Source organism: Taudactylus pleione, unplaced genomic scaffold, assembly GCF_031769625.1.
Source record: "Taudactylus pleione unplaced genomic scaffold, aTauple2 ptg000518l, whole genome shotgun sequence".
NCBI classification, from domain to species: Eukaryota; Metazoa; Chordata; class Amphibia; order Anura; family Myobatrachidae; genus Taudactylus; species Taudactylus pleione.
In genome coordinates this window covers 6095308-6167396 of record NW_028284920.1, presented here as the reverse complement: position 1 = coordinate 6167396, position 72089 = coordinate 6095308, and the positions used below count along the sequence as shown (strand labels likewise).

Below are 72089 nucleotides of genomic sequence, written 5' to 3'. Positions count from 1 at the left end.
ACATAGACAAATGAGCGAACAAGAAAACAGCGACTTACTCTACAAAACTATAGAGGACAAGGACATGGTTTATAGACATAGCTGCATTAGCGATTATAACACTCAAATAAGCAGCCAAGTGTTTTGTGCCCTTGTGGGGAGTTAGTAGATGAAAGTATAAGTAAGGGAAGGCAAAGCACATGAGGTAAGAGGGCCCTGCTCGTTTACATTCTAAAAGGGAGGGGGCAGTCAGACAGGGGTGACACAGATGGGGTAGACAGTGAGGAAGGACCATGTTAGCAGCGGGTTAGGATGAGAGAGAGCTGAAAGGTTTTGATGAAGTAGTGGGTCTTGAGAGCCTGTTTGAAGATTTGTAGAGAGGTGGAGAGTCTTATGTGGAGAGAGCTATGAAATGAATGTATAAGATACATTTACAAGATGTTACAGCCATATTGTAAGTTTTGTGTTGTCTGTTCAGATATTGTTTAGCTGACGGAGGCCCTGATTCAGAGCCGGACGCTCTGACAGAGCGCTCGCTCTGAATCCGGGCCGTCCTCATCTTTTTTAAGAGCGGCCAAAATGATGGTCGCGGTGGTCAAGACCATCACGACCATCGGGCTTGCGACGAGACCCTTGTGGTAGGGTCTCGTTGCCGCAAGCCCTGGAGTGCTTTTGGCTGTATCAGAGAAAAAAGCACTCCCACTGACATCACTAGTGATGTCAGTGGGGCTGGCCCCGCTTTTTATCTGTTGTCCCAATATGTCCCGTATGTTAGATTAAACGACAACATCTCAAAATAAATGTTGAAATTTGAAGTGTTCCTGTACTGGAGAAATGGGTACAACATCAATCACCGTGCTGATGTATTGAGTTACTATGAATGACCTAATGCTGTCCATAATGCTTGCAATCTAGTACCATAGTTCAGAAATACCACTTACCATCTGTCTATTATTATACACAACTTGGGGAAGACAAGGCCACTTTAGAGCCTATATATGGTAGAGCGGGTGCTTAATGTGGACTCTGTCATATATTATATCCAAGGTACACTAGAAGGAGTGCTAAACATTACCTGCTCTATTGATGATCACACTAGTAATACTGTATCTCCTATACTTAACAAAAAAAAAAATCAATTCAAAATGCCAATCTTTAAACACTAATGTAAGACGATCTAGTACTTTCATTGTTTTAAGTTTTAAATACTTTAAATCTTTTTTTTTTTTTGTGTTGTAACAGGTTAAAAACATCTTGTACCATTCAGTGAAAGAAATGGTAAGATCATTGAAACTTTACGAAGAAGAACTAAAAGACATGGAGGAATCCTAAGTACTTTCAAAATGGATTTGAAAAGATTCCTATAATGGGAGAAACTAAACCGATAAAATGCAAAAAAAAAAAAAAGAGAAAAAGAAAAGAAAAAAAAGACACTGAGCAACCGATTGCTAGGACATCAGTGCCAATAAACGTGCTTCAAGTATTTACTTGTTACTGACACCATACCAGTATAACATTATCATAGCTCACGTGATCCGAAACGGCCACCCAACTCCTGAAGTGCATTACAGGCCCAGCCAGCTCTGCAGGAGGAGGCGTCATAGTGTGCTACACTGTATCATAGTGTATATTTAAAAGTTTGTGAAAAAAAAAAAAAAAAAAAAATTGTCAAAAGATTTAAATGTATTTATTTTTTTGGAAAAAAAAAAAAGAAAAGAAAACAAAAAGTTCTATGCTTATATTGTTGATCAAATGTAAATGTGACTTGTATAGTTTGCTAAAATAATTTGGATATTTTTCACTACATTGAGACAGTAACTGTGAGGGTAAAACACAAATCACCAGCTATTGCCTGCATTTGGAAGCATTCATAACATAATCTGAAAGATTACTGCCAAATAACTGTAAACTTTGTATAATATTATAAAATATAATACGGTATTAAAAAAAATAAAAAAGACAGTTCAATGTTTTATTGAAGCCTACTCAATGTATAATTAGACATTTAAAAAAAGATGTAATTTATTTGAAACAAGTTGTCTCATTTTAGTAAAAATTTGTGACATTTTGAAGCTAAATATTAAAAACTTAATATGCTATGTAAATATATACATATATACATTCAATGATGTATTTTTTTAAAAAAACATTTGCTTGCTTTAATTTGTTAAAAGTGCAAGTGTTCCACATGCTTTGTACATTGAAGTTGAAAGAAGTTTTACATTTTCCATTAAAAAGACTTTCTCAAATGCTGAGTGGCTGCAGGTGTGTGTCTTAGGCCCTGTACATCTCCATGGGTGGTCTTGTCTAAACCGTAGCTGCAGATCAGCAGCTTACTGGAGGGTCTGGAGCCTATTTAACGGATCTTATGTTGCTCTCCTTAGAGTTAAAGAGCCCTGTTCATACAAGTAAAAAAATACCTTAGTTAATAAAAACATCTATGTATTGTCTTCATATTAAAGATCTAAGTGCAGATATGTTACATTACACACTAAACAGTGTTTCTTTGCTTCGTCTGTGGACTCAAGTCACAAAATGTCATTCTTATTGGATTTTTTAGCTTTTCTTTCCAGCTGCAATTTTCCTTTGATCAGGCTCTAAAACAGAAGCGCTCTATGCCATCTGCAGTGAATACTATGAAATCTAGGGCACAAGTAATCGTTTCGTGTTTTTGTTCTGTAAGTGAAAGCAAGTAGCAACTAATTAGTTTATAAGTCTCCACAAAATTCTGCAGTGTGCAGATGTATCGCGCACACCTATACTTTTTGCGCCGTATAGCACGGACTTAGATGATACACCAAAGCTAGCGATTTCCAGACTTTTGTGCTTTTTCCTGATTTTAGCTTCTTATTCGTATTATACCCACATACAAAGCCATTTATTGTGACCTAGGCATTAGGATTAATATTTTTGTCACAAAGGAATTTGCAGATTAAGCGTAAGGGTTCTTGGCGTAAAGGTATGGCACTGCTCACTCATATCTGTCCTCCATTTTTTAACTAGGTTAGCGTCTGAGTTGCACACAGCAGCTGCATGCAATGCCAATGTTATTAGATGCAAACTTTGTGAAAAAGTGTGTGACAGCCCCGTTTGGCACCATTTGAGGGCAGGTGTATGTGGACACATATGTAGTACAAGTAAAGAAGTGCAAATGTAACTTATTACATAAAGCAGAACAGAAAAGCAAAAAGCAGACATACAATGGCATAAAACATTCCAACAGAATGAACATATTTTGTAGGATGTAGTAGTAGGGGGAGAAAAGAGACCATGTTGCTGGAGATGAGGGAGAAGGATACATGGGAGGATAAAAGGAAGAGAAGATGCTAAATGGGAAGGGGTAAGATTGTATGGTAATATGGATGTAGGGAGGATGGGCCTTTGGGGCAGGACTTGGGTGGTGGACTGGTAGACTTTATGATTAATTTAGTTTTTAGGGAATATATGAACCAGTGTAGAATGAATAGTCTTAATGGAAGTGAGAGTGAGTTCCAGAAATCTACAGGGGAGTTCCATTTGAGAAAGTACTGGTAATATCCAGGAAAAGATGGCAGAGAGATGGGTGATTACGCAAGATGCAAAGAGGCTAGTTTGGTTTCCTGAAAGTAGAAATGTACGAGAGGCCAAAGGAATTAGTTTGTACACATCCTGGAGAACTATTTGGAGAGGGATTAGGACCAATTGGGTAGATGGTTGTAGGCAGGGCCGTAACTAGGGTAGTGCGACCAGTGCCAGGGCAGGGGGCACTGTTCAGGCCTGTCAATTTTCCTGTTTATTATCATTCTCACTTGTAGCTTCCTCTTCTTTTATCCCCAGCATCTCCTGGCCTCCATTATCTCTTCCCTAGCCCTTCCCCATGAAGCCATGGCCATTTTTCAGGTGCTCTATCTTATGTCCCTGTTTAAAAAATGGGGGGGGGTGCCAATGCTCTCAGGGCACCAAAAAGTCTGGTTACGGCTCTGATTGTAGGATCCAGTGATAGAGATGACGGGTGAAAAGGCAAGAGATTAACCAGGAGTGGACGATGTCATGGAGGCAAATGAAATGGGGGTTGTGCAGGAGGTCAGGGTGGTCCAGTATGCAAGTCTGCAGAGAGATCCAGACGGATGAGCAAGAAGAAGTGTCTGTGGAGTGGATGGAAGCCAGATTGGAGTGGGTTGCGGAGAGGAAGTTAGTGAGGTGATTGTAGACGAGGTGAAAGCGAGAAGAGAGATTGGCCAGTAGTTAGAGTGGCAGGTTTAAGAGAAGTGTTTTTGAGTAACGTGTGAGACAAATGTAACAGCCAGAGAGATGTGGGCAGTGTCGATATTTCTGCAAAGTAGCCTCTAGATTTAAAGCATCAATTTTCAGGTTGTTTTGCCTTTAAAACAAATTTGTTGCCTCAAATCTAGCGGTCACAAAAGCAGAATGTTGCCGCTGCTCGCACTACATTTAGGCTTTCAAGTATGATTATTTAAAGAGAGAAGGAAGAGCTGCAGGATGAAATGTTTCATTCAGCAGTACAAGAGTATGTCAGGCGATAACGGGTCTGTTTGAAATGACTCAGTGTAGAGGCCACTGGCTATAGTGAGTCTGCAGTTTTAACGGGAGACAAACTGATTGCGTCAGGACAGGGTGGTAATTTGAGAGCACAGTGTATGAAATGAGAAAAATAGGATCAGGGATGTCAAGCTTTACAGTAGGTGAGAGTGGATTTAGTGCAGATGGTGGGGTGAAGCTAAAGAGAGGACATTGGTGGCCAGAGAGCAGAAAGGGTGGGTTGGAGAAGTCTAGTGGTGGTGGGGGGAGTGGCCATTAGACTGAGGGAGTGGAAGTCCACTGAGAGAAACTAAATGAAAAGATGGAGAGACGTTTTGTGGCAGCAGCATGTATGGGTTACGAACTGTTTGTTCAGTAATGTATTTGGGGAAAAGAGAACCAATTTATACATTTTTATAAAGTTTGACTAAGTCCATGTTTTGACTATCGGCAGACAGAAATTTGATGAGGGAAATTATCAAAGAATTATCCCTAGAACCCAGCTTTATTTTAAATCTATCAGGACTCCTTCGGTCAGAGCAGCGACAGAGTGAGAGTGAGAGCAGCGATGAAAGGTTTGCAGGCAGGTAGGCCCAGGACGGAGGTGCTGACCTTAGTTGAGCCATGATGTTTCCAGGGACATTGGTGTTGCGCTTTGGTTCTGGTTTGAACTCTGCCTTGTGTTCTGGTTTTGGGCCTGGAAGGTGGCCAGTGTTGATTACTTTTTTTTTTGTTGGGGGATTATTGTCTTAGGGGGGAAATACCCATCTAGGCTTCCATACCTAAAGGCCATGCATTTCCCCTCTTTTTGTTCATAGCTTGGTGAGTGTCATAGGACAGGTGTCTCTCCTCATTGTGATGTATGGTAGCAGGCTTGAGCAGTTATCATCCAGCTCCCAAGCTTTAAGTTTAAGTTGTCAGCTTTACGGGAAGACTGCCCAGCAGGATCTCCCATGGAGAGAGCATGTCTTCTAAATCTGGTGACTTCTTCCCACCAAGGACACCTTGTTGGGAGGAATTGTAAGTAAGAGATTGTTCATAGGTCTCCAGCCCACACCATGATATCAATGGGTTCATGGAAACTCTAAATTGCATTTTAGCTGTAAGAAAAACCATTCAATGAGATAGATATTCCAGTTGCGGATGTATATAAGAGAATTGACCTGGGATTCCCTATGATCGCAAGTTGATAGGTTTCTGATGTAGTTTTCTAAATCGGTCATCTACAGCATCAATCAGGAGGAGTTCATGCTTCTTAAGGAAGCACAATTGCCTGTTCAAAAGTGGGAAAGTGAGCATAGAGCCAAGATTTACCATTCAGTTTCAGGCGCTGCCTCTTGGCCAGGCTACAGCACCAATTCACAAACTTTAGGGCTTTGCTGGATGCTCTTCTTAGATGACTATAATCCACTATCTAGATCAGGCCTGGCCAACCTTTGGCTCCCCAGCTGTTGTGAAACTACAAGTCCCAGCATGCCCTGCTACAGTTTTGCTTTCAGGGGATGCTAAAACTGTTGAGAGCCACAGGTTGGCCAGGCCTGATCTAGATCTTTGATTCTGCAGTAATGCTGGTAATCTCATTTTAATCAGCCACTCTTCCCAGTTATAACCCCCTTTTCCCTAGACCAGGCATATGCAACATGCAGCCCTACAGCTACTGTGGAACTACACATTCCAGCATGCCCTGCCACTGTTTTAGCATGCTATCATAGTAAAACTGTGGCAGGGCATGCTGGGATGTGTAGTTCCATAGCAGCTGGGGGGGGGGGGGGGCAGGCACATGTTGCATACCCCTGCCCTAGATTGTAAGATCACATGGGCTGGTCTATACACCCTCTAATTCTCACCTTGCACTGTCCTGGTCTCCAATACACTCACACTTGCAGTCAGCGACTCTGAACCCTTTTGACACCTGCTCGCCCCATATAAAGAAAAGATGATGATAAAATACCCCAGGATTAGCTCATCGAAGAACTCCAACCTGACACTTGTTCTGCACTTGTTTGTATGTATTCAGCAGAGTTTTAACTCTTTTTAGAGACTTGTGCCCCCAGCTTTATGAAGGCCACCTACAGTTGTGCTAGAAATCAGACTTCAGGGCATCTTGTCAAATTTGTTGCGAGATATGGGGGGGGGGGGGCATTAGGTTCATGTCAGAAAATGACTGTATTCAGTTGCTGCCAGCTTAGTCCTTGGCTCTTCCGTCAGATCTACTGGTTAAATGGGTTAAGTCAGATGGCCTGATTCAGAGCCGGACGCTCTGACCAGAGCGCTCGCTCTGAATCAGGGCCCTCCTACCTCAACTTGGAGCGGCCTCTTGGATGCACGCATAGCTGTGGGTTACCACCCACAGCTTATGCGAGCGTCCATGATGGTCAAGACCATCGCGACCATCGGGCTTGCGACAAGACCCTGCGGTAGGGTCTCGCTGCCGCAAGCCCTGGAGTAATTTTGGCTCTATCAGAGCCAAAATCACTCCCACTCCCACTGACATCACTACTGATGTCAGTGGGGCCGGACCCAGACGGTAGGCGTTCCCATGGGAACGCCTCCGTCTGGAAGCCACGCCCACCAAAGGGGGCGTGCTGTCAGTCACCATCGATGAGTGACTCGCCGGGTCTCGCGCATGTGCACGACTGAGCTCCCTCCGTCATGCGCATTAGGGCACCATCGACCCGCTTGCGAGCGGGTCTGAATTAGGCCCAGAGTCTCTTCTTGGGGAGGGTATACAGGTACGACGCTCCAACCAAAGTACTCACTGAATGTTCTTTCTCTCTCCTCAGTAGGACTTACTCCAATCTCAGAGTGTGTAGAAAAAGAGAATAGACAACAAGCTGACCATAGTGCGGATCAAGATTTAAATAAAAAACACCCAGTGTTCTCAGGATGAATGGTATTACACTTGTGACTTCTCCCTTAATATAGAAGTCCTCACACAGTCAGTGCCAAGAGCATAGAAGTAATAGGTGCCACTCCATCGCCCTTCTAGATTCAATGCTTATTTCACATATTCTTGAGCATAAATAGATGGTCTCAGTACGTCCTGAAGTTGATCATATCTTCAACCATATAACATGTAAATGAAACATAAAACAGTGCAATAATGATATATAAAATTAATAGACCGAATAGGTCAAGCATATAGTTAATCCACAAGTAGTAAAAGTGTCAGCCTACCGGACATCAGATGTTAACATGCTTATCATATCCAGTACACAGATGCTACCCTTGGTCTGGTATCACCTGGAAAAGTGATGATCATGTGGTAAGGTATCGCCTTCACAACCCTTTGTCACCAATGCGTTTTGACATATTGGGGCATATCACGCGGCTAATTATCGCGCAGGTCAGGATTCAATTAGCGGGGACTCCACACACGAGTCCCCGCTGTCAGGCTTTACCTCGCACCTCATGTAGGTGCAAGGTAAAAATCTGTGTGAGGCCACCATATTCGGCCTCGCACGAGCGTGAATAACACACTGATTCCGCAGTTCTCGCGGAATCCGTGTGTCTTCACATGGAAGTCCTGTTTTTTTGACGCGGGGAAAACGCTATTTTATTGAATAGCTAATCCCCACGTCGTGGGACTTTAGCCCGAAAATTAGCCGCGGGTGAAACCCTGAGGCTAATTGGATATGCCCCATAGAATGTATTTGTCAAGGCTGAGAAGTAAAATCCTTGATATTCAGAGGATATACCCAGTCAGGGCTCACAGACCCTCTTTTTATACAATTCTAACACAATACTCTAGGGGGTAAGCCCGCCCTGGGACCCTTAACCAATGCATACACACATTTAACATTGTGCCTTTACAGCAATATATATTTTAATACATTTAATTTAAACAAATGCAGTTATTTTTCCCCCAATGTCTATAACACAAGCCCCAGCACCTAGCGCTGGTGCTTAACTCTGTCAGTGCTGGTGTCATGCTCTGGTTAAGATGATTCTCCGCCATGAGATTAGAAGACGTGGACCCAGGTTGAAGAGGCCACAGGAGGTGAGGGGCCTGGATTAGTGTCTTCCTCATCCACCAGTACCGGATGTTGGCGAGACCTGACCAAAGGCGCGGAGTCTAACCTACTGGGAGATGTTCACCAGTGACCCCTCCAAGCGGGATTTGGGCTTAAGCTGCACCCAGTAGGCAGGTCGCGACCCTTTGGTCAGGTATCCGGCACAAGTGGGAAAAAATGGAAGAACACTACCACAGGGCAAGCACAGGAGAAAGATACTGGAGGATTGTACTGAAGTGATGCACAGAGAACACACTTAGTGGTTTCAGTCGCAATGCTGGCACAGGAGATGGTATAATGAGCCGGTACTTACATGATGTACTAAGTACACACACTGTGGTCTCAGACGCAGCACAGGAGAATGGTATCACGAGATGGTACTTGAATGGTGAACTCCGTACACAAGCTGAGGATTCAGCCGCTGAGCTAGCACAGAAGATGACTCTTAATGGATTGCACTCAGAAGATGTTCACACACCATTTAAAACGCTAGGAACAAGTCACTAGAAGCAACGAAGCTTGGAACCTGGAACGCTGCAACAGCAAGTTAACACTGGAAGTAATGACATTGTACAGGCAACTTCCTGTTGTCCAGAGCCCGGTTATATACCCTAAGGTAGCAGTCCATTGGGTAAAGGGTTCGTCCATGATGGTAACCGTAGAAACCACATCACGGAGCGAGCACATGGATGTCCTAGCAGCCCCCAGCGCTGCTACTCATTTGAAACTGGTAGGTAACGCCAATAGGTCCGTTTAAAAATATTGCCGCAGCCGCCATCTTAAAAGTGTTGGCTTTTGGACGTAGAGTGTGGCAGTATGCTACATCTGAGCGTACCCTCCATTAGGGACAGCTTTGGGATGTCTCCCACATATTCCAGTGTTTTTCCAGTAGGGACCCTAAACAGCCTTCTTTTACCTGTCCATGTGACCCTCATGTTCAAGTTAAAAATATCAGATTTGTGTCTCTGCAATGGACACTCGCCTCTGTAAACGGGCAACCTAGCATGGCTGAGCTCTGCGGTGCAATGGACACTCGCCTCTGTAAACGGGCGACCTAGCATGGCTGAGCTCTGCGGTGCAATGGACACTCGCCTCTGTAAATGGGCGACCTAGCATGGCTGAGCTCTGCGGTGCAATGGGCACTCGTCTCTGTAAACGGGCGGCCTAGCATGGCTGAGCACAGTGGTGCAATGGGCACTCGTCTCTGTAAATGGGTGGCCTAGCATGGCTGAGCTCTGCGGTGCAATGGGCACTCGTCTCTGTAAAGGGGCGTCCTAGCATGGCTGAGCTCTGTGGTGCAATGGACACGCCTCTGTAAACGTGGCGGCCTAGCATGGCTGAGCTCTGCGGTGCAATGGGCACTCGCCTCTGTAAACGCGCGGCCTAGCATGGCCGTGCTCTGCGGTGCAATGGGCACTCGTCTCTGTAAAGGGGCGTCCTAGCATGGCTGAGCACAGTGGTGCAATGGGCACTCGTCTCTGTAAACGGGCAGCCTAGCATGGCCGAGCTCTGTGGTGCAATGGGCACTCGTCTCTGTAAACGGGCAGCCTAGCATGGCCGAGCTCTGTGGTGCAATGGGCACTCGTCTCTGTAAACGGGCGGCCTAGCATGGCCAAGTTTTGTGGTGCAATGGACACTCGCCTCTGTAAACGGGCAACCTAGCATGGCTGAGCTCTGCGGTGCAATGGACACTCGCCTCTGTAAACGGGCGACCTAGCATGGATGAGCTCTGCGGTGCAATGGACACTCGTCTCTGTAAACGGGCGGCCTAGCATGGCTGAGCACAGTGGTGCAATGGGCACTCGTCTCTGTAAATGGGTGGCCTAGCATGGCTGAGCTCTGCGGTGCAATGGGCACTCGTCTCTGTAAAGGGGCGTCCTAGCATGGCTGAGCTCTGTGGTGCAGTGGACATGCCTCTGTAAACGTGGCGGCCTAGCATGGCTGAGCTCTGCGGTGCAATGGGCACTCGTCTCTGTAAACGGGCAGCCTAGCATGGCCGAGCTCTGTGGTGCAATGGGCACTCGTCTCTGTAAACGGGCGGCCTAGCATGGCCAAGTTTTGTGGTGCAATGGACACTTGCCTCTGTAAACGGGCAACCTAGCATGGCTGAGCTCTGCGGTGCAATGGACACTCGCCTCTGTAAACGGGCGACCTAGCATGTCTGAGCTCTGCGGTGCAATGGACACTCGCCTCTGTAAACGGGCGACCTAGCATGGCTGAGCTCTGCGGTGCAATGGGCACTCGTCTCTGTAAACGGGCGGCCTAGCATGGCTGAGCACAGTGGTGCAATGGGCACTCGTCTCTGTAAATGGGTGGCCTAGCATGGCTGAGCTCTGCGGTGCAATGGGCACTCGTCTCTGTAAAGGGGCGTCCTAGCATGGCTGAGCTCTGTGGTGCAATGGACACGCCTCTGTAAACGTGGCGGCCTAGCATGGCTGAGCTCTGCGGTGCAATGGGCACTCGCCTCTGTAAACGCGCGGCCTAGCATGGCCGTGCTCTGCGGTGCAATGGGCACTCGTCTCTGTAAAGGGGCGTCCTAGCATGGCTGAGCACAGTGGTGCAATGGGCACTCGTCTCTGTAAACGGGCAGCCTAGCATGGCCGAGCTCTGTGGTGCAATGGGCACTCGTCTCTGTAAACGGGCAGCCTAGCATGGCCGAGCTCTGTGGTGCAATGGGCACTCGTCTCTGTAAACGGGCGGCCTAGCATGGCCAAGTTTTGTGGTGCAATGGGCACTCGTCTCTGTAAATGTGGCGGCCTAGCATGGCTGAGCTCTGCGGTGCAATGGGCACTCGTCTCTGTAAACGTGGCGGCCTAGCATGGCTGAGCTCTGCGGTGCAATGGGCACTCGTCTCTGTAAACGTGGCGGCCTAGCATGCCGAGTTCTGTGGTGCAATGGGCACTCGTCTCTGTAAACGGGCTGCCTAGCATGGCCGAGCTCTGTGGTGCAATGGGCACTCGTCTCTGTAAACAGGCGGCCTAGCATGGCTGAGCCCCGTGTGCTCTACCCCTTAAGAGGACATATAAATATCACTGCATTCCTGACTTGCAGCATCAGTAAATGAGCTGAACATGGAGAGCCAATTGTGGGGGCTGCATCCGCTTTTCTGTGACTTCGATCCAGTCTGGCTCACACTGCTGCTTTCATCCCACTTCAAAGTCTTACATTGCCAATGACCTTTCAAGACTGTTTCAAGGAGACTTTTTTTCAGCACTGCAGTACTTCCATTTTTCAACCAGCTCTATAATCATCTTTCCTATGCACTGTGACACGTCCCAGAGTAAAGGGTTCTAACCTGCACAAATACTGGCGTACATATTCTACCACTATACACTTGAGATAAGATCAAACTTTCAGTTATCAGGCCCACAAGCCTTCCCCTCCCTGAGTAATGTAATTAATGTCTAATAGAAGTCATCTGCCTTGTTCTGACACAATTTATAAGCCTGATGTATGAGAATACTGAGTGACTGACTAAATTAGCACTGAAAGATATTATGACTGAAAATAGTTTGAGAACTTCAGTTTCTTTTGTGCTAGATAATTGCACACATATTTTTCACAGATAAAAGTTTATTGTCATAGGGTGAATCAGCCACTATATTAACATTTTCAGGATTAATGCTGTAAACTTCTCAGCCAATCATAACAAGTAGCTCATTTTGCTTTACAGATGTGTCCTTATAGACTGTGGCTTCAAGCGCGCAAGATCCCGGGCAACTTTTGTATGTATGTTTGTTGGGTTTTTTTTTTTTACTCCATTGACCCGATAAAGATGAAATGTATAGTACAGAGGTTCCCAAACAGTTCAGGTTTTAGACATATCCATGGTTAAGCAAAGTTGGTTAAATCAAATTGACTGAGGTACTAATTAAGTCAAATGTGGTCAAGCATGGATATCCTTAAAACCTGGACTGTTAGCGTGCCTTGAGGACAGAGTTTGTGAACCTCTGGTATAGTAAACAGTTGTAACTGCCGTCGTTGTATATTATATAATAGCTTTAAAATTTCTTATACCCCTTTTACACCGACCTAAAAGTCCCAGGTTGATGTGCATCAACCCGGGGATCCAACTCAGGTTTCAGTTGTATCAAATGATTACAAAATAGGTGTATTTTGTATTTCTATAGCTGCACACACAACGATTTTGTTATCAACAATTTTTATGAACAATTATCTGTCAGATTTTTTAAAGTGTAATGAATGATTTTTATGAACTACAAACGATTTTTGCATATTCCCATAATGAAAATCGTTCAGTTGACAAGTCTGACTGAACTACAAACTACAATCGTGAACGCGCATGAACGATAATCGTTCATCATTTGACTCAGAAAGTGAACGCTATTGTTTAACGATTATCGGTCAAAAAATCGTTGTGTGTGTATGCAGCTCAAGTAATAAGTTACAATGATTGGGGACTATGATACAGCAAGATGACTGCCCGATACACACACGTCAAGCCCACTCCCCCATGTTATACTGGTGTTGTTACTAATGTTTTAACGTTAAGAAATGCAGACCCGGGCAGCGTGGCCTGGCAGCCAGTAGGGGAAGACGCACATAACCAGGGCTCCCGGCTGGGACTAAAAGTTTACCCCCTCCTGACCGTCTGGGCAGTTACCCGGGACCTCCTGTGACCCTTACCCGCTTGCTGTTACTGAGGGGTAGGATCAGCGGACCCGGAGACCGTTTCCTTTGGGCTAGTGTGTTGTGGCCAATCCACGCCATGGAGACCTCCAGTGTCCCCAGCTTTGTGTAGGGCGCGATCCGGCGGAAGCTACCGGAAGTGCCGAGTACGCTGGTGTTGGACTGTGACCCCTCGTGCCTCTCCTCCACAAAGCCTGCTGTGTGCTGTGACGCTCCAGAGACACCACAAATACAGTGGACCCCAGGATCATTGTGGTAGCTGAGGTGGGTGGCGCCATTATCCAGAGCCCTGCATCAGCCTTCACTATAAGAAGTGGCCGGGTGCTCTGTTTGCCTGTCCTATACACCGGTCTCCCTGATTGCTACACTCCTTGAGTGGGAGACAGAATCAATAGTAGTGGGAGTGAGTGGCTCCCTATGGCCTTGTATTACTGACTCCTACTACAGCTTTAACCCCGTTATCTGCCTATACAGCTTGGCTCTATGTGTTCACCCTGTGGATATATCTGTGTCTGACGCCCTCTTGTGGCCACTAATAGTAATTACACACCTTTTGGCTTTACTTTGCGATGTGAATACTCAATTGGTGCGTCTTACCTTCTGATGGCCAGCTAAGGCCACTGCGGGGATGGGCAGCTGAAAGCAACCGATGCAGCTAACAACTTATGTGAAAGATCCTTTTTTTTATTATGAATCCTATTGAAGACACCGTCTGATGTGGAAACTGCGAGTCACCATTACCTTTTATGTGGTCTGTCTTGGCCGTTGTTAGTTTTGTGTGTACTCTCATCTTCTCTCTCGCTTCTTTTCATGAGTTGATGGATGCAACAAGGAACACCAAGCATCCCCTGTCCATCTGAGGGCTCGGCCTGTACTGATCTCCGACGCTTTCTTCATCCGCACAAAGATCCTGCCATGAGTGCCTCTCCAGGTCCAGCTTCCCCTGCTCAATCCACCTTCCCAAGATTCCTGCTGAATTGGAGGATGCCCCAGTGACCTCTGCCCAAGACGAGTGGCAGAATATGCAGAATTTGCTTCAACTTATTAAATCCCTATCTACTAAGGCAGATATTCCCACCAAAGTGGATTTTTGCATCCTTGGAGGGTAGGCTCAGAGAAGCAATACACTCAGAGGACACAACGCTTACAACAGAGCTGGCAAGCTTGGGAACTCGCATTACACTGCTGGAAGAATGCAGAGAAGATGTGGATGAGTTCCAGCACACCTTAGATGACACTGTGAAGTCACAAGCTGCAGAAATTCAAACCCTGAGAGATCGTACGGACGACCTAGACAACAGAGGGTGCTGGAACAACCTAAGGGTTTGAGGTATTCCTCAAGATATCCCACACCAAGGTCTTCAGGATGTCCTCACTAAATTATTTAATGAGATACTTGGCCTAAATCCTAATGAATCCATTGCTTTCGACAAAGCACTCTGCCCCAGGGGTATTCAATCTGAACGTCCCAGAGATTTGATTTGTCGTTTACATTACTTTACACAAAAAGACGAGATTCTTTGTAAGCTTCGACGCACTGGGGGATTGGAGTTCGATGGCCAACCTGTCCAGGTGCTCCAGGATCTGTCTTGGCATACTCTCCAGACACGGAGTCATTTGAAGCCCCTGACTGATGGTTTAAGACCCACTACATTAAATATAGATGGGGTTATCCATTCAGTCTCACAACAACCCATGGAGGGAAGACGTTCAACCTCCGTGTTCCCGAGGATCTCAACCCTTTTTTTTGTACAGCGTTGGATAATGCCCAGGTTTGCATCCTGGAATGGCAATCTCTTCACACATGTCTTCTACCACCACAGGCCCCCCCCCTGCATTAGCTCCTTTCCAAACTGTTGGGACCTCAGCTAGTACCAGGAGGTGACACCATCCTTTGTCTCCTCCCTCTGCAATGCCTTGGGTGGACGGAGCATGACTTTGGGACTCTGACTCTTGTGTTCTCTATGGAAGTGAAGTTGAACTCTAGGACTTTCCTACATGGGTTCTATGTTCCCCTTCACGGTTTGGAACGGGAGATGACACTTAAAATTCTGTTTACAAGTTTGCAAGCGTTTTTACATCTCCCAACCACCTCGTATCCAGTTTCGTGAGTATGATGTTTTTGAGGGACACTCTTCGGATGTTACCCATTTGAACCTATCTTTTAGATCTCCCTAAGCGGGGATCATTTAATCTCATTAATATGAGGACTCTTAGTGGGTGATTTGGACTTCCTATTTCGGTCACTTCCCTTATAGTTATAGTGATAGTCTTATGATACCGAAACGGCGCCTTACCCTTTATTACTAGATGTGTCCTAAGTCTGCTCTTTTTGTGCTCACGTTGTTTCTGCTGAAGTAGGCTATTTGATAGTTTTGATGCCATTTTCTCTTCAATAAGCTGTTCAGAAAGTTCATTTGTCTATAGGTTCAAGCTACAATACTGTTTTTTATACTGTTCTAAATTGCTGTATCGGTTGTTATGCCTATCTATTCCCTGTTGCCCCCTTTACACCGCGAGTTCTGGTCCTGGGCCTAGTGATGAAAACCTTTTTATTTTGCTGCTCTGTTGCCCGGGATCAGAGTAATCTCTTTTCCTTTTTTTTTTCCCCCCCCCCAAAATGTGTAGTGTATCTTTTTTCTGTCTCTTATGGTTCCTTTTCTTTTTTCTTTTCTTTCTTTCTTTCTTTCTCTTTTTCGCTTTCTCTTTCTATGCCCCTGTACCAGGGATTTGTGGTTGGGTGGAGTCGTACCTGTCTCGCTGGCATTTCGTTGTTACTACCACCTCACCATGCCAGGTTCACAGCATGTATTGAATTTATCTGATGTCTAGCCTTAATATTGTTTCCGTTAATGCGAAGGGGCTCAATATCCCTGAGAGGCAGTCGCGTGTTCTACGGGAGCTGAAGGCAGAAAAGTCAGATATTGCCTTTTTGCAAGAAACGCACTTCAAAGAAGATACTGCTCCATCTCTCAGGAATAGAAATTAACCCTGCGGATATTTTTCTAATAACCCTGAAAGTAAAACATTAGGTGTTGCAATTCTTTTTGCCCGTCATATCCCTGTTACTGAAGTTACTTGTCACCGCTTGGTTGCTGGACGAGTTCTGCTGATAAACTGTAGTCTTTAGCCAAGCTTTTACTCTTGTGAATGTTTACGCACTAATTTAGGTGAAACCAACCTTTCTTGAAAAGGCATTTAATCAAGTTCAGACATATGCTGATAGTGTTTTAATACTAGTAAGTGACTTCAATTGGCCTTTGGAACCTTATTTTGATTCCTCTAATCCAGCACCAAGATTTTCAGACAAACGTCACCGCAAAGTTAAAAAACTCATGCACGAGCATCAGCTAGTAGTTTTATGGCGTATTCAGCACCCGTTCACCAGAGATTTTTCTTTTTACTCCCATCCCCACAAATCTTATACCAGGCTAGACTTTTTTGATCTTCCATAGGTTTCTACAGTTGGCATTAAACACGACGATAGGACATATTTCTTGGACAGGCCATGCTCCTATCTCCCAGCCCCACTTCATATACTTGACGCTTAAATGAGCTCCTGCTTCAAGACTCATATTGTCAGCAACAGGTTAGAGAGACTTTGAAGGAATACATAACACTAAATGACTTACCAAACACATCTAGTTACAATCTGGGAAGCACACAAATGCGTGATACGGGGGAAGCTTATACAACTAGGGGCGTACTTCAAGAAACAGCGCTTAGCCTCAAGAGAGGCCCTGCTGCGGAAGATAGGGGCCCTAGAACTCTTACATAAGTCCTCCATTTCAGCAGGGTCTCTCCAATCCCTCACAGATGCGCACATGGCACTTAATAGGCTTATATGTCAGACAAAATTAATTGGATGCCTGTAAATGTCGTAGCCTCTACTTCCTTTGGAGAAACAAACCGGGCAGGATGCTGACCAAGGCACTACGTGCCCAGCGTGCAAGTACATTCATTGCCTGAAGAAGATCCCAGTGTGGGCCTGTTTGTAATTCCACAAAGAAAATAGCCATTACTCCCAATTATATAATTTAAAAGACTCAAACACGGGACTGGATATTCTATATCAGAGGGCTTCTGTTAAGGACTATCTGGTGGAGGTGGGATTCCCCACCCTTTCAGAAGCAGAGATGGGGGCACTTGAGGAACCATTTACCCTATCTGAGTTGGAGGCGGCCATTAAATCCACCCCGAATGGGAAGAGCCCGGGCCCAGATGTGTTCTCTATTGCCTATTATAAATTGTTTGGAGAGGTTTTATCTCCCCTGATGTTCCGGGCTTTTACTAGCACTTTTTGCGGACGATCTCCTGGCTATAGTCACCAACCCATTGATGTCTACCCCTAAACTTCTTAAAGAGTTCCAGCTTTTTTGTGCCCTGTCCAATTTTAAGGTAAATTTGTCAAAATCGGTGGCTCTGAACCTTACGGCGGATGAGACAACTATACAGGGTTTACAAGCGTTCTCACAATTTGCGTGGCATCCAACACAGATTAAATACCTTGGTGTTTTGTTACATAGAGAGAGTTCCCAGATTTTCTCTTACAATTTAATTCCCTTCTTGCCTGGCTCTCTGTGAGGTTCTCGTGGACAGGAAGGATTGGTATCATTAAACGAATGTTCTCCCTAGAGTACTTTATCTTCTCCAGACGCTCCCTATTGAGATCCCGAGTTCATGGTTTACTGCACGTCATAGCTTGGTGAGGGACTTTGTATGGGAGGGCCGTAGGCCCTGTTTTAAGCATGAGATATTGTATAGAAAAAAACATCAAGGTGGTCTAAAACTACCTAATTTCCTTTCATATCAACATGCAGTGTTCCTTAGGAGGGTAGTGGAGTGGAGTCGACTGTCCGATAGGAAATAATGGGTGGATATTGAAGCAGCCTCTCTTCCTCTGCTTACTCCTGAGCTACCTTGGCTCTCGGTCATTCCTTCAGTCTCCCATCCTCTATTGGGACCTACTATTTCTTGTTGGCGGCATGTGCATACCCACCTGCTATTATCACCATCTCCATCCCTGCTGACTCCTCTATTTGGGAACCCAGCTTTCCCCCGGGAGTTCCACCCACCTCGTTTCAATTGTGGCTTTTACGGGGATTACAAAGATAGGCCAATTGCTGGATATATCTGGCTTTTTGAGTTTTCCCTCTATTCAAGCCAATTGGAGATATGTAGATATCTTCAGATGAAACATTTCCTTATGGGTTTAGGCAATACTGCAGCTTATAATCGGGGTACCACTCCATTCGAAAATATATGTATATCTCCATTGCATCCATCACACCCTTTGTCTGCTATCTATAAAACTCTTATTGATCATCTCTCCTCTACTATTACTAAATTTATGTGCGCCTAGGAGGCCGATTTACAGGGCTTAGTGGGAGAGGACGATTGGCTGTAATTTTCAGGAATACTTTTTCTAGTTCTCCAAAAATGTTGGTCATGGAAACACACTACAAAGTACTTTCCCGCTGGTATCGTTGTCCTAGTGTATTGGATAAAATGTGTCTGGGAGTCCCGAACACTTGCTGGAGGTGTCAGGCAGCAGTGGGTACTCCTTTACACATAAGGTGGGAATGCTCTCTCCTCCGGCCTTTCTGGAACAAGGTCATCCTCCAGGAGGATTTTCCCTCTTGTCCTAGTTTCTGGCTGTTAAATCTTTTATGGAGACCCCAGGCGCAATATAAAAAGACATTACTACAACACATACCTAGTGCCTCTAAGAAAGTCATTCCAGTCCTCTGCTTTACCTACTCCTTTGACTATGCAATCTCCCCCCCCCCCACCCCAACATCTGCCATCAGCTCTCCCAACTTTTCTCCCTGCACTCTGTGTACCCCATTCTCAAATAACACTCTCTGTCAAACTACCGTCCAATTTCACACATTGATCTTTGGAATGTTAATAATGGCTTAGTAAAGATAATGGGGGTGCAAATAAAGATATCATACATATACTTTGAGCTTTGTGGTTGTGATGTGAATATGGCTTAATAATGTGGTCTGCATAGAAACATCTCTTTGGATTTAGGCATAGACCATCTCTGATGCATAAGGAGCACCTAATACCACATGTTCTAATGCACAATTATTAACCATAAAATGTTCCGTTTCCCTGATACAAGATTATGTAGTCATCATAAAGACAGACAAAAAAATAATTTATGCTTTGCCATAATACTTGTGTACATGCTTTAGTCTTCCCTATACGTATGTGACAAAAGAAGTAATTTAGTTAAAAAGGTAGTAATCTACAATACCACCACTAGATGGCAGAAGGAAATTAAGACATTTAATATACACACAACAATATACGGTATATTATAAATGTTGATGTCTCACAGGGTTATAGTAGGACTCTGGAAAAGTAATTAATTCAATGCATACTGTGCAGTTTTCCCTAAGGACAGAACTAAGTTTTAAAGTGTTTCATTGCAATTTTTTTTAGCACAGACAAAGGGGGAATGTAATAGATACCTTCTAATCCCTTTGCTGCTGAGGATTTTCTCACTCTTGTGATGAGGTCATTTTTTCACATTTGCGCTCGTCACATTCCAACATCAATATCAATGATTTTTACCTAAACAAATTATACTTTTTTTTTTTTTTCCCCCCTTCAGAAGACTTTGTATTTTCAGAAAGATACAATTAGTCTTTTTACACATTTTACTACGTCAAAGCATTGTCCAACAGCTTGAGATCGCCATATACAGAGTAGTGGAAACAGCAACAACTGCAGGCTACAAAGTAAATTATATATTTTTTCCACACATTTTTATTTTAATTTCCTTCACAAAACCAGGATCTGACCTGAAATGCAGAGGTTCCCAAACTGGGTGCCTGGGGCACTTGCAGTGGTGCCATGGGTTGGTGGTCCAGGACTAAATCATATTATTTATGGCCAATGTGATAAATCAGTGCTGGTCTCTGCCAATCATTACATATGTGAACAAACAGAAGAGTAACCCTGTCTCCCACCACATAACTGACCCCAAGGATGACAGATCAGCACAATTCACTTAATTTAATACGTGTTGCAGAATTTCTCAATAAGAAACTTTTGGCCTAGAGGTGTAGTGAGAAAAATGCTGATACTCTAGTGCACAGGTTCTCAAACTCAGGACTCCAAATGGTGCATGTTTTCCAGGTCCCCTCACTTAATGACAAGGGAAAATAATAAGCTCCACCTGTGGCTCTTTTGAAATGTGTCAGTAAGTAATGAATACACCTGTGCGCCTGCTGGTGACCTGGAAACGTGACCTGTGTGGGGCACTGAGGACCGAATTTGAGAACCACTGCTCTAGGGTACTGTGGTTCAAAAAAAAGTTTGCAAATGTAATGTAGACATAATAGCTATAATAGGTAAAACTAGTTTGTAGAACTGTTGGAAATGTGTACTCTTAACAGGTACATTATGCTATTTGGTCATATCAAAAGTGCTCTACAAATACCAAGTTACTTTGTTTGATATCTGAACTTACTCTAATGCAGTGGTAGAACTGCACATCCCAGCATGCCCTGCCACAATTTTGATGTTAGGGCATGCTAAACTGTAGGATGTAATGTATAGTTCCACAGCAGCTGGAGTGCCGAACATTGTTACGATAGTCATTCTATGGCTCTTTAGTGGTTAGTGGTTCCGGTGGAGCATGAGCTCCGTGCACCAAAATGCGCAGAGGGCACCATCCAGGGTTCCAGAATTCATGGGGCGCTGCACAGTATTTTGGCCACCTGTTAGTTTTATCTCGGTTTGTTTGCTGCTCTATATCCTAAATAAGTTACGGATCTGAGATCAGTTTCTACATTTCATGCTCCCTCAAGCTGCCCAGATTGCCTTCCCTCCTCTGTGATCATTTTCTGTCAACCCAACTTTTCTGTCAGATTGATTACATTCACTTCTCACCTTTCAGTTCCTCCCCTCTATACCCTGTGATTGGTTCTTTGCCCGTCCATTCCTTTCTTATTGGCTTTTGTCACCACCCCTCTCTGATTGACTCTTTGCCACTCCCCTCTCTTATTGGCTTCTGCCACTACCTCTCTCCTCTCCTTTTCTTATTGGCTTGTCATCACCCCTCTCTGATCGGCTCTTTGCCCCTCCCCTCTCCTTGCTTATTGGCTTCTGTGACTGCCCCTCTCGGATTGGCATTGTCCCTCCCCTCTCCTTTCTTGTTGGTTTCTGTCATTACCCCTCTACTCTTCTTTACTTATTGGCTTCTGTCACTGCCCCACTCTGATTGGCATTGCCTCTCCCCTCTCCTTTCTTATTGGCTTCTGTAACCTTTCCCACTCTGATCGGCACTTTCCTCTCCCCTGCCCTCTGATCCCCTCCTTCTCTCCTCATTCATTTATTGTGCTTCAATGGACTTAACAGTGACACATCTGAGGTAAAGTCCTAAACTTCAATTATAAGGTATGAGATTAAATAAAGTAACTGCTTTACTATGAGGTGTTCCCAGGTATGACCACAAAGTGTTATTTGAAAGATCTTTTAATAAATACACTGCACAACAATGAAAATGTTTCCAATTTGAAAATAGTTACTTCTAATTGATGTCAGCATGCAAAGAATGAATATGACATTTAAAACTCTCAGTTAGCTCTGAGTTTCGAGATATAGCCCATTTATGACGATGTAGGGGTATTCCTAGTGAAGTGGGCAGAATGGAGAATCTTACCAGCAATCTGTGTTCCACGCAGGGGGAAGCTGGGCCTAGTGACCCAATTAAATGAATCAGTTATTTGTCCCTTCCCCTATTCAAATAGATGCGATTCACGGGATTACCCACACAAGATAACTGTGAAGCATAGTGAGCGATTCCACCAAGACATTTCAGCAATGGAACAAAGATATCAGGGCAGGTGATCACTACTGTTGGACAGTGACAAGAGATGCCCCAGAAGAGGAGTACAAGTGACAAGCAAAGAGATAGCACCTCCATGAATAGGCCACTATATTAATATCAGATTATTTAAAAATAGCTTTTCACTATGACCAGTGCTCGAAGTGGGAATTTTGAAGTGGGGGTATGGAAATTTTAATTGAACCCCCCCCTCCACAAGGTTTGGGGATTTTGATAATAAGATTCAGCCTCTGCTTCTGTCTCAAACCCTGCACCTCTCACTGTGTACTACCCTCTCGCACCCCCTGCATCTCACACTGCCTACTTCCTGCTCCCACACTATCTACTCCCTACTCCTACATCCTGCACCCCACACTATCTACTCCTTACTCCTACATCCTGCACCCCACACTACCTACTCCCTACTTCTACATCCTGCACCCGACACTACCAACTCCCACATCCTGCACCCCACACAGCCTACTCCCACATCCTGCACCCCACAGCCTACTCCCCACTCCCACATCCTGCACCCCACACTATCTACTCCCTACTCCCCACTCCTACATCCTGCACCCCACACTCCCTACTCCTACATCCCACACTACCTACTCCTACATCCTGCACCCCACACTATCTACTCCCTACTCCTACATCCTGCACCCCACACTATCTACTCCTTACTCCTACATCCTGCACCCCACACTACCTACTCCCTACTTCTACATCCTGCACCCGACACTACCAACTCCCACATCCTGCACCCCACACAGCCTACTCCCACATCCTGCACCCCACAGCCTACTCCCCACTCCCACATCCTGCACCCCACACTATCTACTCCCTACTCCCCACTCCTACATCCTGCACCCCACACTCCCTACTCCTACATCCCACACTACCTACTCCTACATCCTGCACCCCACACTATCTACTCCCTACTCCTACATCCTGCACCCCACACTATCTACTCCCTACTCCTACATCCTGCACCCCACACTATCTACTCCCTACTCCTACATCCTGCACCCCACACTACCTAGCCGAGGGAGCTGTAATATAGAACCATGTCAAAGTGTAGGAGGGACTTGTTAAACCATCACACAACACTTCTGTGATCCACTTACACAGAGATAGGACAGTGACATTCATAGTACAAAGAGGGGGGGGGGGGAATCTGTACTGTGCTGGGCCGAAGAGCTTACAGTCTGTTACTCAGTGACTTGCTGAGACATGTACACACATATACTGTATAAATCTGAATATCGCCACAGCTGCTATTCTTCTACTGCAGCAAGAGATCATGATAAACAAAGATGAATTGTTCTGCATAGGTGTAACAGGAGAAAGTAGTTTGTACTCATGAAGCCTCTGATCACTGCAGTTCTCCTCCCCCCATGAGGAGCCAGGCACGGGTGACCTCAGGCTGCTCTGGTAGTAGAATATTAACAGTATGAAGGAGCCCAGACATGTGGGCAGGTCCTGTTCCATCACCCTGCATAGAGAGTCAGCCCTGGCTGAGTGTGGGCAGAGCACATGGCTACTGAGTCACTGCGTTTAGCCTGCACTCTGCTTTCATGGCCAGGGAGGAGCCTGCACAGGAGTGTTCCATACAGCCATGGAACACTCCAAACAGCCATGAATACAGCCCCCACCCCTTGCATATCACACTAAATACTCCTCTCTCTGACCCCCTGTACCTGTCCAAGTCCAGAGTCAGCGCTGACAGAGTCTAGTACAGCTTCTCCTCCCCTTCCCCAGCAGGTGGTGGAGCTCCGCTGGCAGATCTGCATCCTCCTTCCGGGCTATAGACTTGGTGCCGGCTTTGAACCAATCACGACACGGAACAGCAGCCAATCAGATGCAGCCGCGTAGCTGCTTCTGATTGGATGCCGGTCCGCAAGCCATGATTGGCCAGTGGTCGGCACCAAATTAAAATGACCACAGCAGATAATTCTTGATTCGGGCGCCGGGTTTGTAATACTGTGGCCGCATCTGTCATGGTGCCAGGACCCTCACCTCCATGCTAGGTCAGGCCAGCGCTGCTTGAATTCCCCCAAATGTGATGTGTGACACCAGACTTTCAGTCACATCTCCTTGTAACCGTTTTCTTCTTCATGATGTTACTGTGCATAAAGAGAAAAGTATGAGCTTAACCTACAAAAACAAAACAAAAAAAAATAGTCTCCTGTGTATTTGCTGTTCCCCATATCTGCAGTGGTTATTATGCTGAAGTAAAAGCATCTGCACAAATGTATAGACCGGAATGGGATGCTAAAATGTTTCACAGATGGAGAACATATTCACAATTTACGTATTAGGGACAAGTCTGGAGGCACTGCATAAGGGCAAAGCAAAACTACAGGGGGCACTGTATAAAGGGCACATTTGACTGAGCACGAGTGGGGGAGCAGCCTGAGACCTGTCGGGCTAGAATGGTAAGGTAGATACCCCTTTTCCCGGCGCGCGCATAATTGCGAAGGCCCCCACTCGGCTACTTCTTGATGCCAACAGGCTGGAAAAAATGTCTGGGGAGAACACTGTCCATGTACTGTATTTTGTATGGTAAAGTCAAATTATTTTGTTAATAGCACTGTCCAGGTACAGTGGACAGTGGGGCTGATTCTCAATTGTAAGCAAAGCAGAAAAAAAAAATAAAAGTAAATGGCAAATGTTTTGTGTTCTGTTAAATTCAAGCAGATGGTTTAAAAATACTGGTGTGTGTTCATTTGAAGTGGCAGATCTTTATTGCTAATGTTCATCGTTGCTGATTCTGGAGTTAGGGGAAAAAGCATAAAGAGCAAGTAACTTTGCACCTGTTACACTGCAGGTGGGGCAAATGTAAAATGTGAGACTTGGGAGTTGCGTTTCCTAGCAGAAATCTAAATTGCAGTGTAAAAATAAAGCTGTCCAGCAGTTGTGGGCTGCATGCAAAAGCAGCCAATATTTACCCTGCACGCAAAATGCTGTAATACATGTAATTGCACCCCGTGCAGCATGGTCTGCCCAGGTACAAAGTTACTAGCTTTGTTTGCTGTGCTCCCATCTCAGAATCTTACTGACTGCCATGTTTTCTCCATACCCAACGTGTAACGCTTCCTGTAATATCTCGCCTCGCAGTTACACAGAATTTCCAGGCATTCCAGGTATAAACACACTTTATTATAGTCAATCAAATACCGTCATTCAGCATTTCTTGCACTCATGCACCGTTATAATGAGATACTGATCTTTGCAGTAAGTATTTTTAAACAATGCATAACACATATTTTAATATTATACAGCAACGTTAATTACGTCGCACCCTGTTTTTTTTTTTTTCCATTTTATTTTGTAAACTGATTATTTAGAAAGAACATTTAATTTGGTACCAGAACATAATGAGAAGAAAAACAAAACAAAAACTGAAGCATTCTCTGTTGGTTTGAGGTTAAGATCTAGGAGTGCAATGTGGCACAAGTAGATTCATGAGCCTTGTTGTGTATGTTGCACGCACACTATTTTCTGAGTTAAAGTTTGTGCATATTAAAATGCATACATTCTGAATGCATGACAGAAAGCATAGGTTTAAAATACAGAGGTTCTGCCATCTTGTATGATAGAGATTCTGCATAATTAATGTTATGGAACTATATATACCATATCTAAACCGTAGGCAATTTGCTTTTTTTTTTTTTTTTTTTTTTAAAGTTACTCCAGGCAGTCATTTGGTTTGAAATAAAAACAAAAAGCAGAATTGTCCCAAGAGATCATTTGTCACCCTCTGTTGTAGTAATTTGTTTTTAAAAGATCTATTCAACATAACAACTTGATTGAATATTTCACAGTGACGTGTCTACCAACGTACTGCAGTTCTCGACCTCCTACAGTAAACTCTGGCAAAGGCGCCAATGGCCCTTCCAATATTGCTGCCATGATGGTCATCCCTTTACTGGTGATTGTCCTCGAAAATCAGTCATGTCCTTCTTCTAGCTGTCCATAAGTCCTTTAAGTCCAGTAATTTGCGATTGTATATCTTCTGGGAGCTCAAGGGGAGGAAGTTCTGGTAAGGGAATGTCTAAAGGAAGAAGATTGGATATAGGAATGTCTGTACCCTTCCCGGTATTTGCTACAAACTTCTGCCATGTAGACACGGGGCTTGGGGAGCTTGGCGTAGGCTGCTGCAGGCTCCACAGCTCTGACTTCTCCACGAAATCGGTGTCTGTGTCTAGCTCTTTCTCCGGGTTCCTCTGCAGTCTCGCCACCTCTGCCCGCAGTTTCCGGTTCTCCTTTTTTAATTTCTCGTTTTCGGCCAGAAGGGTGTCCACCAGCAGGTTCAGGTCTTTTATCTTGGTTGCTTGTTCCTCCAGTTTTGTTTTGTCATCTTTTGGAGCTCTATTCGCCTTGTAGGGCTCCAGTGGTTCCTTTCTCTTCTGTAGCAAATACAGCAAAGAGTCTGGTTCTCGGTCAAAGACACTGTGGATTTCCTGCAAACACTTCCCTGGGTTGTTGGATTTCTGCCCGGCAGAAACAAGTGCATTTTGGCTGTCACGGTCATCAGTAGACAGTTTGTACGATGTCTGGAGATGCGCAGAGAACTCCTTTTCCGCAGCTATTGCTTTTTGTTGAGTTCGGAGCTTCTCTTCTCTTTTGGCTCTTTTCAATCGTTCCTGTATTAAGAGCTGCTGTTTTATGTGACTATCCCGCTGCAGCTCCAACGACAGCTGAGCCTGGACAGCGGAAAGAGAGACAGACATGTCAGATAAATATATTTGACCTATTGGGTAGTATTACAATGCACCACAGCACTTTTCACAATGAGACAAAGGCAAACTAGACAATTATCAGGTGGTAGTATTGTAATAAGTATGGGCTTTGCAAAACGTAGTGATCTGACATGCAATATTTCTGCACCATTACAAGAGATTCCTCACATTACTACTGTGCTGTTGGAGGACCCTGCTCCTTCTACTATATAATTCTCAATTGGGTGCTTGACTCAGTTTCACTTCTCACATAACAATGCTACCCCCTGGGAGATGCAGCTCTGCACCCATTAATAGTGTTAGCGGCTTGAAATAGCCTTATAATGAAACAAGGTCTCCTATACAGTTATGATTTGAAGAAGAGCAAGAAAGGTTTGTGAATTGATATTTAATTAACAGCTGATATACCATAATAACTAAATATGTCATAGAATATAATAATTTACCTGCTCAGACTGTGTCAGCCTCTTGGCCTCGGAGAGATAAGCTGCAATACAGAAAAACAAAATGTATGAACACGTATCACGCCATGTGCCTTGCTGAGCACGCCACGGAATGCCAGGCCCTGGCAGCATTCGTACAATGCAATCCTATGGATTGTGGGTGCGAACGCAACACCCATACACGGTTGCGCGGCTCGCGGCATGTATACAGGAGGAAACATATGTATTCAATTCAGCGCACTGTTAACGCAGACTAAAGCCACTTAAGTTACAGAATGCTGGTTAGCACGACTAAAGCTGGGTATTTAGTTGCGCTAACCGGCATTCTGCAACTAAAGTGCCGGTCGGTAGACTGTTAGTGCCACGCTGAGCCGGAAAACAGCCTTGTGGCCGGCACTTTATTCAGATTTCTGCTCGCACCCTCTAGTCAGGCTAACAGCACGGTCAATTGAATAGCTCTGGGAACTCCTTCCTGGTGGTATTCACATTACGCTGAATTAAATCACCCCCTAGTGGGCGTTAGACAATACCAGAAGACAAAAATAAAGACTTTTTCCCAGCTGACAATTCCCCAGACATCACAAACACGGCAGTGTTATTCAGAGTATCTGACCGCACAGTCCTGCACAATGCTATACTGTGTCCTGTTGCGTTCTGCGTAGTAGACGTAGGGTGACTACAGATTTGCAAAACAAATACCTGAAAACAGCAATAGTGCTTGCGCTCACTCGCATCCAATTACTTGTGAACAAAGGTTTCAGGATCCAAAATACTATTTCATATTACCAAAGAGAACACTAACTTCCCACCAGGTGGAGGGAGTATAGAGCAAGATAGCAATGGAAAAAAAACCACATTGATTTCCATACAGTATGTCTCTAAGGGAACTTCACACACAAAGTATTTCTAAGCTAATACTATTTCATACAGGAGCATTTGTGTTTTGTGACACCACCCACCACCACCAGAACACTACTTACATCATATCCCAGTGTCCCCATAGTACAGCTCTCCTGACAGAATTCATTGATCAGCAATGTGACTATTTAGTCCCCAGTCTTGGCTGCAGCATTACAAGAAGTTGAGTGTACAAAGTATAGTGTGTGACTCAGTAATTTAGTGTTGGGAGAATGTAGATCTAGTGCAAATTATACAGTACACTAATTACCATATTCACAAATAACACTGCACTCTTCTGCTACACACTGTGCTCCGAGCACAGCAAAACAAGTGTTATAAAGTGGCTCCCCACAAACGCTCTATTGTGCCTAAACACCCCTACTAGAAACCGTTCCCACTGCCAATACTGCCGTGTAACAAGGACGCTGTCCATTCTACGCCTGATTCAGTCTGAGAAGAAACACAAAATGACGGGTGTTTACCTGGTGTCTTGGTTTGGCAAAATGCCTGGAAGCAAAGATTTTAGCCAAATAATTATGTGCAGAAACAGCAAGTTCCTTTCCAACAGATAAAGGTGATGAATATGATCCAGTGTTATTTAGACTAGTAGTAAACACGCTGGACGTGCACATTTAGGGTTCATTAATGAGATGCGTTTCGTGCAATATTGTTTTATAAGGAGGTTAAGTCCGGTGAAGGCGTTCATGCTCACATTCAGTGTCTGATCCATAATAACCATGTTCTAATAGAGTGAGGGCCATAGCAAAAGTTTAATCTGCTTATTACATAATGAATAAAATCTGCTGCTCTGCAATGCTACATATTATTTATTAGAGATGAGCAGGTTCGGATCTCAGAGAGCCGAACCCACCCGAATTTGGGGGATCCGGGGCGATCCAAGTGCAGCTCAGATTTCCCTGCCTGCCCGGATCCCTGACCCGAGGCAAAAACTCGCGACCCCTCTGTCAAGTCGCGAGGTTTTGTTTTCAGCGGGCTTAACGCTGATTGACCGAGAGAGCCATCTGTCATGGCTCTCGGCCAATGAACGTTAAGCCCATTGAAAAGAGCACGAAAAGAGAAAAAGATGATGGCGCCCGCCATCCCCTGCCGCCTGACACCGTCGGAACCCCCAATGGCAGCATCTCCCGCTGCCGACACCACCGCTGCCGACACTCCTGCATTGCTGCCCAACGTACTGAGGACACAGTCAGCGACCCCCACACTGCCGACACTCCTGCACTGAGGACACCACCAGCACCCCTGTACTGCCGACAGTCAGCAAACCTGCACTGAGGACACCGCTGGCACCTCCGCTCTGCCGACACCCTGCATTGTGTGACACCCTTGCACTGCCGACACAGCCAGCAAACCTGCACTAAAGACACCGCTGGCACCCCCGCACTGCCGACACAGCCAGCAAACCTGCACTAAAGACACCGCTGGTACCCCCGCACTGCCGACATCACCAGCACCCTTCACTAAGGACACTGCCAGCACCACAGCACTGCCATTCCATGTACTGAGGACACCGTCAGCAACCCCGCTCTGCCGACACTGCTGTCACAGTAAGTGCACTATTGGTGTATCCAACCCACACTGTATAACACACTGTATCCGTGTTGGAAATTAGAAACTGAACTGCCACATGTTAGTGCCGCCCACTGTGTCACTTAGCTTAGTCAGCCAGCTAGCTGGATGCAACCTTTTGGCCTTAACTAGATGAAGCAAATAATATTGTGAGGTGGTCAAAATTGATTGGAAATTACTGGAAATAAATGTTATTGAGGTTAATTATACTGTAGGAACAAAAACAGGCCCATTTTATGTGATTTTAGCTGTTTTATGATTTTTTAAGGAAAAAAATCCAGATCCAAAACAAAACACGGAGGTGATGTTTTGGAAAAACCAATCCATATCCAAAACCAGGGTAGATCCAGATCCAAAACCAAAACATGGGGGGGGGGTCGGCGCACATCTCTACTATTTATATCTTTATAAATCTGAGCCAGTCAATAAATAAATCTGAGCCAATCATCTGAACTATATAAATATATTCTGTTTTTAATATACAGGTGGTGATAAATTTGACTTTTGCTAGACTGACCTGGCTGTAAGAATACATTGGTCTCTGGATCTATAATGGCTCAGTTATATACCCTGCAATCACTTGCGTTACAATTCTTAAATCAGGTCTGAACAAACTCTGGGAGCCAGGTAACTTTTGGGAATCATTCCTATTGATGACAATGGAAGCAGAGCTTCCTTGGCACATTAAACCATCCCGCAAGAGGACTAAAAATGGTAGTTTACACATCTCCTCAAGGTAAAATAATTATGTCTTGAGAAATGTTTACAACTAATAATCAACAAATATGAAAGTATAGATTTGTCCACATACATCTATCCTCCGTGCGCTGCAAGTCGCGTTACTTATAACGTGGGAGCTCAGTGTGACTTGGTAGCGCCAAGCATCTCTACGAGATATTTTTCCTTCAAATGAGTCTTATTCGCACAGTGATGTGACTAGCTAGCACAAGCAGCTGCTGCTGATTAAAATGATATGCAGCATGCCTATATTCTATGTGTCCGACTGCGGGTGTATCTGTATGTGAAATGCTATGGTACACTGTCGGCGACTGTGAAACCGTTACGTAGCATTTTGCATGCACATACACCCGCATTCAGACACACAGAACATAGGCATGCTGCATATCATTTTAATCAGCATAAGCTGCTTGTGCGAAGACAACGCATTTGAAGGGAAAAGTTGCACAAAAATATGCTCAGCGCTACAGTCATTCCATGACATGGTGAGACTAGAAGGGCTGTTTAACGCGTAAGGAGATTAAATGTATGTGGACAATCTGTACAATGAAAAAGATGTAATTACTAATAAATTGGCATAACCACATAATATAAAAGTTTATTTGTGCTCAAAACCAGTGGAACATGAATACAAACAGTGGACGCTGACTTACTACTAGGTCTTCCCCTCCCCCATTGACTGGGTGATGTCCCCATCCACTCCATATTGGCTGTTACACATCACCTGCCCAACATTATTACTGAAGCTATAAAATAGAAAAAGATTCCACGCAGTAAAAAGATGACCTTATAATAGACACGTGACCCGACTTCAGAAACACTTGAAAGGTGACAGACTACTAGATGGAGCAACATAAAAATATGGCACTGTCTATATTCCATACTCACCTCACCAAATGACAGTGAAAAAATATATGAGATATGGTAAGAACTTACCCTTGTTATCTCTATTTCTACGAAGTCCATAGGGTTCCACAGGATACCTTGGGGTATAGGTGTGACGTCAGTCATCGGGCACCATAGAGTTAAGCTTTCAGCCTCCCAGGATGCACTAGGGTCCCCCTCCTATACCCCGCCCCCGAGCCAAGGCACCTCAGTTAGTTATCAAGCCATAGGCCGGAGGAGGAGAAGGAAGAGAGAGAAAGAAGATCTGGATACACACAAGAATCACACTCTCACCAGAGGGAGACGGAAAAACCGGTGACCAGAGCAAAGCCCATTTGCAGCACAGGTGCGACAGGGCGGGAGTCCTGTGGAACCCTATGGACTTCGTAGAAATAGAGATAACAAGGGTAAGTTCTTACCATATCTCATATTTTCTACTTCAGGGTCCATAGGGTATCCACAGGATACCTTGGGGATGTCTCAAAGCAGTATCCTTTAAGGGTGGGGACGCTCCTGTGCTGAAAGGAGAATCCGCCGCCCGAAGGAAGCATCCTTAGAGGCGAAGGTGTCAAACCTGTAATACCTCACGAAGGTATGGACAGAGGACCACGTAGCAGCCTTGCAGATCTGGACTGCAGAGGCACCACGTCGAGCTGCCCACGAAGGACCCACAGACCTGGTGGAATGAGCCTTCACAGAAGGAGGAACCGGCAGGCCTTCATGAAGATAAGCTTCAGAAATAGCCATATGGATCCAGGCTGCCAAAGTTTGCTTTGAAGCAGGCCAACCCTTTTTACGGAAGCCATAGAGGACAAACAAGGCGTCCGACTTCCTAAACGAAGAAGTGTGGTCAACATAAGTCCTTAAGGCCCGCACAACATCCAAAGAGGCCTCACCCACGGAAAGACCAGGTGAGTTAAAGGCCGGAACAACGATTTCCTCGTTAACATGAAACTGGGAAACAACTTTGGGAAGAAACTCGGGCAGAGTGCGGAGCACTGCCCTGTTCCCATGAAAAACCAAAAAAGGGGGTCTACAAGAGAGAGCCACTAAATCAGAAACACGGTTGGCCGAAGCAATAGCCAGAAGGAAAACAAACAGTCTTAGCTGTTAGCCATTTAAGATCCACTGAGCCGAGTGGTTCAAACGGCGGTCCCTGGAGAGCCCTCAGGACCACAGCCAAATCCCAAGGCGCCACAGGTGGAACAAAGGGCGGTTGAATGCAGAGAACACCTTGCATAAAGGTGCGCACATCCGGGATTGTAGCAATCCTATGGTGAAACCAGACAGACAGGGCCGAAACCTGTACCTTCAAAGAAGCAAGGCGAAGCCCATGATCTAGTCCCGCTTGTAGGAAGGAGAGTATCCGAGACAGACGAAATTCCCGCGGTGCATAACCTCTCGGTCGACACCACTGGAAGAACGTATGCCACACGCGATGGTATATCCTCGCGGAAGACGGCTTCCAAGCTCGTAACATGGTACGCACCACAGAGCTGGAAAACCCCCTGGACCTCAGCATGGCTGTCTCAACAGCCACGCCGTCAAAGACAGCAGAGTCAGGTCCGGGTGAAGACAGGGACCCTGTGACAGAAGGTCCGGTCGTAGCGGCAACCGCAGAGGACTGTCCACGGACAGACCTTGAAGGTCTGAGAACCAGTGCCGCCTGGGCCACGCGGGAGCTATCAACGGGAGCATCCCTCATTCCTGTTTGAATTTCCGTATTAACCGTGGAAGAAGGGAAATCGGAGGAAACAGATATGCGAACCGGAACGTCCACCGGACGGACAGAGCATCCACCAGAGACGCCCCTTCGTCTCTTGTGCGAGACCCGTACACCGGCAACTTGTTGTTGTGCCGGGACGCCATGAGGTCGATCTCTGGAAGACCCCATCTGTCCACCAGCAGTTGAAAAACGTCCGGGTGCAGGGACCATTCCCCCTGATGAACGTCCTGGCGACTTAGAAAGTCCGCCTCCCAATTTAGCACTCCCGGAATGAAGACCGCTGATATGGCCGGAAGATTGCGCTCCGCCCATACCAGGATCCGAGAGACCTCCACGAGAGCCGCCCGACTTCGGGTTCCTCCTTGCCTGTTTATGTAGGCCACGGCGGTAGCGTGGTCCGACTGGACCTGTACCGGACGACCCTGGAGAACCCGATGTGCCTGCTGGAGAGCATTGAAGACTGCACGGAGTTCCAAGATATTGATTGGAAGCTCCGCTTCTGTCGGCGTCCACCTGCCCTGGAACAAGTGTGGACCCAAAACTGCTCCCCAGCCCCGAAGACTGGCGTTCGTTTTCAACAGGACCCAATTTGGAACCCAGAACGGACGTCCCTTGCTGAGATGGGACGTCTGTAACCACCACGCAAGGGACAGGCGAACCTCCGGGGTGAGCACAATCGTCTGAGACTTCATAGCCTGAGGCAGCCCGTTCCACTTGGACAGGATCAGGTGCTGCAGAGGTCTGGAGTGAAACTGGGCATATTCCACCATGTCGAACATAGACACCATGGAGCCCAGTAACCTCATCGCCGAGTGTAGAGACACCCGGCGGCTGTGCAGACAACTGCGCACCCTCGACTGTAAAGCAGAGATATTTTCCCCCGTCACGAAGATCCTTTGCTGTTCGAGTCCAATAAGGCTCCGAGGTGCAGAATCCGCCGAGACGGGATTAGAGTGGACTTCTGCCAGTTGATTAGCCAGCCGTGCCGTTGCAGTAGCGCAATGGTCAGGTCCAAGTGGCGTAGAAGGAGCTCTGGAGATCCCGCCACCAATAAAAGGTCGTCCAAGTACGGCAACATGCGGACTCCCTGCAGCCGCAGAGAAGCAGCCATGACCGCCATCACCTTGGTGAACACACGTGGTGCCGTCGCCAGGCCAAAAGGTAACGCCCGAAACTGGAAGTGGTCGCTGCGGATTGCAAACCTGAGGAACTGTTGATGACGCAAAAGAATAGGGACATGCAGGTAAGCGTCCTGTATGTCCAATGACACCATGTAGTCCCCAGGTTCCAGCGCCAGAATGATGGACCGTAGGGTCTCCATCCGAAACCTCTGTACCCGCAAAGACTTGTTGAGAGCTTTGAGGTTGAGAATCGGACGATACGACCCACTGGGTTTCTGTACCAAAAAAAAGATTTGAATAGAAACCCTGGCCCCTCTGGGAGAATGGAACAGGCACTATAACTCCAGCCTGGAGCATAGTGTGCAATACCTTCCGCAGCTCTGTAGCCTTGTTCCGGTCTGATGGTAGACCCGTGGTGAAGAATCGAGCCGGGGGTCTGTGCCGGAAAGAGAGGGCGTACCCGTGGGAGACCACCTCGAGAACCCAAGTGTCTGTCGTGGTGACCGACCAACACTGGGCAAACTGCAGCAGGCGGCCTCCCACCTTGGGATCCCCCAAAGGGAGGCCCGGACAGTCAGGCCGCAGGCTTGTCATCTGGCTTAGGGGCCGGACGTCTGGTACTCCATGCCTGCTTCCGGGGCTTGGCCGATTTCTTAGGGCAGCCTGTCGAGGAAAAGACTGTGGTTTGGGCCTGCCCTGGGCCCTATAAGACCGAAAGGACGATTGTCCAGAACCAGAAGGAGCAGCGGCCGACGGGAGACAAGCCGATTTGGCTGCCGCCAGTGTGGCCACAATCTTGTCCAGATCCGGACCGAAGAGAACTTCTCCGGTAAATGGCAACGCCTCCAAACCCTTCTTGGAATCTGCGTCCGCCTTCCAGAATCGCAGCCTCAAGGTGCGACGAGCAGCAACCACTGCTGAAGAAATTCTAGACACCAGAGTACTAATGTCTAAGGCCGCCTCGTTGATGTAAGTGGCCGAATCACGGAGATTACCAATCAACTCCGCCTGTTCGGCCGGACAGTCGGAATCAAAAGACGCCTCTAATGAATCCGCCCAGCGCTCCATCGCTTTGGCAACCCAGCAAATGGCCATAGCCGGCCGTGCTGCCCCCCCTGCAAGGGAATAAGCGGACTTCAGGCAAATCTCAACCTTGCGGTCCGTAGCATCCTTAAGGGAGGACATGGATGGCATCGGCAATGTGGCGCTACGGACAAGACGGGTCACGTGAGAATCCACCTGTGGAGGGGCTTCCCACTTTGCAAAATAATTATCTGCGAACGGATAAGCCACTGCCAGGCGCCTCTGCGGCTGGTATCGCTTGCCAGGCTGTTTCCACGCCTCCTCTAAATGGTCCACTAACTGACCCGAAAGAGGAAAGACTGTGGCATCGCCCTTCACATCTTTAAAAAAAAGCATACTTAGATTTAGCCGCTGGGGGAACTTCGTCCTCAATCACCAAGGCTGTGCGGACTGCCCGAATAAGTCCAGGAATATATACCTTGGACTTAGCGTCAGCGTCCTTAGTATGGAGAGGTTCCTGATCGTAAGGATCCAGAATCTTCCCATCATCAGACGTCCCCTCGTCATCCTCATAAGGAGCCGACAGACGCCACCGGCCGTTTATGTTGCCGCATCACAGACTCCCCTTGCAACACATCCGACAAGTGCTGTACAGAACTCGTCAGGGAGTTAACCCACGCCGGCTCCTGAGAAACCGGGAGCGGGGAAATAGGGAGACTGTGGGGTACCACCAATTGTCGTGGGAAACCCTGCATGGGTGACGACACCACTGACTGCTGGGATAAACCCATCGGCGTAAACGCGGGCTGCGGAGCTAACTGGCCCACTAAGGTTGTAAGCGCCTGAGCGAAACAAGCCCAAGGCGGCTCCTGTACCGGTGCTGTAACCGTAATAGGCCGCGCCATAGACAAACACTGCCGGCAGAGGCCCTCCGCGCTACCCTCCCCCTCCGCTAACGGTACTTTACACGTAGTACACTGTAGGCGGAGAGGAAAATCACTTTCAGACATGATGGCACCAAGTATGTGACCCCTCTCACCAATTATATATCAAATAGGCGAGAGACCACCCTGCAGCACCGCACTGCAAGGGCTTAGCAGAAAGGACAGGGACAGTAATAAAGCTCACAGTTAGAGGAAAAGTTACAGGCAGCAGCGCTAGCACAGTCACATACAATGCAAAGAAAAATCAATTCCTGCACTAACAGCACTGATCACTCAACTACGCAGACACAGGGCCTGGTAGGACACAGCGCAGCATACACAGACCTGACCCAAATCGGAGGAGAGGTATGCGGGGGGACCCAGACCACGATGCTTCCGTCCAGCGCTTCCAGCAGCGTTCACCATGAGTTGAAAAGATGGCCGCCGAGGAGCAGAGAGGAGGCTGGCCTGGGGGAGGAGCGCTGTTACAGGACCAGTCGGCAGTGTGCAGAGAGGGCTGTTGCAGCGGGGGAGGCGCCGGCTGTGAGACAGGGAAGGTGCGCTCCCCTGGCATGCATTTAACCCCCGGGACGCCGCAGCGCTACCGCTCTGCTGCGGTCCGCTGTCCCAGGGGGTAGTGGAAGCGCAGGTTCAGTACCTGGCTCCACGCTGCAGCCAGTCCCCAGGGAGCCCCCTGCCTGGGGACTCTGGACCATGTAACAGCGGGGACCCACCGCGGGACCCCGCTGCTTACCTGCTGTCCCCCTTGAATCCGGCCATGGTCCGGCACATCTGGGGTCACCGCTAGCTGTGACCCCAGATGCTCACCAGCACCGGCGTTCTGGTACCAGCGGGGGTGTAGGGAAGACAGCATGGACGTCAGGACTGACTGTCCATGCTGTTCTTCCAGATGTGCAGCCACAGCTGCATGAAGAAAAAGCTTCAGGGGCTCTTCTAGCCCCCACTCCAACAACAGGTGCACCCGACTCCGGCCGGGCACCAAACGAAACTGAGGTGCCTTGGCTCGGGGGCGGGGTATAGGAGGGGGACCCTAGTGCATCCTGGGAGGCTGAAAGCTTAACTCTATGGTGCCCGATGACTGACGTCACACCTATACCCCAAGGTATCCTGTGGATACCCTATGGACCCTGAAGTAGAAAAAATAAAGTACAGCAGCTATTATAATACATATCTATAGAATATTATAGGATGCATCTAGCAATCTGCTTCTGCATAACTCATAGTAATAAGCCAGGTAAATGACGTGTATGACTGCAGTACATACCAGCGGCTTTCCGGTGACATGCGATGGCCTCTTCATATTTTCCTGTAGCCAGAAACCTGTCTGCTTTCCTGCTTTGCTGATGTGCCTGGAATTATAAGGAATTGTATTACAAATACATGTTACGCTTCACCAAACAGCCTTCATACTGAGAAGCTGCAGGTCATTAATAATTAAAACCTAAATTATAAAATAGAACAATGTAAAATATAATAAAAGCTCAGAGATGTATTGTATGGCCACCCTCATACAAGAACCCTGTGCTGTGCCAGTGGGACCTTCTCTTCCTTGTTCACAAGGTAAAAAGAACTCAGAACACGAAGTCCAAGTGTCACACACAGTAGTTTAGCTTCTCCGGGTGTCAAGTTTATGGCAATCGAAAACTAATCCTCTGACATTGATACACAATTACTTCTTTATTTTCCTGTTCTGTTGATTGGGGGATACATTGTGATTGTGGGTAGCCTTTGTGTAAATTCTCAGATAACTATATGATTTGTCAATGGTTTTGCTATCAGTAGACTAAAATTTTCCCAACAAAAAGTAGCTAGGCTGTTTTAGAATGGCGCTGCGTCTTGTCCGATTTTAAAAAGGCAAAATGTACCCTGCCCTTTTAGCGGTGTCCCTCTAAAACAGCCTACCCTGAGCTTTCCCCACCCGCAGGCTGCAGTGTCCCGCGGGTAGGAAAAGTTGCGGTGACTGATCACCTCCAGGTGAATAGATGCTGTGCGCATGTGCTATTCACAGAGAGGGGAGAGCTTGGGGGAAGCCCAGCACCTCCGTAAGTGCCGGGCACGGCCCCAAGTGTGACAAATTGGAGGTGTGCCACAAGGACATTTCCCTAACCGGCCATACACCCTTTACAGGAGAAGTGCAGAAGCTCCCTGCCGGCAACCTCAGCACCCTGCCTGAAGTATAGCGGGAATGATAAAAAAGTGAGATAGGTTTCCGTTTTTCACCGAATCCAGTAGGTGAAAGGAAATCTTGCTCAAGACAGTGACAGGGCAATGGGGAGATACTTTACATGTAAGATCCATAATCTGTTATAGGAATATAGGTCTGAGGTACCTGTACTGTTAGATTAGGTATCAGTATGAAATACCGCCGGACCTATGTCAACTCCTGACGCCGGAAGACCGGCACCAGTGAAGATCCCAACAGTTCCAAAAGGTAAGTATTAATTAACCTTACCCCCCCCCCTTAACCCTCCCTTAGGGGTGCCTAACTCTAACCTCCCTCCCCAGTGCCTAAACTTAACCCCCCTCCCCCGCAGCCTCCCCCCGGGGGTGTCAAACCCTAACCCCCCCTTCCAAATGCCTAAACCTAACCCCCCCCTTCCCCGCAGCCTAAACCCAAGTCTCCCGAGGGGGCCTGGCCTAACACTAACCTCCCCCCGGGGGTGTCGAACCTTAACCCCAACCACCCCCCCCCCTTCCCCTAGCCTAAACCTATCCCTCCCGGTACCCTTCCCCCCCGCACCCTACTTAACTTTGTTCTGTATGCCGGGCTCCTGGCGTAGATCTAATGACAGGCGTCGGGACTTCAACGCCCGTCTTTAGTACCTTGCCGGGAGTTGACAGTCGGGAAGCCGGGAGTCGGCATTTCGACCGTCAGCATTCCGTTAGATTATGCCCTGTGTGGACCTGATATCATACAATGATCTACTGAGGTGGGAATATATGAAATTCTGAAAGGAAATAAAAAATAAAATTAAAATTATACCCTTAGATACACTATGAGAAGGGGTTGTAGTCGGCATCCTGGCGGTCAGGATGCCAGTGGTCAGAATCCCGGCGCCGGTATCCCGACAGCAGTCGGAATCCCGGCTTTAGAAATCAGAGTGCCGACATTTCGGCGGTAAGTATTAGGTTTAGGCTTTAAGGGAAGGGTTAGTGTTAGGCTGTGGGGGAGGGGAGGGTTAGTGTTAGGCTGTAGGGGAGGGGAGGGTTAGTGTTAGGCTGTAGGGGAGGGGAGGGTTAGTGTTAGGCTGTAGGGGAGGGGAGGGTTAGTGTTAGGCTGTAGGGGAGGGGAGGGTTAGTGTTGGGCTGTAGGGGAGGGGAGGGTTAGTGTTGGGCTGTAGGGGAGGGTTAGTGTTGGGCTGTAGGGGAGGGTTAGTGTTGGGCTGTAGGGGAGGGTTAGTGTTGGGCTGTAGGGGAGGGTTAGTGTTGGGCTGTAGGGGAGGGTTAGTGTTGGGCTGTAGGGGAGGGTTAGTGTTGGGCTGTAGGGGAGGGTTAGTGTTGGGCTGTAGGGGAGGGGAGGGTTAGTGTTGGGCTGTAGGGGAGGGGAGGGTTAGTGTTGGGCTGTAGGGGAGGGGAGGGTTAGTGTTGGGCTGTAGGGGAGGGGAGGGTTAGTGTTGGGCTGTAGGGGAGGGTTAGTGTTGGGCTGTAGGGGAGGGTTAGTGTTGGGCTGTAGGGGAGGGTTAGTGTTGGGCTGTAGGGGAGGGTTAGTGTTGGGCTGTAGGGGAGGGTTAGTGTTGGGCTGTAGGGGAGGGTTAGTGTTGGGCTGTAGGGGAGGGTTAGTGTTGGGCTGTAGGGGAGGGTTAGTGTTGGGCTGTAGGGGAGGGTTAGTGTTGGGCTGTAGGGGAGGGTTAGTGTTGGGCTGTAGGGGAGGGTTAGTGTTGGGCTGTAGGGGAGGGTTAGTGTTGGGCTGTAGGGGAGGGTTAGTGTTGGGCTGTAGGGGAGGGTTAGTGTTGGGCTGTAGGGGAGGGTTAGTGTTGGGCTGTAGGGGAGGGTTAGTGTTGGGCTGTAGGGGAGGGTTAGTGTTGGGCTGTAGGGGAGGGTTAGTGTTGGGCTGTAGGGGAGGGTTAGTGTTGGGCTGTAGGGGAGGGTTAGTGTTGGGCTGTAGGGGAGGGTTAGTGTTGGGCTGTAGGGGAGGGTTAGTGTTGGGCTGTAGGGGAGGGTTAGTGTTGGGCTGTAGGGGAGGGTTAGTGTTGGGCTGTAGGGGAGGGTTAGTGTTGGGCTGTAGGGGAGGGTTAGTGTTGGGCTGTAGGGGAGGGTTAGTGTTGGGCTGTAGGGGAGGGTTAGTGTTGGGCTGTAGGGGAGGGTTAGTGTTGGGCTGTAGGGGAGGGTTAGTGTTGGGCTGTAGGGGAGAGTTAGTGTTAGGCTGTAGGGGAGGGGAGGGTTAGTGTTGGGCTGTAGGGGAGGGGAGGGTTAGTGTTAGGCTGTAGGGGAGGGGAGGGTTAGTGTTAGGCTGTAGGGGAGGGTTAGTGTTAGGCTGTAGGGGAGGGTTAGTGTTAGGCTGTAGGGGAGGGTTAGTGTTAGGCTGTAGGGGAGGGTTAGTGTTAGGCTGTAGGGGAGGGGAGGGTAAGGGTTAGTATACTTACAAAATTCTGTGTGGATTCCGACTGTCGGTATTGAGACCATTGGGATCCCCTACCTAACGAGAAGAACATCTCCCCTCGCCAAACAACAGCAGTGTGAGGTCACACAAGGAGCTGCTGTAATCTGTACAAGTGACCAACACACCAGCCACTCAACAGGACATAAGCCCTCCTCCATCTTATGAAGCTTTAAGTCATAACTCAAATATCTTATTAGCCTAAATCAAGACATTGACAAAAGAAGTGGAATTAAAAGGTCCATTTTATTTAACATGTAAACAATGTTTACAGTGGCGAAGATCAGCGCTGCTTCCATAGCACCAGCCCACGATAGGACTACTTATAATACTACCTGAAGGCCTCTGACACAACCTGAGCTATGAGAGGCTATTGCCCCCTTTATTGGTTAAGTGCTACTGGTCCCAGTCTCTAGAAAGAAGCCAGGTCTCCATTTAGGGCAGAGACAACTCGCCCTGTGAAAAGGAAGGTATCCCGTAACTACCCTACGCCCTGTTGGGCCATTGAGAAGCAATTGTTTCCCGTCTAACAGTGTCACAAATGAAAAGCAAAAGTTAGGCTGGGTACACACTGGAACTACGGCTGAGCCACGTGCATGCCACATAATGGGTACTGCCTGCTCTGCTGCCATGTCTACCAAAGTTTTTAATGTCAATCCAGCCTTGGCTGTGGTATAACGTATTAACTTATTACAAAAGACGTAGTAGTTACAGTTATGTCATATTTTACCACTGTAATCAACTCTTCATTAATAATTTTTTTTTTATTTCTTTTTAAATAACAAAAAAATCTACTAAATCACCATCATTACAACTGACATGAAATAAAACCATATTAAACATGATCCACAAGATCTGTGGGGATAATCACAGTGCCCCTGCCCTGGCATTTTCACCACGCTGGCTTCTGTATATTTTTTGGTATCCATCTTGTCCAATAGAAACACAGTCAGTGACTGAATCATGATACTGGCCCCCACATGTCTACATCACAGGAAAAAGAGCAAGTAATAAATGCTATGCAGACTCAGCTGTACATAATGAGGTTCAGGTAATAGAATGAGGACTATTTGGTACAGTCACACATGGATGGCCAAATCCCAGCGTGCATCCGGCTCTTAATAAAGTCAGGGAATTACAGATAATTATATCCTCACATTATATCATGGTCTTTCCTCCAGGCGGCTTACGTGAGTAGATAATATCCTGGCTGACATGATACAAGGACAACGTATTCCAGAGATGCATAAATGATTAACCTTACATAGCATGGCAAAAACAAGAACAAATGAGGAACAAGGGAGGAATGTCCTACACCTACACAGAGCACACGGAACATACATCTGTATCAGCTCTTTCTCTACTAGGAAAACACAAACACAGGTGCTGGCACGCACAGGACTTCCTGCAAATAAACAACCCGAGCTGTATCGTTATACCACCATCTGATACACTGCACGTTTGTGAGTCACTACATCCACTATGAGAGGGAGGCAAAGTGTGCGGAGATGAGACACTTCCACCTTTGTTACATCTCACCCTCTTTGTTTGGGTTTTAAACACCCTCAAGATGGGTGTCCAGGAGTAAGGAGGAACTTCCGTGTCTCAGCTGTGTCACTGCACACTGGCCCTGGCATACATGGAACTTGTGGCCTATTCTCAGATACATCACTAGCAGGAGATCCAGCTTGGGGCATCTATAGAGCTGAAACACAGTTACATGACAAGACGGTATGCAGCCATATTGCCAACGCTCACAATGTAGACAGGTTCTGACGTCGACATAATGAACAGATCAGCTTTCGTGTTAGGGTTAGACATTTTGCTCATGTCAACTTTTACATCCTGTCATCATTCCGGCCATGTCGACACTCTTGTGTCGACCTTATGATTGTTTAATTCGTATACCACACCCGAGGAGACAGCATAAACCACTATACTGATGCCCAAAAAGGTTTAAATATTGCTTAAGAATTCATAAAATATAAAAAGGACCTCTGTATTTAAAAACTACTAGAAGTTATCCATAGTATGCCTGACCAGGCGTGGCAGAGAAGTCTATAAGAGTTTAGAGGCACATAAGACTTGTAAGCAGGAGTGATAGGCAAGGTGAGGCCCAGGATAGCGGCAGAGCGAAGATGAGATTGGTGATGTATGAAGGGGGGGTGCTAGGGGGTTTATAGCTAAGACTGAGTCATTTTAACCGAATTCTGGAGTATATGGGGAGCCAGGGCTGAGATTTGCAGAGTGGTGAGGTGACAGAGGAGGATCTATATTGCTGCAGCACTTAGGATGGATTGAACCGGACATACATGGGTGAGGGAGATGCTAGGAAGGAGAATGTTGCATTGGTCGTAGCAGGAAAAGATGGCTGCATCTTGGGTGAGAAAAAGGCATATTCTACCAATATTTCAAAGGTGGAGAGGACATGACTGCGGGAGAGACTGGGTGTGAGGAAAGGAAAGCAGAGGGCTGTGTCACGTGTGACAGGAAGGCAGTGGGAGGCTGAGGAAATTGTGTTGTGGCTGATGGCGAGGGAGAATGGAGGGGAGGTGGTCGCTGTGGGAAGATGGTAGTGGGCTCTGAAGCTGTACATAGCATTGGGAGGACCACATGGAGATAGCAGATAGACAGTCACACAAGAGAGTACAAAAGAGGAGAGTTACAATTGCATGCGAGATCCTGCTGCAGTAATACGCAGCAGCAGCTGTCGTGCGAATGGATTCGCCCTTAATTGAATTCTCCCCTTAGACTTTGTGAGGGCAGAAGCCGGATTGTAGAAAGCACCATACCGAACAAGGACCTGCAAATAACAAAAGCATATTGTCCTCTTCCAAAAGACCATTATACCTAGTAATGTAAATATACGTTAGTATCTTATAACAAGGTGTAAATACTTGTTTGAAGCAATAGTAACTAATTTAGAAATAAAGCATATTGGGCCTGGTCAGGGCAAGTTCAAATGCAAACGCGGTTGCTAAGTTACAACAAGGTACCAATTAACATAGATACAATCCTAACCAAAGCATGTTTATCACCATATTCACACCTCCATCAATACTGAACCTACATGCATCAAACCCAGCCTGACACAACACACACTCAGCAAGAAACAAATCATCTGCGTAGATTATTTGGTAGCACCGCTTATTATTAAAATGAAGGTGTGCATGGATATGGACATTTTCTTTCCTTTAAATCTGCTGGCAAAAAAACTGCTGGGAGCAGTAGTTCTATAACAGCTGAGTGGCACAGGTTCTGTACTCGCTCAGATTTCCAACCCATAAAATGTAAAAGAGCTTATGTCATTTTAACAATGGCAAATGTTTAGTATAACTAGCATGCCAGGACACACACTCGCTAATGCAAGAGACTGCAACTCATGGCTCACATCTTAATTAACATTACAACAATACTGGAGATGTACTATCCAGCGGTGAGACACAGGCTTGCAAAAAATGTATAATTCTATCCATGAGACTCACTAAATAGAGACTGAGCATTTATAAAATGACAACACACTGTATCCTCTCTAATTACATAGCTAGAGTAGTAAATAAACTGTGGACTGGATATACAACTATTATACTTCAGTCTCATGTATTGCTCGGGGGAATATGGCAGCCTGCTGGGCCAATAAGACAATCAAATGTCTGACTCATGAAACAGTGATGCATATTCCCGGCACAGACTAATTCCTAATGTGAAGGTTTGTCATTTCCGGATAATACCTGTTTAAAAGGAATAAGTGACATGTAATACACATACATACATCCCTAATTTATATATATATATATATATATATATATATATATATATATATATATATATATATATATATATATATATATATATATTATCACTTTCATTCAGAGACTGTTAGGCACTAGCTGTTGACATCTTTTATCATTATGCTAAACTGTTACCTGCACTATGAATATGACTGAAGGAGGGCACCGAATACATCCGGAACCACCTTAATGCAAAACCCATAGTACAGCGGTTTTGTCTTGTGATTATGGATGGTGCTCGCTATTAAATGATTCATTACAACACACTAGAGATAATATATGTATAAACAGTGAGTTCTGATGTCACGGTTTATAATCGGAAGGTTTTAATGTCATCACTTGAATGTTTTGTATATAGTAGTGCTTGGTATAGAGCAAATCTTCATTGCCAATGTGTATGGCACCACAAGTCCCACAATGCTGGACAGTCAGTATATAAATACAGGAGTACAAAGCTTAACTTGAAAATGTGATCTACAAATACAAGTATGACTTGCATACAGGGCAGTGGAGTAGGAAGCAATGTACTGACTCTAGCTACAATATAAAGACTGTGCAGTAGGGGCAGGGACATGTACCTGCGGTTTGCGCCTTCCCTTCCCCGCCACAATGGCTCCTACACAGTGAGTGAAGAGGCAGGCATGTAAATGACATGCCACCAGCACCCTGGGCCAGCCCACGCACCTTCCCAGTCACCACTTTACAGAAGGGAAAACGCATTCTAAATAACATGATGCACCTCCTATTTATTAAGCTTAATGATCAAAACACATCAGAGGATATTTCTGAGCACCAGTTTACCACTTCCCCTCTCAGCATGGTCATTATAATAAGCACAGGCTGTAGTAACATGGGGCAGAGAGAAAACAGGTGAGGTAAAATAAAGAAGGGGGATGGTTTGGGATACAGGCTCCACTGCCCTGGTTGCAAAGGTACCATGACAAGAAGCATAAAATAAATAGATTACAATTAAGAGGAACTGGGCAAGTGGAGATAGTAGGAGCAATGGGACTCGGGTGGAAAATGCAGATGAAGCAATCAGGAGTGGTCTAGGAGAAAGTTATATATGCAAGAGTGAAAAAGCATAATTTTGAGGGAGCACTTGAAAGATTTGAGTTTGGTGAGAGCTTGATCAGGTAAATCTGAGTGTTCCATAGGTAGGGAACAGGGTGGGAGAAGTCTTGGAGGCAAGAGGAGGTAATGAGAGCGGAGGAGGCGTAGGCAAGCATGGAAGCGGAGAATCTGGTGATTGGATGCTGAGGTGTACCAGGTGATGAGGTTGGAGCGTATAAAAGGGGAAGCATTGGTGAGGGCTTTGTAGGTGAGTTAAGCAGTGTGAATTCTGGGGGGAATGGGGACCCAGTGGAGAGGTGCAGTGAATGAGTTGCAGTGGTAGATGAAGATAAACCTCCATGGATTTAAGAGGGGAAGGCCAGCAAGGAATAGGTTGCAGTAGTCCAAGCAGGAAATAATGATCAATGGGACCAGGGTTACTTCCTGAATGAAAAAGTTGAGAAATTTGGCTATGTTGCAAAGGAAAAGACAGCCTGACTGTAAGGGGGACTAGATGTGTTTGGTGAGTAGTCATCGATGACAGCAAGGGAGCGGGCTTGTAATACCGCGGAGATGAAGATGTAAACTGTGAGAGAGATACGGAATCGGTAGTGACAAGGAGTTCACATTTAGACCCATATGATATAAGAAAGGAGAGAGGTCAGGGCAGGAGAGGCATATTTGGGTGTCATGGGTGTAGAAGTGTTACTGAAGGCCAAAGTAGTATACAAGTGTTCCTAGAGTGACGTAGACAAAGAACAGCAGAGAGCTGGCTGAGAAGAGTCGTGAGGGACGCAGATTAAGAAAGATAAAAGGATCAATAGTCACAAGCTGAGACACTGATGGAGCATAAATGTATTCAATTAGAGGCCACGTAATATAAACAGAAACGTCCGTGGATAACTGGTAATTAGGTATTACCACACAAATGGATACCGGTTACAAAACAAAAACCACTGGTAAAACACACCAAAATAACCTGAGCGCCCTCTAAGTAACGTACCAATAACTCACACTGGGGAGCATTACTATATCCAGATCAGTACTATTACCATATAAGCATGCATTGTGTCACTTGGTGGTTACATTAATCTGGACAAGTGGTATAAACAAATCGAGGTGCCAAACCACAGACAGACAACAGTTCCCAACATAATCTGCCAAAGTTAGGTTTGCAGCGCATACAAATTTATACATACACCAAGAACTATTTTCAAATATGAATAATAAGAAAGCCAGAGAAGGTGCTGGCAAGCTATAGGACTAGAGAGTAATGGCAGGAGACATATGTGACTATCATCACTAATTGGGGGAACTGGATTAAAGAAAAACACTAAATACTTATAAGGAAAAGTATCACTTTACTTCTAGAAAGCCAGAAATACAATGGTACATCTATGCGGCAGTTTAGAATGGATATTCAGGCATATAAACATTTGGAAAGTGACTAATTATCAGCCACAACCCATATGTAATAGGATATTCATTTTAAATATATTTACTGTAATATGACTATTTACTATAATATCACATCCTCTGATGTGGATTATGAAACCAAATGTTGACAGAACATTACTTAGAACTATCACGGCATATACACCTATTCCCCGTCCTACGGGGTATATTTACTAAAGTGCAGGTTTTTAGAAATGGAGATGTTGCCCATAGCAACCAATCAGATTCCAGCTGTTATCTTCTAAAAGGTGCTAGATAAATGTTAAGTAGAATCTGATTGGTTGATATTTACACTTTAGTAAATATACCCCATAGTCTGCCAATTTCAATTACTAATATTATGGATAGTGGTGTGTTCATTGTAATAGTTAGAAATCTCTCTAAAGATCATTTAGTAGTAATTTGGATTTGTTATGTGCCTTTAGTAAATCTAAATAGCTTAATACAAAATGTACTTTATTTGTTTAGGTTGATATACTTCTTTTATATTGCAGTTTGGGAATTTCATACAGCTTCAGGCTATCAGTTTACATTCTTGAATTCAACAACATTTCTCAAAGGTGCAGTGAAATAATTTTTCCCCAAACAGAACAGATGCAGAGTTGAACTAAAATGCAATCTGCATATTTTTGCCCATTTATTTATTTTTTTACTGCTTATGACTCCTTGTAAGCAGGCGGGAGGGGTTGGAGGCGGCATGTAAGTGTAGCTACATTACAGTGCAGGTTTACACACAATGCGTCCCATGCTGATCACATGACAAATGCATAGGCGCCTGTTTGGATGCGGATCACTTACAGTTGCTTGACCCCTGGTGCCTAAATGGAACTGATGAGGATGATGAGCAGTGGCTACTTATTATCTGAAAGCATTGGAATCCCTTTCACTTATGTGGATACAATAGTAATCTGACTGCTACAATGTATTTGCATTATTATTACACTGGTATTTGCAATCGGTCCCTCCAGAACCCCAGCGCTCTGTTCCTTGCAGCAGCACGGGACCACCAGAGATGCTACAAATCCATCTGACCACATCAGTATGCTAAAAACACTTCTAATAGTTATATGTATACATAATGTACACTTTCAGCAAGGCACACAGCTTCTAAAATCCTACTAGTTATCAATTTCACAACCAAGGCCGGAGTTAGCACACTTATATTAGGTATGTACCACCTCATGTGTGGGGTGGGGGAAAAGGGAGAAACTGCCACAAGGACCAATCACAAGCAATCTCCTGCCTACAGAAAGGTCGAAGTACAGAGCCTCATCCATTACCTAACCCCCGCCCCCCTGCCTTCATTAGCCGATGCCCTGGAGTCTGCTACATACAGACGGTTTTCAAAAGAACAGAACTGGGAAGTTAATTTAGATCACCAACTTTAAAGTGGTGCCTCCCTTCTCCCGCTGTATGCAGTTGAACATTTAGCTCATAGCAACCAATCAGATTCTAGCCATCATTTTCTAGGCAGTACTAGAGGAATGATAAGTAGAATCTGATTGGTTTCTATGGGCAATATCTCCACTTTTGAATATACCCCTAGGGCTGGTACAAACGTGTGCCAATCATGTTGATGTGTATCAAACCAAGCATACCCCATAGGTGATCTGGCTGCATAGATGAGTACAACTAGGCATATGTGCAAATATATATACACATTTATATTTCTGCGCATGTAATGCAGAAGCACACCCTCCCGATTTCAGTCCAACACTGCATCCAGCCCTCTACGGGCAGAATGTGTTGGCACATATGCATGAAAACTGGTGTAATGGGAAATGGCCGGTGTTGTCCACAACCACCAATCAGATGTGTGCATTTATTTTCTAAACAAAGTCTGCAAAAAGGACAAAATCGGATTAGTTGCTGGTATAAAAACCAGCCTTCTTGACAAAAAGGGATTTATACACTGAAAATGGTATTGAAGAAGCCACCTTCTAGAATTACAGGTCATATGATTAAGAGAATATGGAACATAAAAGAACGTCATTTAGACTCCAAAGGCAAGCATGCACCGCATAGTCAAGTTTCAGGAAAAGTACAGTACAAACATTTAGCTTGTTTGGGGAAAGTATATGGTATATGTCTGTACCATATATACGGTGGGATAATGACTATACATATGGTATTAGGGGCGGTTATCCACATAGATGAGAGTATACATGAACAAGACAGTGTACCATTGCATACCAGGCCCCCTAGCAAGGCACATACACAATACAAAGATCATTTTTCAATATATTTAGGCACCTGTTAAAATAACCTGAGGGACATGGGCACAGGGGTGAGCGAGGGACATGGGCACAGGGGTGGGCGAGGGACATGGGCACAGGGGTGGGCGAGGGACATGGGCACAGGGGTGGGTAGCCTGTGGATTGTCAGTATAGACAGAAGCCCCACAAATACAAGTATGCCCTGTAGGTGCTTACTGGGACTTGTAGTGCCACACAAACCTGTACAGTGGTAGACGGAGGAGTAACACTGTACCTGCCGTGCCCTGACATCCAGTCACCAACCATGACACGTATGTGACCCAGTGCAGAGGGGGGTGGGGGACACTCACCAGATTCAGGGGACTTTCCATCACTTCCATAGAGCCCCGCCGGGTGTAGAGAAGGGCTGTTAGACAGGGGGGTGCTTGTGTTCGGGGCCAGTCATCAGGCCGCGCAGTCCCCGCTGCCCCGGGGAGGAGAAGTCTCGGGCTGCGATCCCGGCTGTGAAAACAGAACACAGCGGTTCCTGCAGCAGCAGAAACAACAACTTCCTCCTCTGGCCCCGCCCCGCCGGCGTGACGTCACTGACATCCGAGGGAGGTGTCAGATGCGGGGAGCTGGTCTGGGCTGAGGGCGGAACTAACGTTGCCATGGATACTGCTGCAGCGTCGTCCTGTGTGTCCCGATTGGGCCAGTAGAGGGCGTAGTGCCCACCATGCACATAGCATAAGAGATTCAGGTCAGGTGGGTCTACAATTTGTCTCTGAGCATGTAAAGGTCAGCAGCCTCTGTCTGTGGAATCCCTAATTAGATAGGCGCATGTAATATATATATATATATATATATATATATATATATATATATATATATATAGTATATGCAGATTAACAAGCAAAAACAAAATGTATGCCTTGGAAGAGGAGAACTTAAAGCACCAACTTAATTTTTTATTTGAGAAATGCATGACAAAAGAAATGAAACAGACAGAGGGGTCATTCAATAGCTGCTGCATACCCTCCAAAAACACCTGTATTGGGTTGGATACCCGCATATATTAAGTATCAGCCCAATATATGAAGAAGTCAGAGATATATGCTGAGGTTCCTCCATTTCCGACGGCAGCCACAGTCCCCATATTTACCATCTGAAGATGGTGTTAGCTACTGAAGCCTATGGGCTACATTCTGGAAAACGTAACCCTCCCTAGTAATGGCCACCGCACATGCGTAGTCAATAAAGCACGTATGCACAATAGCGCTGCTGGGGACTCGTTAGAGTAATGAAGTGACCCTGTAATGCGATCATTTTTCTCTCTTAACACATCGCAGTGACGGGCTTCTTTTGGAGCCCCTGTCCCTGAATGTGTATATTGATACATCTGGACGAATGTAGAAGAAGGGAAGTAAAGGGGACCTCTTGTGTCCCCAATACCTGCCTAGGTATGACAAGCCACTGACTGGGCAAACAGGTGAACACAGACACTGCTGGCTTGAATCGCCTGGACACAGACTGATGCAGCTAGACTCGCTGCAGTATTGAAAAGCCGCGGGCAGCAGTGAGGTAGGCTGCGGCTGCAGAAGTCACAGCTCCGGGAAAACCCAAACGCAAGGGCATGAGCGGATGGAATCACAGCAGATGATTCACAGGCAACTTCTAATCAGGCAGACTGGCACAAGTCACCGGAGAAATAATCACAGCACGCAAGAACTGCAGAACTAGGTAAGACCGCTTAAAACTCAGGCTTCTGAGCACAGGGATAAACACATACTTTGGAAGTCAGACAATATCACTGGCAGGAAGTGTAGGGATGGCTGTAATTTATCAGAAGCAGGGACCAATCAGCACAATCCTTGCAGAAAGCCTTCCTAATCACAGGATAGTATGCAGCTGAGCTCTGCACACAAACTGACAGTCAGGATGCAGTAATGAGCTGCAAAGACACAGACACAGTTCCAGGTGCCTGCAACAGTCGGAACTGGAATCAAAGCACGTTCCCAGTTCATCAAGATGATCCACTGCCATGGATTATAACAGGCCACCCCTTGAGGGTGGACTCCAGACACCCTAATGGATCTGAGGAGAGCAAAAAATCTTGCCATGAACAAAAAATGATCAATGTCTCCGACAATATCTCTTCTTCTTTCCCACATGTTCAGGCTTAACAATGGGGAGCATAGTTAATATTTTCCACGGGAAGTTCCCTCAGGAGTCTTTCATCTGATTCTGAGTCATAGTCAGAATTAGAGTCAACATCTACAGGCAGAACCATAACTTTTTTACTGGGAATGGTATGCTTCATTGATTGGGAAGCTGATGGTTTCATCAAACCCAAGTTTACATGAAATCAATTCTCAGGAAAAGATAATGACATGCATCCAGAGGTGATATACAGTATGTAGTTGGAGGTTCCTGTGTAGACAAAGAGATACTACAATCTTGAGGAAGTCGAGACTTGCTGGCATGCTGGTTCCTTAGTATGTTTAGATTTAGATGGTTGTTTTACTGCCATGACAGGACATCCAGAAGGCTCAGCAATCACAATGTTTGAACTCCCAAACCTCCTAAAGACAGCAAGGATGAAAGTATCTAGATTATAAAGAATGGGATCATTGGATCTAATGAAGGGCTCAGCCCATTTATTAGCTTCTCCTTTAAATGCATAAAGCAAGAAACAAATTTGTTCAGCTTGAGAAATAGATGGAGGAAGCTCCTGGCACTGGCACATTAGAGCCCGAAATTGTTCCGCTTTCCCATCAAAGATAAGGCAGTTAGAGTCCTGGTCAGACACGATAAATTGAGGACCCCTAGCTGGGGTTGGTACATCAGACAACTCTCCTGAGGTTGGTACATCGAACTCCCCTCCTGGGGTCAGTACATCAGCCACCTCTTCTGATGTCAGTACATCGACACCTCTTCCAAGATTGGTACATCGAACTCCCCTCGTGGGGGTGGTACTTCGGACACCTCTCCTGAGGTCTGTACATTGGACACCTTTCCTGAGGTCGGTACACCGGACTTCCCATTTGGGATCCGTACATCGGACACTTCTCCTGAGGTTAGTACCTCGGACTCCCCTCCTTGGGTCTGGACAACAGGCTTATTGAGTACCCCTTCTGGGACCCAGGTATTGGTCAGAGTTTGGATGACTGAGACATCAGGAACCCCTGCTGGGGATTGGACATTTGTCATACTTTCTGAAACGACAGTCGAGGTCAAGACATCGATTTCGGTATCGGAGGTTTTTCCTGAAAAAGAAAAAACTGAACCCTTGCTGGTACGAAGAGAGTCTTTATTTAAGTGGTTCAGAAATTTGAGATTTGGTCCTCTAGTAATCGGACCCCAATTATAAATAACTGGCTCCTTTTGGGGAACCTCGGCACCTTTGTCGGGAGTTACGGAGTCTGCGGCATTAAGTGGCTTACAAGGCGAGTTGCTGACTTGAGGCCTTGGACTTTGAGGCTGGTCATCTTTCCTGGACTTGCATAAGGAACAGTCTCCAATATAATAGAGTCTGGGTTGTAAGTAACTCTGATGTCCTCCTTCCTTCTGCACAAAGGATGGCATTGCAGAAGTAGGGGGGACAGAGTCTGTCACCTTTTTAGTTTCTACTGGTAAGGATGGAGTATTTAAAAAATATGATAAACTCCCCAAAATTTTTGTACTTCCAATTGAGTACTATACAACAAATTCTGCAACTGTTCGGTTTTCGAATTAATTTCCTGCAACAACTCAGGATTCATCACTGCAAAAGACTGAGGGGTTCTTGAACAGTTTTCAATTGGGGTCCATCCAATTTTTTCTCCCTAGATGGACTTTTGCTATGACTTGCTGTGTCCAATGAATTCTGGGAGGCTTGAATTATCTGCTGCTGCAGCACATCCCCGCGAGATGAAAATCCTAGGAAGGCCTATAGCAGCAGCATTTGCATACCTTAAGGTTCAGTATTTTATTAGCTAGTCCCAGATTCGGATCCCTGACTTGGGTCTGACTGGTGAAAACCTGGACAGGATTAGTCAAGACTGAAACCATGTTGAAGACACTCCAGTAGCGTGTGTATTGTGGCAGTATCATGAGAGATGGCCCTGGTGAGCAGCAGATTCTGTGTGGGGCAGGACAGATCCACCCACACAGAGTAGAAAAGCATTGTGGGAAGATGCCTAATGGCTGCCTTGTGGAGAGACCTCAGGTGTGGGCTGATGAGAAGGCAGACCAGTCAGGCTGCTGTTGGAGACAGTCTATGTGGGACTGTGGCAGCCAGAGAGCCCAGTGAAGCTAAGCGAGCCATTGGGGGCCAGGAGGCCTGTGTCTGGACCTTGCAGGAGGCAAGGGGGACCACAAAACTCTCAGACTTTGTGACAATAAAGCAGTGAAGCTGCAGGCTGAGGAAGCCAGGGCCTACTGTATACCTGGAGGATACAGGGAAGGCATAGAGACTGACTTGTATAGCTGTGGCAGCCAAGCCAGACTGGAGCTGGCAATAGACCTGCAGAGAAGCAGGCTTAGACTTTGTCGGCAGATTAGCTGCACCCTTATAGAGAGGGTTCAAGAAGTGAGTTAGACGCCCTAAATAGGGGCTAGGTTTATTATTTCTGTTTGTTTCCTGACTTTCCATGCTGGAAAGTAAAGCATCATTTATTTACTTGAAAGCTGTGTGTGGACCCTCTTTAAGCACCTAAACACTGCACCAATCCACCCTCTGCCGAGCTAATTACCCCCAAGATATCACGTATGGTGGAGAATGCGGGCATAAAGATTCTATGCATAAGGGTCTACGCAAGACAGCTCTGCAGAAAAAAGTGGATTACAGCAAGTAAATGGACATAAGGAGGCTCACTGCACCTGCATGGTGGAATGCTCGCCAAGGTGGTGAGTGAAGATAAGTCTGTTGTGAAGTGTTGTTTAAACAAAAAAAATGTCTGCAAGTTTGCACTATTGCTGCAGTGTACATCTTTTCCCTGGAAAGGAAGAGAAATAAGTGTTACACAAGTTGCTAGAGAATTGTTTGCTTATGGGAGAGGCAAAGTTGCTAGAAACAGAAGTACAGTATTCAAGTGTTTTGCAAAAGTGAAAAGTGCAAGTATATTGACTGTGAAGAGAAATGTGCACTTCCTCAGCATTGGAAGGGTTAAAAGAAATTGTGTGGTTTATCCTGGTGAATTGCTCATGCTCATTAAGTCAAGGTGTGATACTGAGGGAGCAGAGGTTCCTATTGAAAGGCTATTGAGACTGTTTGATACATGCTGGGAAATGTAGTGCCACATGAAGAAAAATGTTTTGCCATATTTAAAATACTTCTGAAGACAAAGTGTGATACAGTGAAAAAAAACAAGTTGTTCCTGTGTATTTTGTGCCAAGAATCATGGGAAATAAAAAGAAAAATTCTAAAGGCAGAATTTTTCCTACAAAGTTTCATTCTCAGTCTAGTGAGATGGAAAACCCAGGCTGGAGTTTACAGTCTCAATGTAAAGATGTCAGTGTGTATGGTCAGTGTATGGTGCAAGGTTCACTAGGAGAGGACTATGAGCCTGATTCAAACCCGCTTGTGAGCGCATTGTGCTCACAAGCGGGTCGATGGCCGGGCAGTGCGCACACGCCGCATGCGCACTGCACATGCACAAGCCCCGTAGCGCGAGAGAAATTCCCTTGCCTCGGGGATCACTACAAACGGGGCGGCTGTCGATGTTGATCGACAGCTCGCCCCATTTTGTAGGCAGAGAGGGGTGGGTGGCTGGCCAAACGGAGGCGTTCCCGAAGAATGCCTGCGTTTGGTGGTGTCACTACTGACATCACATGTGATGTCAGTAGTTAGCTTCTGGCTCTATTAGAGCCGGAAGCTCACTGGGGCTTGCGGCAGACGAGACCCTACCACAAGGGTCTCGTCACAAGCCCGATGGTCGCGACCATCGCGGCCATCACCTGGCCGCCCGCTAAAGCTGTGGGTGGTCATCCACAGCTTAGCGAGCGGGCCAGGAGGCCGGGTTTTTTAAAAAGAAGCGGCCGCCCTGATTCAGAGCGAACACTCGCTTTTTGCGAGCGGCTCTAAATCATGCCCTATGTCAGCATGGAAAAAGTTGACTCTGTGTGAAGTTTGACGTGAACACTTATGCTACAGAGTGAGTTGTCGTCTTTGAAAATAGCATTGGTGCAATAAGAAGAAAAAAGACTTGAAGTTCTTAAAGAGACAGACCTCAAATTAGCGGTTATGTCTGAACGCCTTGAGGAGGCTAAAATGTTCCAATGTGTTACAAAGTATGAGAATGATGTGCTCCTTGCAAAGAATGATGTGTTGAAGTGCAGCAAAAGTGTGTGGTACTTCAGCAGGAAGTAGAAGAATTGAAAGAAGGTGTCCAGAGATATTAGAGTGATGCAGAGCGCACACAAGTGAAAGTGGTGGATCTGACTCTGATGTTAAAAGAAAAAGACTCCTTAATTGTGTCCACTCAAGTAAAGCTTAAAGATTGTCAATTGGAGAAAAATTCTCTGGCGGAAAGTTTCGTGAAGTAAAAGAGAACTATCTCCAGATGCTGCAGACTCATGCTCAGTGGGAAACTGACTGTGAAGGAAAAGAGATGGAGATGGTCCGTCTTAAAGTCAGCTGTAAGGAGCAAGTACAAACTCTCCACTCCAAGTTAGCTGCAGCTAGAGCAGTTTTAGAATGTCTGACAGAAAGAAATGTGTTCCTGGAGGAAAGTCTGCATAAAGCCGCCAAGCAAAGTGAATCTTTGGAGAGAGAGCTTAACCTTACCCATGGCAGGGCTTGGAAATTGCAAGAACAGAGTGAGAACCTTGAGAAGTGTCTGCTAAGTACACAGGACCAGTTGCAAAGATTCCAAGTGGAGAGGAATACCAAAGAAATGGAGTTGCAATGTGAATTAAACATGGCAGAGTCTGAAATAACTCTACAAAAGTTGTGAGTTGCTGAATTTGAAGTTGTGGAGCGCAATCTACTGCAATCCGAGAGCAAGTTGGAAAGTGCCATGGTAAAAACTGCCCATCTGGTAGAGCAGCTGTCTGCGTCTCAGAAAACTTTCCACATGGAAGTGGGAATATTAGAGGAAAAGAAGTTAAATAACATTCTGAAGTTGGATTCTGGACCTAAAATGGCGTCCGATGTCTTTGCTGAACCCAATGTGTCAGAAGTACATAACCACAAGCAGCAATTGGTTCAAGTTGATCCTGAAAAGGCTGGCGCGCAGAGTGATATGCTTTCGGTACAGAGTGTCTTGTGTGATGAGCAGCGGACAAACAGTGAATTGCGGGAACTAGGTAAGATGTTCCAGAATTATGTCTTTCAGCAGCAATGTGATCATAGAGATGTCCTCATTAACGATACCGGTGTACAAGAAGGGACAGAAGTATCGGAGTTGGGAAATTCCCTAAAAGTCCGTCTTTGAAAAGTGGATGAGATTCCTTGCAGTGACTTTCAGCTTACAGTAATAACTAAGGGTATGAAGTCCTCCAAAAGAGGCACAGGTCCAGATTGCAAAACTGTGTCTGAAGTTAATAATAAAGAATTGACGTATACAGATGGTGATCGCATGATCTGTGAAGTAAAGGTACAGGATGTACAAAATTCTACGACGATAGTGATGGCTTCAAAGGATGAGACTCTGTTGTTGCCGAGTGTTGAGAGTGATGAGAATGTGACTCAATCACACAGTTTTGCAGGGCAAAGCAGAACCTTGGAGAAAGTTAATTCTGAGAGTCTTGTGAAGGATAATACTCATGTATGTGAAACAATGCCTTCATGCAAGCAGGATGGAATTTGCAGTGCTGCTGGATTTGTCTATGAGGAAGTGAAGTGGTCTCAAATTACAAAGCTTGAAGCAAAATGTCCAGCTAAAGTGAGTTGGAAAATAAAGACCTCTGTGGAAAGTGCAGTTGAACCTGTGCTGGTGGAACATGTGGAAGTTCATTATATTTTCAAGGCTCAAAAATCAGGAGCACAAGAAAATCCAAGAGATCTATGCCTTAATGAAGTGGCAGATAGCCATCAAAGCCGTGAGATAAATTATGTGTATCAATGGAGTTAATATTCAAGTATCCTATGTGGACATGGGAGTCCGGAATCTGAGGGTGACAGTGCCAGTATGTTGTCTGTTGACATAAAGCCAAGGTCCAGAAGTTGTGATGCTGGTGACTGTCAGGATAATGTTAGCTCCTCTTCTTTCAAGGGGCAATCAGTGAAATATGCCAGTAGCCAATACAGGGCTTCAAGGCTGCAGGGTAAAGATGGGTCATGTAGAAGTTGGCCAAAAGATGTGCCTTTAATAGGTTTAAGTGGCAAGAGTGAAGAAGTGTGTCGCTTTGGAAAAAGTTACTTCAAGTTCTTAATGTCTGTTGCAGTACCTAAGGGTGAGCATCAAGTACTGCATAAAGAAAGCAAGTACCACCATTGGTACCATAAAGTGAGGAAAAAAGTAAGGAGAAAAATCACCTCCGGAACTTGGAGGATGCGACCCCCAGAAATTACCAGAGTCTGGATGATCTTGGATCCGGTGGATGGTTCTGAAAATAATGAAGAGGGACTTCGCAATGTGAATGCATCGTCCCATGTAGCTGAACTCAGGGGTTTCAAGCTAGGGAGGGGGATATGTGGCAGTATCATGAGAAATGGCGCTGGTGAGCAGCAGTCTCTGTTTGGGGAAGGACAGATCCACCCACACAGAGTAGAAAAGCATTGTGGGAAGATGGCTAATGGCTGCCTTGTGGAGAGAGCTCAAGTGTGGGCTGATGAGAAGGCAGATCAGTCAGGCTTCTGTTGGAGACAGTCTATGTGGGACTGTGGCAGCCAGAGAGCCCAGTGAAGCTAAGCGAGCCATTGGGGGCCAGGAAGCCTGTGTCTGGACCTTGCAGGAGGCAAGGGGGGGTCCACAAAACTCTCAGACTTTGTGACAATAAAGCAGTGAAGCTGTGTTTGTATAGCTGTGGCAGCCAAGCCAGACTGATAGACCTGCAGAGAAGCAGGCTGAGACTTTTGTTGGCAGATTAGCTGCACCTTATAGAGAGGGTTCAAGAAGTGAGTTAGACGCCCTAAATAGGGGCTAGGTTGTTTATTATTTTCTGTTTGTTTCCTGACTTTCCATGCTGGAAAGTAAAGCATCATTTATTTACTTGAAAGCTGTGTGTGGACCCTCATTAAGCACCTAAACACTGCACCAATCCACCCTCTGCCGAGCTAATTACACCCAAGATACCACAGTATCTTGTTAAGTTGGGCCGATGATAATGTTATGGTTCTCGCACGTTTGTGTAAGACCTCTAGGGCCAAGGAGAGGATCTTCCATCAATAACAACCACCCGTTGTTCCCTTAGTGATTTATACTCACACCGGTACATAGGTGGCCATCTGGATTTAAACCTCCAACAGTAGAGGCTTACACAACCTACGAGAGACCGCAGGACTGCTGACTAGAAACAAGGCAGAGCTGAAGGGTGGCAGTCCATCCACTACTGGAACTAGCTGGAGTGAGGCTACAGACAGATGGTTTCTGGTACGGAGGCTCAGTCAGTGGATTGTCATACCTCGACCCTCAAAGCTGCACCATGTTGTTCCTATCACACCTCGGCCCTCATGGCCGCAGTATGTTGTTCTTGTCGTACCTCGGCCCTCAAGGCCATACCGTGTTATTCCTGTCGCACCTCGGCCCTCAAGGCCACACCTTGAATCTAATCTGTAACTTCAGCCAGTGGCCCAGCCACATCATAGTGCATTTCCTGTCTGCCCTGTCATAGCCTGTAACGCGGCCCTGCCTCATCGGTTGTCTTGCCTGTCTAATTCTTGTCTGTAAACCCTGCAGTATCACAGTCCAGGTCACTCCTGCTCCACAGCTTGTATTCATTATCTAGCCGCTTTTTGCCTGATGACCTAGCTGCACTATAGTCCCGAGACATACCTGAGACCTTCATCATCGGCCGCTGCTAGTAAACCTTGTTCTTTACATCTGTACCAGAAACCATCTGTCTGTAGACAGTACGGATGGCTGTTATTGTTGGTAGATCCTCTCCTTGGCCCTAGAGGTCTTACACAACCGTTCGAGAACCGTAACATTATCATCGGCTCAACTTAACAAGATACACATGAAAAAAAAGATTGTTGTTAGAGGCTAGGTAGCTCAAAACATACCGCTTGAGATTTCTGTTAATAAAAACCCAAAAAACAAACTTTAACAGACTACTCAGCCTAGGGCCCAGTCCTCTAGGGGCCATTTCCAGGAAAATAGTAAATACTGCTAATTAAAACATACTATACCCACTTATCAAATAAATAACAGTGCCCCACCAAATAAATAATTCAAACTGCCACTGCTGTATGAATGAATAAATATATAGTGCCATTTTTAAAAATACAGTTGCCCTATACTGTTTGTGCAGTGTAGTGGGATTAATAAATAGTTACCAACAATATTCTGCATTTCTTGATCTTAAATGAATCCATATGGATGAAAACGTCAACGAATACCAGTGACAGGGCTGCCATCAGAAATTGTGGGCCCGGTACTGACTAAGGGGTCTATTTACTGCGCTGTGTTAGAAGATAAAGTGAACGGTGATAAGGTACTAGCCAATCAGCTCCTAACTGCCATGTCACAGGCTGTGTTTGAAAATGACAGTTAGGAGCTGATTGGCTGGTATCTCCATTCACTTTATTTCCTAATACAGCTTAGTAAATAGACCCTTAAATAAGCAGGGCACTGTGGGGCATATTGTATATAAGGAGCACTGCTACTGTGTGGCATATTGTATATAAGGAGCACTACTACTGTGGGGAATATTATATATAAGGAGCACTACTACTGTGTGGCATATTGTATATAAGAAGCACTACTACTGTGGGGAATATTATATATAAGGAGCACTACCACTGTGGGGCATATTATATATAAGGAGCACTACTACTGTGGGGCATATTGTATATAAGGAGCACTACTACGGTGGGGTATATTGGGTCTGATTCAGAGATGGACGCTAATGCAATCGCAGCTGTGATTTAGCACAGACTGCAGCTGCGAAAATATGCTAATAGTTTCAAAGCATACCTGAGCATAGAGATGCCCACTGCTGCCTTCTCATATGTGTCCGACGTCGCGTACCAGCGTAAATATCAGTAACATTGACGCACACTGACCAGACAGGTAGCCTTTGCGGCAGGTCTGACCTGTCTCAAATAAGCGGCTCTCCTGACCAGTGGCGTAACTAGGGTATTTGGAGCCCAGGGCAAATTTGAAAATGGAGCCCCCCACCACCACTATGTGTGCGCGCTGCAGGCACATGCGGCAAAAAATGGCGTGGTCACAAGGAGCGTGGCCACTGAAGAATGGGGCGTGTCAACATGACACACACCCCTTTCTTGTCACAGGTAAAATTTTTCCATTTGCACCTTAATGCAGTGCCCCTTATACAGTCCCCCCTATGCAGTGCCCCTAGTAGAGTTCCCCCTTATATAGTACCCCCGGTATACAATGCCCCAGTAGTGGTCCCTCTTATGCAGGCCCCCAGTAGTGCCCCTTATACAGTACCCCCAGTAGTGGTCCCCCTTATGCAGCCCCCATTTAGTTCACCTTATACAGGCCCACAGTAGTGATCCCCCATATGCTGTGCCCCTTACACAGTTTCCCCTGTAGTAGTCCCCTTATGCAGCCCGCCATTAGTTCCCCTTATACAGTGCCCCCAGTAGTGATCACCCATATGCAGCCCCCCAGTAGTGCCCATTATACAGTGCCCCCAGTAGTTGTCCCCCTTATGCAGGCCCCCAGTAGTTGTTCCCCCTATGCAGTGCCCCCTGTAGTGGTTCTCCCTTTTCAGTGCCCCCTGTAGTGGTCCCCCCTGTGCAGTGCCCCAAGTAGTAAGCCCATTATATAGTGCCCAGTAGGAGTCCCCCTTGATGCAGTGCCCCCAATAGTAGTGGTCCCCCCCAGTAGTAGTCCCCAGTAGTGGTCCCCCCAATGCAGTGCCCCCAGTAGTAGTCCCCCCTATACAGTGCCCTTTATAGTGGCCCCAGTAGGAGTCCCCCTTAATGCAGTGCCCCCTGTAGTAGACCCCAGTAATGGTCCCCCCCAATGCAGTACCCCCAGTAGTATCCCCCCCAGTAGTAGCCCCCAGTAGTGGTCCCGTGCCCCCCCTCGAAGCAGTGCCACCAGTAGTAGTCCCCTCCTTAGTAATAGTCCCCCCCCTGTAGAAGACCTCAGTAGTGGTCCCCCACCGAAGCAGTGCCCCCAGTAGTATCCCCCCAGTAGTAGACCTCAGTAGTGGTCGCCCCCGAAGCAGTGCCCCAGTAGTAGTCCCCTCCTTAGCCCCCCCGATAAATACACACTGAAGTTAAACAATAAATAAAGTAAAAATTCTTACCTGAATCCACGCTCCCGCCGCCGTCCACACGTCAGTCCTCCTGGGCTGGCGCGCTCTGCATTACAGGAGAGATGTCATGACATCTCTCCCATTACCCACTGCAGGAGCTGGAAGGGAGCCGGCTCTTGCAGTGGGCGCTGCAGCTGCAGCAGTCAATGAGCGTCTATCTGACGCTCATTGACTGCTGTTTACCACACACATCGCTGCCAGCGCTGGCGGTGATGTGTGTGCAGCAGCAGCAGCCAATGAGAGTCTGTCTGACCTCATTGGCTGCTGATTCGCACACACATCGCTGCCGCTCGGCAGTGATGTGTGTGCAGTAGCAGCAGCAGCCAGTGAGAGTCGTCTGACTCTCATTGGCTGCTGGTTAACACACACATCACCGCCAGCACTGGCGGCAATGTGGGTGTCAGCAAAGCCTGAGTCTGCCCGCCTGCCACCCTCCTCCTGGCGCTATTGGGCAAGCGCTCAGGGGGAGGGAAGGGCTCAGCTGTGCAGCACAGGACCGGCGCTGGAAGCCTAGCGCCGGTCCTGTGTAAATGTGTAGTGCTGACCGCACACATAGCGGTCGGCACTACACTGGCTAACTAGGGCGGGCCGGTACCGTGGCTGGTGGCGCCCCCAAGCGCCGCCGGTCCCACGGTGCCCAGGGCATGTGCCCCGCTCGCCCTGCCCTAGTTACGACACTGCTCCTGACATGCAGAGAACTCTCATGCCACGTATGAGATCGCAAAGGTTAATTTATGCATGCCCATGTAACGGCAAATAAAGGGTAAGACACACCTGTGTAGTTTTATAGGGTTAGGCACTAGGGGGAGGGTTAGGCACAAGGAGGGGCAGGGTTAGGTACTAGAGGGAAGGTTAGGGTTAGACTGCAGGGGGAGGGTTACGTTTAGGCTGCGGGGAGGGGGGGTTAGGTTTAGGGGTAGGGTTAGGATACTTTCCCTGTCGAGATGCTGGCATTGGGATTTTGACTGCCAGGAACCTGAGAGCCGTCATTCCATACCCAACCCTAATAATTACCACAATTAATTACAATAAACCTTATATTGAATTAATGGCGCCTATCTGCTGCTACATTAAATCAATACTCCTCACATTATTATAAAAGATCCTGCCAGCACAACATTACATTAATAGCTCTCACTATATTACATTAATTTCCAGCATTCCATTAGTAGTGCTCAGATACATTAATAGCATTTATCAGCCACCACATTACATCATTACATTAATAGCCCAATCGCATAGCCTTAACATTCTATGTTACATTGGGATGCGGTCATAATCCCGACCGTTGGGATTCCGTCATTCAGAATGCCGATGCCGGAATCCTGACACTTATCAGAATACTGACGCCGGGATCCAGAAGGTAAGTAGCAGGTTAGGGGTACGATTAGGGTTAGGGTTTAGGCACTAGGGGGAGGGTTAGGTTTAGGGTGTGGGGAGGGAGGGTTAGGTTTAGGCACTAGGGGGGGTCAGGTTTAGGCACTAGGGGAGGGTTAGGTTTAGGCTGCAGGGAGGGAGGGCTAGGGGTAGGGTTTAGGTTAGGCTTACTTTCCTGAAGGTGTCGGGATTGTAACCTTGCTGGGATGCCGGCATCGGGATTATGACCCCTGGGATCCCAGGCGCATATGGTTACATTAATACCCTCACACATACATTAAATTAACCTCCTCCACACATACACATAGTGGTATATTTACTAAAGTGCAGATTTTTAGAAGTGGAGGTGTTGCCCATAGCAACCAATCAGATTCTAACTATTATCCTCTACAAGGTGCTAGATAAATGATAAGTAGAATTTGATCGGTTGCTATGGGAAACAACTCCACTTATAAAAATACGCCCTTTAGTAAATATACCCCGTACATTACATTAATTCCAATCACAACACAGATTATTATTATTTTTTTATAAGACAAAGTGTCCCCAGTGCAGTACAGGGGGGTAAACATATCTGAATTACAGAATATAAGTACTATGCACAACTGCTAACCATGGCATGAGTACAAAGCATTACTATAACTTGATGGGTGAGTAACAGGAGCGTAAACACATCAAATTGTCATACATGACAACTATAAATAGAATAAAAATGAATAGATCTGATTTCAACCAAATGGCATGGCAGACAGAAGAAGTCGGCATAAGACTTGGAAGACAAACATTGCAGACATGAACGTAACAGTTGCAGAATTATATGAATGGAAATGCATATTGAACCAATTCAACACAAAACATAACAGAGAAAGACAGAGAGTGGAGAGACGTGAGATGTAAGGTAAATAACCCTGCCTGTGAGAACTCACATTTTAACGGCAGGGGTTAAAAGAAACAATACCTGTAGGAGTCAGTGTATTAATAATAATGGAGACAAGTGAGGCCTGCAGGATGCTGAGGTGGATGGTGCTAAAAAAAACTTTGTATTGTGGAGGCAAGGGTGCAGGAAAGCAGGGGTTACCATAATATGGGACTGGTGGCCCTGACAATTTGGAGTTGGAGTCATGAGACGGTGAGGTCTCGAAGGAGAGTGGGAAGGAGATATTGATGGTATGCACAAAAGCAATGGAGACCAGGGAGAGCTGATGAGATCCGGTAGGTGGGGAGAACAGTGTAGGTGATAGACAAGCCAAGGCAGAGGAAGCACAAAACAGAGAATAGGCCAGATGCAATTGGTAAGGGCAGGGCATCAAGCAGCAGGCCGAAGCCATGGATGATCGGATGAGCCAGAGGCAGACATCACAACTTAGATTATGAAAGGAGAGGTCGACTAGCAGGCCACTATGGCAGATGGCATCATCTAGAAACAGCAGGAGCCAGGTTGGCCAACAGAATGAAGGGCCCAGGCCATTGCTGAGATTTGCATTTGCAGGCCAGATCTGGCACAGAGGCTGTGCGGAGCTAACTGGGAACCTGACATTAGGAACCTGGGGATGATAGCAGAGAGGTAGGTGGTAGAGCAGTTCCCAGGTAACTTCAGAAGATTGAGAGTCCCAGAGAATGGAAGATTATGGGCCCCAAAGGAGAGCTCACCAGGGGTGCATTTTTTTGTTCCCAAGACAGATGTAATGATTACATTAATACCTTTGCTTTCACACATACACCACAAATGTGTTGAATGTAAAAATACACTGAAATCATTTATGAAAGGAAATCAAAATCAGGAAGTGTGACCAGGGAGTGTTGCAGCAGTCCATTATAGTCTTGCAGAGTCATCAATAATTCCACAGACATGATGGGTTCTTGGCAAGTTCTGGGTAAAAAGTCCCAAACCATACTGGTTGCCACCACAGACTGAATAAGTTATCTGGTATAAAGCCAGAGTTTCATCCTTCAATATGAGAAAAATTCTGACCTAAAGATTACAACCTATACCTCCTGCAATGTATGGCATAGTAAAAACAGTAAGTCTGTCAGCGGTGATACAATACCAATGTGACAGACATTTCATTGATTAACATTTTTTCAATGATTTATTTTAACCCTGTCTATATTTAGTATCAGGAACTATTGAATGTATCTAATAATACTGATTAACTTAGGTTATATCATAATGTCCCTTATTAAGTGTATCCATTAAGACCATGAATGTTTTACAATGCTCCTAATCTCTTACCATAAAATGTTATGAGGTTTTATGGTTAATAATTTTATGGTCATACAGCAGCATGTACAGCTTGGTGTGATTAACAAAAATTCTTTGACCGAAAGTTAGAGAATGCTCTTAGATCATAGGTGGAATGAGAAGAAGCATGTTTATGATACCAGTGAATAGTGATAACAATTTGGTTGACATACTATATCCAAATTAAACATTTAATACTGTGAATTTTGATGATTTTTTTGATCCCTAAAGATCATAAGGACTACAGGACATGTATAATGGTGGCAGCAATGTATGGTAGTTTATGATAATTACTACCAGTTTATACCATCCTATGATTTAAGTTTGATTGTATAGAACTTTCACTATTAATATTATCTTTGATTAACACTGAGGGCCTGATTCAGAGCCGGACGCTCTTTCAGAGCGCTTGCTCTGAATCAGTGCCCTCCTTCTCTTTTTTAGAGCGGCCTCCTGGCCGCTCGCATAGCTGTGGGTGACCACCCACAGCTATAGCGAGCGGCCAAAAAGATGGTCGCGATGGTCAAGACCATAGCGACCATCGGGCTTGCGACGAGACCTTTGTGGTAGGGTCTCGTTGCCGCAAGCCCTGGAGCACTTTCGGCTCTATCAGAGCTGAAGGAACTCCCACTGACATCACTTGTGATGTCAGTGGGGCCGGCCCCAGACGGTAGGCATTCCCATAGGAACGCCTCCTTCTGGGCAGCCACGCCCCCAGCACGCCCACCAAATGGGGCGTGCTGTCACTCACCATCGACAGCACGCCCCCTTTGGTACGAGACCCATAGCGACGGCTTGGCCGTCGCTATCCGGGGTCTCGCGCATGCGCACGACGGAGTCAGGCCCGTCGTGCGCATGCGCAGTGGGACAACATCAACCCGCTTGCGAGCGCTCAGCGCTCGCGAGCGGGTCTGAATTAGGCCCTGAATTTGTTGACGATTGGATTTTTATATCACATGAACCACAGTAGAATGTATAATGATAATATGTGTATAGCATAATTACAGTCAGGTGCATAAATATTGGGACATTGACAGAATTTTCATATTTTGGCCTCTGTTCACCACCACAATGGCTTTGAAATAAAACAAACAAGATGTGCTTTAACTGCAGACTTTCAGATTTAATTTGAGGGTAATTACATTCAAATCAGGTGAACGGTGTAGGAATTACAACGGTTTTTCTATGTGCCTCCCACTTTTTAAGGGGCCAAAAGTAATGGGACTATCAACTCAAAAGCTATTTCATGGATAGGTGTGGGCTATTCCCTCATTATTTCATTATCAATTAAGCAGGTAAAAGGTCTGGAGTTGATTCTAGGTGTGACATTTGCATTTGGAATCAGTTACTGTCGACTCTCAATATGAGATCCAAAGAGCTGTCACTATCAGTGAAGCAAGCCATCATTAGGCTGAAAAATCAAAACAAACCCATCAGAGAGATAGCAAAAACATTAGGTGTGGCCAAATCAACTGTTTGGAACATTCTTAAAAAGAAAGAACCACCGGAGAGCTCAGCAACACCAAAAGACCCGGAAGACCACGGAAAACAACTGTGGTGGATGACACAAGAATTATTTTCCTGGTGAAGAAAAACCCCTTCACAACAGTTGGCCATTGGCCAAATCAAGAACACTCTCCAGGAGGTAAGTGTATATGTGTCAAAGTCAACAATCAAGAGAAGACTTCACAAGAGTGAATATAGAGGGTTCACCACAGGATGTAAACCATTGGTGAGCCACAAAAACAGGAAGACCAGATTAGAGTTTGCCAAACAACATCTAAAAAAAGCCATTACAGTTCTGGAACAACATCCTATGGACAGATGAGACAAAGATCAACTTGTACCAGAGTGATGGGAAGAGAAGAGTATGGAAAAGGAAAGGAACTGCTCATGATCCAAAACATACCAAATCATCAGTGAAGCATGGTGGTGGTAGTGTCATGGTGTGGGCATGTATGGCTGCCAATGGAACTGGTTCCCTTGTATTTATTGATGATGTGACTGCTGACAAAAGCAGCAGAATGAATTCTGAAGTGTTTGGGGCAATATTATATGCTCATATTTAGTCAAATGCTTCAAAACTCATTGGACGGTGCTTCACGGTGCAGATGGACAATGCCCCGAAGCATACTGCAAAAGAAACCAAAGAGTTTTTTAAGGCTAAAAAGTGGAATGTTATGCAATGGCCAAGTCAATCCCCTGACCTGAATCCGATTGACCATGCATTTCACTTGATGCAGACAAAACTGAAGGGAAAATGCCCCAAGAACAAGCAGGAACTGAAGACATTTGCTGTAGAGGCCTGGCAGAGCATCACCAGGGATGAAACCCAGCGTCTGGTAATGTCTATGCGTCCAGACTTCAGGCTGTAATTGCCTGCAAAGGATTTGCAACAAAGTATTAAAAAGTGAAAGTTAGATTTAGGATTGTTTAGTTTGTCCCATTACTTTTGGCCCCTTAAAAAGTGGGAGGCACATATAGAAACCGTTTGTAATTTCTACACCGTTCACCTGATTTGGATGTAATTACCCTCAAATTAAATCTGAAAGTCTGCAGTTAAAGCACATCTTGTTTGTTTCATTTCAAAGCCATTGTGGTGGTGAATAGAGGCCAAAATATGAAAATTCTGTCAATGTCCCAATATTTATGCACCTGACTGTATGTACAGCAAGTTTATGCTCCAAGATTAAAGTATGCTCATGCATTACTTTTTTCATAATTTGTTTTATTACTAATTGGACTCTCCTTTGAGTGTTAGTCCTACATTTTTCATGCTAATCTGTAAAACTCATGTGTTAAGGGACATTTATCTCTGCCATATGAATTGAACCTACAGCCATATGTTTCTGAATCTGCGCAACCTCGTCTGATCTTGGAAGCATACAGCAACAGGCCTGGTCAGTACTTGGATGGGAGACCACCTAGGAACAGGCCCGCTGAGAGCCGCGGCGGGCCCGGGTAATAGGGGTGTGTGGCCTAATTGCAGGTGCTGTGGCCACGCCCCCTTCCCAGGAAAAACGTTTTGCAGCGCCACGAAGCGCTGCTGAGCGCTGGGGAGGGGGGCGCTCTGAGCCCCCTCAGCCCTGCTCAAAGAGGGAGGGGGGGCGGCACCAGACCCGGGCCCCCGCCGGGCCCCCCAGGAAGCCCGGGCCCGGGTAATCTGTACCCGCTCCCCCCCCCCTCTCGGCGCCCCTGCCTAAGAATACCAGGTGTCGTAGGTTAATCCACATTGGAGGATTGGGACAACACATGAGACAGACATTGCATGAACTGTATATATCCATACACCATCACTATACGGACTGGAGATATTTTGATTCTCATCCCATGCGTGCTGTGTGGAATGTGGATTTGTTGTATTATTTTCACCGTTCAAGCTCGGTCTACTTTACCTTATCCGAGCATTATATTTATATGGTTTCTTTATAAGCTGACCATATTTGTATCCATATAAGATTACCTCATATTTTTATGTAAGTATAATACAAGTTACATTTTAAATGTTTTTGTTATTTAAAATCTTATCAAAGTGTGCCCCAGCAAAGAGCCTTTCTTCTCTTTCTGTGTTTACATATGCTTATACTAGGCTTTGGGAGCACCACCAGCATCAGAAATTAAGAAAAAATCATTTTTGATAATTTGGTATGACTGGTTTATCTAAATGCAAATGACAATTAATTAATTATTCATCTAAAAACTCACATCTTGGTTCTGTGTGGAATCTCCTCTTCTTTATGTATGGCACAGTTCAAGAAATGGTCCAAAATATAACTTTTTGCTCTAGTCCTAGCCCAATGGCTGCCTCAATAGTCCTAGTAAGGAAAAGTGGTAAGGGCATATGTTTTTTCATTGACTATCAAAAGCTGAATGCTATAACTCATAAGCACTCATCCACTGACTTGTAATGAAGAACCACAAACAGAATTGAGATCTGCTACCATATTCTCTACCATTGGTTTAAGCAGTATCTATTGGCTGGTGGATGTTGCACCAGAAAATCAACATAAAATGAAATTTTACAACTTTAAAAGGGCATTACAATTTACACAAATGCTGTTGAGATTATGCATTGCCTTTAGGGATATTTACCAGTTAATGAAACATTGCCAGGGCAGCAATAACTACAAAAGCATGCTCTTGTATCTAGATGACTATAACTATAATCTAGGAGCATGGCCAAACATCCTAACCATCTTTAATACGTTTTTGAATATCTACGATAGAATAGATGTAAATCACCTCCTAGCACTCCCCTAATCACAAGCTCACATAAGTGATAGGAAAAAGTCTACTCATTTGTATTTTCACCCTTTGCTGCATCCTTGATTTTATTGTGCACTAATTTTCACTTTTAAGTTTTTGAACATCTGAAAAATGTTGGATTGAAGCCAAAGCCTTCTAAAAATAAGTTATTAAAACATAGGAGTGAGTTGAGAACATGTGGTCATTAACAAAAAAAGATGTCTTGCCATGTCAGTCAAAAATGAAGTGTAAAAGAATGGCCAATCCGGAAAAATATTAAAGTACGTAGTATATCAGTTTTATAGGGTTCACTATTTACTACCATTTATCAAACATTTAGGCACATTTGAGAGGAATGCAGCTGAGAGCTGAGTGGATCCAACCAATTGTTAGACAACATGAAGCAATTTAAATGAAATTGACAGATACCTAAATATTGACTACTACCCCAATAGTATAGCTTATACAGTACATGGAAGACAGTCATAACAGCTTCGGTTCATGAGTGAGTTGGGAGGGTACAGAATGAGAGACAAACAATGATACTGAGATAGTTCCTTCAAATTTCAATTCATCTAGGCATAACTGATTTTCTAATATACAACACATTTCACTATTTTTTTTTATACAGATATTAATATATTGTCTCATTTGGAAACCACTTAGAGCAGACCTTTAGAAGACAGATGACATCTAGGTTATGCAATTAAAATTGTGATGCGAAGTATAATTCTGAAAATATAAATGAGCATCCAGATGTTGTATCATGATTGCCCAATAGGAACAAACCTGAAAACACTAAATAAGACCTATGGGTACAGGAAACCATCAGATGGCACTCTTCTTGTCAAGAACTATGCAAAAAGAAAAAGATTGAATCGATAGAGGAGTGAATAAAAATACAAGATTGTAGTGAGTTCTTGTTGTTAGGTTGATTGAACAACAAAATAAATTAATCAGAGAAAATCATAAACAAGCAGCTTCAGAACTCACTAAACCTAGACAGATGGGGAACAGTAAAAAAACAAACAAACAAACAAAAAATTCTGTTACCACTATACGCCCTAGAAACAGTGCTGCCATTTCAAAAGGCATGTCATCATAACCATTCTGTACATTTAGGTGCCTTAAAACAGCAGTTACCATCTGAAAATGTGTTATTACAATTAGAGAAGACATAGCAAGATGGAGCGAGGTCTGTCCTTCCTGCAATCTAAAAAAGGATGACAAAAGAATAAGTCACTCTACTGTGCCTGATTCCGAGCAGTCACCCGGGGTTGTTGGTCAGTTTAGATCACGTGAAGATAAAACTTTATTTACGTTTGCTACTCTTACATTATGTTTATGGTAGATTATTACACCAATGTGATGGCTGCCTGTTCCAGTGAAGTATGAAGCCTACAGCTGAGACTTTCCTAAGAAATTTTGTTTAGGTATATGGCAATCCAGAAGAACTGCGTTTCAAAGAACCTTGAAAGTTTTCGAAAGTAAGAAGTTACTGCTTATCACATATAAACCAACAGACTTGACAGGATGAACCACACTCTATTGGACATGTTGAGAAGATTACTCCCCAAAAAAGTGATAGAGATGGCCCATAATGATATAAGAATCAATGTACATTTATAGTGATACACAAAACTCTTTCCTTGGATATGCCGCTTACTCACCCCAAACCCATACGTGCAAAGGTTTGTCAGTAGCTCTAGAAAAATCTTGTTTGCTTTATGACAAGGTATAAACAAAATTTGTTATACTGTAGCCTATAGGCTAAATTTAGCCATTAGGACTAAAAGTGCATACACACGGTATGATTAAAATGCACGATATGAACGATAACGATATCGATCATATCGTTGTCGTTCATGTCGTGCATTTTTCGGTGCCTCCAACCCACCAACGACCTGCGATGCCCGGGCACGTATGGACGATGAAGGTATCGTCCATCGTCTGTACATGCAGGCCAACCTGGTTGATATCGACTAGGTTACTATAGGGACCCGCGATCATTGATTCCGGGTCATTGACCGTCATTGGCGGGTTAGTGGTTTGCTGGATGATCAATATCGATCATCCTGCACACCCGGGAGATCGTTCAGCGATATCGTTATCGTTGACGATCGTCCCGTGTGTATGCACCATAAGATCCTAAAACTTTTCAGAGTGGAGTATTTTGGACATTTTCAGAGTCCCCATAGAAAGCTCAGGGACTGTTTTTGTGATCAGAAATAGACCACCAGATATTCTATCTGCGATACCCCATGTTAAATGGACTCCATACTTAAATATTATGAAAATCCTTCCAAAAACAGCAGTTTAGAGCAAAGAGTTTCATAAATAGGCCTCAAATTTATTCATTAGCAGAAAAGCAGTGTAATCAGTGAAGGGTGTAGTATGTAATACCGCCGGCCGCATGGCCGACAGTTCAAATCCCAACAGCGGAAGCCCAGCATGAAGATCCCGATCGCTAATAAGGTAAGAATAACTAACCCTATTCTCCCCCCTAACCCTCCCTTAGGGGTGCCTAATCCTAACCTCCCCCCCAAGTGCCTAACCCTAACCCCCTCTAAGTGCCTAGACCTAACCCCCCTGTCCCCGCACCCTAACCCCTCCTTCCCCTAGCCCCTGGGAGCCCTAAA

At 45.7% G+C, this 72089-nt stretch overlaps 2 protein-coding genes across 3 annotated transcripts in view; one reads left to right on the top strand and one right to left on the bottom strand.

Annotated features, from left to right (window-relative positions):
* The window catches only part of JMJD1C (jumonji domain containing 1C), a 271779-nt gene extending 269301 nt beyond the window's left edge, over positions 1–2478 (top strand). The window contains exon 26 of one of the 2 annotated variants that reach the window (XM_088450484.1): positions 1222–2478. In XM_088450484.1, the coding sequence (XP_088306610.1) occupies positions 1222–1311 (90 nt within the window). In that variant the 3' untranslated portion in view covers positions 1312–2478. The remainder of the gene's footprint in view (positions 1–1221) is intronic. The other variant, XM_088450485.1, reaches the window with a different exon arrangement.
* A 22674-nt stretch (positions 2479–25152) lies between these two features.
* On the bottom strand, positions 25153–49793 carry NRBF2 (nuclear receptor binding factor 2). The gene is made up of 4 exons (XM_088450395.1): positions 49580–49793; positions 37382–37466; positions 27197–27237; positions 25153–26714 (listed from the first exon to the last, which is right to left on the bottom strand). Exons 1-4 carry the CDS (start codon positions 49607–49609, stop codon positions 25974–25976), a joined length of 897 nt encoding a protein of 298 aa, XP_088306521.1. The 5' UTR covers positions 49610–49793; the 3' UTR covers positions 25153–25973.
* Positions 49794–72089: the final 22296 nt, after the last annotated feature.

Bases quoted from the DNA above. Each gene is read 5' to 3' on its own strand.
- NRBF2 (XM_088450395.1), bottom strand. From the start codon at position 49,609: ATGGAAGTGATGGAAAGTCCCCTGAATCTG. The intron at 37,467-49,579 runs GTGAGTGTCCCC...TTATAATTCCAG, and splicing joins TGGAAAGTCCCCTGAATCTG to GCACATCAGCAAAGCAGGAA. The intron at 27,238-37,381 runs GTATGTACTGCA...TCTGTATTGCAG, and splicing joins ATGTCACCGGAAAGCCGCTG to CTTATCTCTCCGAGGCCAAG.